We start from the raw sequence: 69,809 nt of genomic DNA, 5'->3' as shown, positions 1-69,809 counted from the left end.
AATTGGATTTGGAAACACTGCTGCTGATATTGGACCTAAGGCGATTTGACAAAAATTTAATGCTGACATTATATTTTCCGACATAAAATTTTTTTCAAAGCGTTTTCTGACGACCCTCTTTACAAGAACAAAGAGCTCTGTATCGTTTAATCGGCGAAGACCAACCTTATTGAACTTTTTCTCCCTTCCAGTCCAACAGAACTTCCTAGCAATTGAAATAGTCAAGCAATAATTTAAAATATTACTTAGAAGTTTATCTTCGTTTAAACCTCCAATCAGCATACTGAAAAAAAAAACAATTTTTTTTGAAATATTTTTAACAACAAAAAAGTAAACATACTAAATCTTCAAGAGTCTAGCTCTAGCTCTCTAGTTCTAGCTCTTGGTTCAGAACCTTTCTTTTAAACCTTCTTTCAAAATTTTCTAAGTCGGCTAAATCGTTCATAGGGAACTTTTCGATTAGGTTATCTACGGCAATGAAACTTTGTTTTTTGTCGCTCGATTCATCTACGTCAAACCTTAGCTTCGAAACGAATTCAGTAAGGGCATTAAGTTTGAGTGCCATATCCTCTTGACGTCTCAGCGTTTTTTGACTGTTTTTATATGTTGCAGCTATCATTCTATAGTATTAGTTCTGATTCAATAGTTCGGATGCTGCTGATGTAGTTCTTGATTGATTGTTTTCTTGCAACTTTAATGATTGCACCTCTTCATTAACACGAGGTCTGTTACTTGATACTTCTTTTGAAAAAAAAAATTGTAATTAAATAAAAACAGCTAATTTTTTTTCGTTACTTGGTGTGTTAGGTGTAACCTGCGAATCCCACACAGCTTCTTCATCAGTTTCGGCTTCTTCTACGATCAGTAGCATTGAAGAAGGTTGAACTGGAATTTGAAAAAGTGTTATTATTCGTTAATGTGTAAATTTATATTGACAATGTATAAATAAAAATAGAATTCTAAAAACCTACTTTTTTCCCAACAACTACTGTGTCTGTTCTTTTTACGTGCTGGCTTGCACTCCCAGTTGGAATTATTGGACGAGTTTGGCTATCAATTAATCCGGTTTAAGGGTTTAGGGGTTTCTTGTAATGGCCTTCTTCTTCTTCAGGCAAATCTTCTTCCCGTTGTCTCAATCGAACATGGTAAGTATGAAGATGAAGTCAAAGTTTCTTGGCTGCTGCTAGATGATAAGGACGAATCTTTCAGGAGGGACTCTTTTGCGCCACTGTCACTGCTCTGTGACTCGCCTGAATCAGGAGAATTTCCCGAATCATTCATGATATCTAGATTGAATGTAAAATGTAACTAATTATTGAAAGATTTTCAGCAAATACCGGTTTACCTTTTGTGTACACTGGATCTTCTAGAATTGATTTTCCTGGTCGACGGCTTTCCGTAGAAGTAGGAACTTCTGGAGTAAACATAAAAAAATCTACATTACAGTGAAGGTAAGAAAAATGTTAATAAGTGTAGGGAAATAACTAAATTAATAAATTCACAGAGGGTAATATTTCGGACAATCACGTCATAGAATTATGAGGGATCGAACAAACCAAATTGAAAGAATTAGGTACAAGTCGTAAAGATGTGTTATATAATGAATCATGGTGATATAAAAGATGAAGTCAAACAGAAAATTTCTATACGGATAAAAACATGCAGAGGAAAAAAATATCAAGCAAGCCAAGAAAATGGAGCAACAAGAGAGAAAGAACAAGAAGAAGAAGAAAATGAGGTAATTGCACATTATAAAGAACTAGAAAAAACAAATTTTGCGAGAAAATGAATGAATCTTGCTCTGCCTCAGAATGAAAAATCACCAATCTAATATGAAATGTAAACAAGAAAGTTTTTAAAATTATTGAATAGGGGAGAGCGGGGTTGGATGAGACAGGGGTTGGATGGGGCAGAGGAGTTATCCCATAGAATTAATGATTGGAAATTAAAAAAAAAATTGAGCATATGCATCACACACTTATTAATACGGGGCTAAAAGGAATTTTTCCTGCCATTAGAGGGACTTACATAAGACCCCACTGTCCCATCCAACCCCTGTCCCATCCAACCCCGCTCTCCCCTACATTTTTCGTACACAAACAAAGCTGAATCAACGTTTTGAAGAAAGGGCTCAGCTAAGCCCATCAGCAATGGACAAATCTGGTCAGTGTTCACCAGATCTCTTCACCAGCGGAACCCCCAACCATGCGAAAAATTTAAAAAGATGGGGAGGGCACATCAGAGGATAAAATCTAAAAAAAAATCACAGAAGACGAAGTCAATTCAAATAGCGGTAAAAATGATGATGAGGAGAATACCCTCTGCCAGAGGGTATCCTCATTAAGAAAGAACTTGGGAAGCTTTTTATTACACCAAATGACACTTGATGGAATTCTTATTACCGTGCAATCAAAAGAGAGAAGAACTTGCTTTTTAAAAAACACCAGAAACTAACAGACATCTTCAAGCACTTCAATATTACACCTTTAAGACCTGTGGAAGAAGCATTTTTTTTAGAATATGTCAAAATTATGACACCTGTGGCCAACGCTCTCGACATTCTGCAAGGAGATAACAATATTTCCATTGGATATCTCCTCCCTTCTCTAACTGCATTACAGAATCAGTTAGAGAAGTTAAAAAAAGACAGTGGAATAAAGCACTCGAAAGCATTAATAAATGCCCTTTGCAATGGACTTACTAAACGGTTCAGCCATACATGTTCCTGGATCGAGAACTGCGTTTAGCAAGTATGTTGCATCCCCGTTTTAAACTCTCTTGGATTAAGGGTGAAGATCAAGAAGAAGCCATCATGCTGTTAAAAGATGATTTTCAAGATGAGTGCGACCGGGTTGGAACTGACAGGCCTTCATCTATTTTTAAGTAATTATATTTTTATGAAATTAAAATAATATTGGATTTTATTTGAATTTTTTGATCGTAGCTCAAAAGCAATAACACCGGAGAGCAATAGTGATGACAGCGATGATGAGAACCCACCCAAAAAGAAGCCAAAGAAGGATTTCTTTAAATCTTTATGACCCAAAACGGCCGTAGAAACTGAGGAACTTGACAGATTTTCAAACGAAGGAATTGCATCTACTGAATCAATTTTAAATTTTCCAATTTTAAGCCACTTGTTCTTGCGTTACAACACTGCTCTCCCTTCATCCGCATCAGTCGAAAGGCTTTTTAGTGTAGCTGGAAGCATTTTTAAGCCAACGAGATCAAGGTTGAAGGACAGGAATTTTGAAATGCTTCTTTTCCTCAAAGTCAATGGGTACTAAAAATATAATGTCTTGTAAATTCTAGCTTCAAAAAATAAATGTATTTTGCGTAAGTGGTTTTGTGTTGAAAACGTATGTACTTTCCCCCTTTGCCATCTAGCGGCGAGCGCAAAAGAGATCGCGATCGTTAGGTGAAATCACGATCGCGATCGCCACCTCGATTGTTTTTTTTTTCTGTTAATCGGGACCGGGATCGCGATCCAAAAAAAAAGATCGGTCACAACACTGCCCTCTGCAAACTCACGTGCGACTCTCACACAAGAGTCGGAACACGAACATAAAAATGTGATTTATAAAGCTATCAACGGAATAGATGCAATAATTATTTTTTAAAGATGAATTGCATTAACATTTTTGCCCTATCGACCCTATCGATGAATATGATTCGATAGAATCTTTGCAAGAGGATAGAAAACTTATTTTTGGGCCTATAACCTCCAGAAAGTATAGCCAATACCCAGGCTTAACACCAAAGCCTTCTACAGAGCTCCCAGAGAAAATTTAAGTTTATTTTTCATTTTTTTTAAATATTACATTGTTATAATTGAATATTACATCATTCAATCATTACCTTTTCTTACAACTCCAAGCAGGGAATTTTGGTTAACATAAGTCATGATACTGAATTGGAGTAGCGACCATTTCCCCTTTGACAAATTACTACCTCCCTCCTAATATTTTTTCCAGTAGCCTGATTAATAAATTAGTAATAACAGAATTTGTCAATTTATTATAAATTTATTGTCAATCCTATATAATTATAATTGTGGGAGCTTATTTAGCCATAAAAAATTACAGGAGAGACCATCCATAAATGACGTAACCCAAATTTTTTTACCCCCCCACCCTCCTGTAACCCCTTTTCACAAAAGACAAACCCCTTACATTCCATAGCATTTGTAGACCCTGAAAAAAATTTGGGTTAGCTGTTTGTTGATTCATTAATCAAAATAAAAACTAATTAGAGTTAATGGCCATTAAATCTCAAATCAAATTCCTCCTGCCATATATCAGAAAAAATGATCGTCTACGGGAATTAACGGGTTTGTTTCATACTTTCCATCGTATCGCGACCAGGTAAAATTTTCTTTATCCATTCATTTTTCATCTTTTTGTCCGGTTCAAGCCAACATCATCCATTGACGAATTTCTGCGATTCTGACTGGTCTGACTCGAGGGAGAATTTCGAAAAAGTAATCACAATTATTTAGAACCTTCATTTTTTAACAGAATTTTAAGAAATAAATAAATTGAACAAGACATTTGTTCACTACTTGGCAGAAGGAAGCTATTTGTGCCACTACTAACAATAAAACAATAAAATTATTCAATTAAAACAATGTAGTACCTTTACAGAGTTTGTACAGAGTATATGATGTGATACGTGACCAGTTGTTATTGCCTCTACCACGAAACCCACCTCTTTCTTTACCTCTAGAATTATTTCCTCAATCTGCCATAGCTGAACAATTTAACTTTTTCAGGTGGACATGGAACTAACTAGAACCTAAGTCTGTGCTAGAACACAAACAATGTATGACGTTCAAATTTTTTGATTTTTCCAAGGATAAAAACCCGCCGCTAACATTGCAGACGACAAAGAGTGAAGCCCATTCGTACCCCAGAGCCATCTAGATTTACGGACTCCAACTTGACGTTGGGGGAGTCCGTCAAATAGACAAATCGGAAAAAGCCTTGATACTTCTTACTTCTCTCTTCAAACCAAATCATCAACTTCTCAACTTGCTTCCTGAATTTGCTTTCCTGACAAATGGATTACACAGGCTACAAATGTGGAAAGTAAGTAAAAGACAATTTAAAGTTTGTCAGGTTGTAGGCCTACTTTAATTTGTCTTTTTTCTTCTTATTTCTAGATGTCAAAGCACACACAATACAGTTTTTGCCTCATTTATGAAAAGCACTTAAAGTATCGAGAGGGTAAGTCATTCATTCTTTCATTTAGAACTATTAAGATTGATTGTGTAACTTACTGATTTGATTTTATTTGAACTGACAGCCTCAGATGATGAAGATTCTGACAAGGAAGATACCCCCGTCGTGGAATCCTGTATTCTTGTGGAGACCCTGATGTTGGTTCTGGAAACGACACCAGTGATGTTTCTGGAGAATCTGAAGGTAACATATCATAAATAATCACAAGTTAAAAAATTAAAATTATTTAAATTAAAAACCCAGAAGGAGAGCGCAAGAGAAAGAAGGCCCTACGTACCAAGGAAGCCAAAAAGGCCAAGTTGGCTTTGAAGGCAAACTTGGAGGCAAACTCGGACGAGGACAGCGACCTGTCGAGCGCTTTTTCGGATTGCAGCCTCGACGAGGATGACGACGAGTAAATGGCTATGGGAAAGAGAAAAGGAGAAGAAATTCTAGAAAAGAGAGTCGAAAAATTCAGATTACAGTGCCTATACAGTCGCGGCTGAAAGTTTCTATACGTGTAGCTCAAAAATACGCCTTTTTACTGTGTATTGGCGGATGGTGTTAGCCTATGGTAGAGGTTGAGCTACCTTATTTGCTCGTTTCTTTATTTTTTACCGCCCTTCTTTACTTAACTCTTCCTCTTAACATCGATTACTAATTTACCCGCGATAACGCAAACTTAACGCAATCCTATTGCCTAATGCTAAAATGACACCAATCGATGCAGAAATTGTCACAGCAACAACCTGATCAATCCCCTGTCATATCACCCTTTAATTTAAGAGCTATTGCTCGAATATTGGGCATTGATGCAACTGTCTGATTATCGGCCACGGTTACCCATAGTTTAGAAAGCCGCGCCAACAAATCATTGTCGGAGGTGTAAGGGGGTAGGGGATAAAACTTGAGAAAATCGAGCAAATAAGGTAACTCAACCTCTACCATAGGCTGACACCATCCGCCAATACACAGTAAAAAGGCGTATTTTTGAGCTACACGTATAGAAACTTTCAGCCGCGACTGTATATGTGTGTGTTTGTGTATGTGTTTAAAAAATGTCTGTGTCTTTCTGTTACCTTCTATCTTTTTCCATGTATCGTACCTTGTCAGCTTTCTTTACTTTCAAATAAATCACTTGATCTCCACATGCTTTAATGGCAGCATCAAGTTTATCTACATTTAATGTTGAATCTTTGTCTTGTTTCTCCACTTGACTTGGGATTTCTAAACTTGCTTCCTGAATTTGCTTTCAATTGGATTGTTTGCAATTACACAATGGATTACTACACATGTGGAACTAGTAGTTTGTCCAGTAAGTGTTATCTTAAACTGGGTCGAAGAGTTGAAACTAAGGCTCCCGACGCGTATTAAAGTGTTCGACATGTTAAGCACCACGGCTAAAACCCGCCAGCACAGTCTACAGCAATGGCTGAATGAGGAAGGGGTCATGGTAATTGGCTCCGACATGTTAAAGAACCTTATCAATGACGACAAGGAAATCACTAGTAAGTAAAAGACAATTTTAAGTTTGTCAGGTTGTAGGTTGTACTTTAATTTGTCTTTTATCTTATTATTTCTAGGTGCCAAAGCACACTTCAGTTGGTGCCTCATTTATGAGAAACACCTCAAGTATCGAGAGAGTAAGTTTTTCCTTTATAACTATTAAGATAAATGTGTAACTTACTGACTTACAGCCTCAGATGATGAAGATTCTGACAAGGAAGATACCCCCGTTGTGGAATCATCTGAAAGGGAGTTGAGCTGTGGAGACCCTGATGTTGAGTCTGGAAATGAAGGGAAGAGTGATTTTTCTGAAGAATGTGAAGGTAACATATCAAAAATAATCACAAGTTAAAAAATTAAAATTATTTCAATTAAAAACCCAGAAGGAGAGCGCAAGAGAAAGAAGGCCCTACGTACCAAGGAAGCCAAAAAGGCCAAGTTGGCTTTGGAGGCAAACTTGGAGGCAAACTCGGACGAGGACAGTGACCTGTCGAGCGCTTTTTCTGATTGCAGCCTCGACGAGGATGACGACGAGTAAATGCCTATGGAGAAGAGAAAAGCAATGTGGAGAAATTCAAGAAAAGAGAGTCGAAAAATTCAGATGCTGTCCGAGGAAGAACGCTACGTGCAAGCAATTACTGCCCTGCTTACATTTGGGGTATTCAGATACATTGTTCTCCCTCTGTTGGATGATCTGAATGAAAAACGGAAGCTGTATTTCGCAAAAAAAGAAGCTTAACCTGCTGGAACCAAAACTGAACAAACCCCTCCATCGGAGGCTTCTGGAGTAGCCTTACCACTCAATGCAGTTCCAAGTGGTCCAGATCCACCAGCCAACTCTTGGAATCCATGTAAATTTTTTAAAATCTCTCTTTTTCCATGTATCGATGCAATAAATGTCATTTAACCACGACATTTCGTTTACATCATTTCGTCTTTAGTGATAACCTGATGTAGAAGTACTAATAGGTGCATTAGCTGGTGCAAGAGAGGAAGCCACATTTGAACCCCATTCCACACCAAGTTAAAAAATTAAAAATGTTTAAATTAAAAACCCAGAAGAAAGAGAACGCAAAAGAAAGAAGGCCAACCGTACCAAGAAAGCCAAAAAGGCCAAGTTGGCTTTGGAGGCGAACAACAACACCTCGGACGAGGACAGCGACCTTTTGATCGCTTTCTCGGATTGTAGCCTCAACGAGGATGACGAGTAGATGCCTATGGAGCAGAGCAGAGCAATGCAGAGAAATTCAAGAGAAGAGTTGAAGAGGATGAGTCGAAACAACTCAGATGTCAAAAAATTACTGTGTCGAGAATCCGAGTCAGAGCCAGAGCTCATACTCACGGCGGAAGAGGAAGAAGAGATCCTGAAAAATCTGGCCATGAGTTTTATTAAGCAAGACAAGGCGGTCGAAACGCTCGAAGAGGCGGCTAAGAAACTCGATCTGGTTTCGGAGCCGATGACTCATTGAGTCTTAAAAATTGTATCAATTCCTGTGTTTTGTCGATAATAAAAACACTTGTAAAAAATTAAACTGTGTCTGTCTTTCATTGTACGGTTAACAAATTAAAATTTGTACAAAAAAAAAACACAGTTGAACACAAACGAAAGAAGAGTCTTCGAAAGAAGAAAGCCAAAAAGGCCAAGTTGGCATAGGAGGCGAGGAACAACAACACTTCGGACGAAGATAGCGATCTTTCGAACGCTTTCTCCGATTGGTAGCATCAGCGAGGATGAGGATTATAATGGCAATGGAGCAAAATTTGAATGCCGAAAGAAAAGGAGAAAAGTCGAAAAAAAGTTAAAAATCGAAGAAATGTCAAAAATTGCTGTGTCTCTTTCTGTTTGTCAAAAACTGCTGTGTCTCTTTCTGTTTCCTTCTCTCTTTTTCTATTGATCTGTAAATCAAAAATAAATGTAATTTAACCACGACCTCGACCACGACCTTCTCAGATACCCTCTCAGCTGGGCATATTGGAAAGAAATGGACTCTGCTTTACTTGGCGAGTTTCCCTGCCTCAACCTCAACCCTCTATCGGCTGGTATAAAAAATAAAAAAAACAAAACATATCGTGGCATCTAGTGGTCGTGATTGAATATAGGTTAAGGGAATCCAAGTCTTCAAGAACAAACGCAGTTTTCTGTCAAATTTTGAAAGAATGAAAATGAAAATTAAAAAAAAAAATGAATGGAGGATCCAGCTAGAAATCTCGAGGGGGGGGCCTTGTCAGCAGGGGCACCACTTTTATTATAATTTTTTGTTCGCTATTGAGGGATTTAGCAATTTTATTTGATTCCTTGTCAGTAAAATACCATTTAATTTTTAAACGTTTAAGAATTATGTTTACAACCTTGTTTAATTCTTATTATTTTAGCCATTCTAACAAAAAATTAACACTAAAAAAATTTTAGTTCAACTTAGTAGGACTTGCTAAAATTTCTCTATTGTTGGATCGAATTGAATTGAATAGAGGAAGATCTTAACGCGTACCCCCCCCCTTGTTTGCGAACGCACTCTTGCGGATTTTGCCATGTTTGCCCCGTGTTCGTTTTTCCCCCGTGCATTTCTTATAAGGGAAAATGGTATCTCGCGAAACCATTAATTGTAAATTAACAGTTTACTCTAGGATCTCGGGAATAATTTTAATAGAAAGGTAAGTGAATAAGCTTTATTCTAGTATTCATTGTTGTGACTTATTTGAATGAAAATACGTCAAATTTAAATTTATTTCCTATTGTTTACGGTTTTAGAAACCGAATCTTCAGAGAATCGGCTCGAGGGAAGACAAGGGAGAACAGGAAAGTATGAAAAAGGGGGGCTACTTTCCTCTTCATGGAATTAAAAAAATAAAATATAAAAAAAACACGAGCCATTCGGCACTCGTCAGTTTTTACTTGTGACATGTATTGCGCATGTTAGGCTACACATACAAGGTCAACTTAAGTTTGTGTTCTTTTTGGGTCTCGCTTGTTCTCACAGGCTTTGGGATGCTTGTTGACAGCCTCTGTAGGGAAATGTTTCAAAAACACCTGTACAGAACTATAATAACGTCAAAACAGAAATTGGTCCTACCCTTCAGCTCTCAGTAACCGAAGCTTCTCCTGGTCGTTTCTTGCAACCGCGCATATGTAATCAATAACCGTTGAAAACTAATTTAAAACGTTCATTTCAACACGTTTGACTTTGAAGAGGTGAGGGGAATCGGGGTTAACTCACGAAACCAGGATTGTTTCTCGGCATTCGCGAACGGGAGTGGCCAAACAGCCTAGAGATCTTTACCAACATCGCCCAGTTTAGGCTGGTGTAGCACTGTTGGACCAGCGATTTGATGCAGCCGTGTGATAGCCCTGTTATCCATCGTTGTCTCCGTGTGGGTGCAAATCTTTTGCAAGGGGACAGATCACACCCAGGCATACGTCCTTTCAAGACTGCTGGGAAACACCGACGAAACGCATTCTTGGTTTTGCATAAACAGGACTTCTGGCATCGGTAACAAACCACATAGCGTGATGCCCTATATGGTCCAGGTTGTGTCTCACGCAATGATCCACTGTCAAGCCGAGATTGTCAGCTTTTCTCGACAGCTTCAGCCGTTTTACTTGAGAGAAATAAATAAAAGTCGAAGGTAATCACATCATCTCACTCTACGTTCAAGCAACCAACAGGATCATGCCACTTACCAGTAAAACGGCCTCCAAAATTTGGAAGTGAAGAAGTTAAGTCACCTTGGTTTGGCGTGACAAAGTGAGATGATGTAGCGGTGTCGTGACCTATTGAGAATATAACGCTTTTTCGGAAGTGCACCGGTTATATACCCAAGTAAAGATGAAAGATGATGGCACTTGAATGAGAGACGGTTTAGACGGCCTCGGCTTCTTTTTCACACAAATTTATTCTTGGCACAATTAGAGCTATTACACGTTTAGGGTGGGGGTAAATAGTGAAAAAAGGGCCGCTTAACGCGGGCCAAAAATCCAATAATCGTCGAGATGACGGGGTGTTCGAATCCGACGGCCAGATCTTGAAGTGGGCTGTTGGGGAATTGTATATTTCCAACACGGCTGTCAACATATCACCGAGCAATGTAACAATCTCGAATTGGTAATCGGTCGAGAAATCGACGCCATATCTTGCAAGGCAGCCACAATGTTGCTGCACAAATTATTCGACGCGCAGAATATGTTGGTTCACGTTCCTCGACTCCAAAACTAAAAACAGATTTTGGGGTGCAGGGCCGGGTCGATGGCGCGGCACCTTCCACCACTTTGTCGACGCCTGCAAAATGGACGTGTTGTTACCGAAATGTGTTTGGCAGAGTTCCTCAACGTTATCCATACCTGCCAAGTGTTAGACAATGTAGTCCTTGTTGAAAATAATTAAATCATCATCGTCCTTTATTTCGAATATGGCAACGTTACTAGAAGAAAACACATCACATATTAATCCTTGACTAAATAAACCAATACGTCACCAAAATGGACAGTGGAATCAAAAAAGGGAATGTGAGGTAATCAGCCATTTTGCAAGAACTAACCAAACCTATCCTAACCGAAAATGTTCAACGACAAACGAGCGGAGGGCAGTCGAGTGGCCGAGGGCCTAGTATACCTTATCCGACACAATTTGGCCGACTGCACACCAATCAACCTTGGAAAATGCCAAACGCTCTCCACCGCACACCTGCTTTCTCTCTTTCGCCATAGGCATGCCACACACACGAACTGTGTTGTGGGGTGATTGGAAAAAAAACATTTAGGTACATACAAAAAACTCGACGCTTGAAACGCAATTGGATAATCCTGCGCTCACGTTGAACGGATTTCCCGGTTAGGCAAGTCAAGATAAACTTCGATCTTGCGTAATCAAACCCGATACTGTCTAACACAAATAACCGTCTGGAAATGAAACTAGACAGTGTGCTGGTTGCTGATACTGCACCAATTTCACACAAAGAAGCAATTGCACTTATTGTCACTTTGACAATGTCATCGACGTTTGTGGTTGCCACTCAAAAACATCCTCCTCCAACTCCTCTGCCAGAATAATTTGACTATTTCCCAGACTTTTGGATTTGCCACTGCCGCCTCTGCTGGAACATTTTAAATTCGAAGTGGATTTTGATTTGCCAATGACTCCCCCACCAGGCAATGAATCGACGTCACATCTCTTAAATCAAACCAACAAGGATTCATAAACTGACTGGGGGGGGGGGGGGGGGGGTGTTTGAAGCCAACACTTGACCGCAGTAAGCAAGAACACGAAAACGTCAAGATTTTGGAGTTAGCCATCACTTCAATCTTAAAGAAGAGGAACACGTTCACGTTCAGAAGCAAATTTTCCCGCGGTGGAAATTTCTGGATGGTGTAGGAAAACGGAATGCCTACTACACATGGCCCATTATATTTATTTCCTTCATATATTTAACTTTTATTGTTTGTTATTTGCATAAATTTCTCCTAAGAGGACTCAAGTTTGGCAAATGAAAAACCAATTTAAACGGCACAGTGTTCTTAATCGAATCAATTAGTGGCCAAGAAAGAAAGCTTCCTGTAATTCGTATGTTAATAAGTAAACCGGTCAAACATTTGTCCATGAACGTAACCACATCCCTGATTGCCAACGATTTCCCAATTTTTTCGGCCACCCTAAACTTCTTCGAGATGCCAGGGCGTAAAGCCTAAAGATAAAACAGCAAAAGTTATAGTAAAGCCACTTCTCTATAACATTTTTAGTTAAAAAAATAAAAATTTGCTCCCCAAAATTGAAAACTGTTGTTGGACTATAAAGAAATTGAGTGTGATTCTTTCCTCGAAGTATTTTTCTTTAAAAACAAGGGTCCGTCTTGTGACTTTAGTAAGATGGGGGAAAAGGATGACTCCCCCATCTTCCAACATCTTATTAAGTGTTATACACACAACAGGTGTACGTTTTACTTACACGATAGGTTTCACGAGAAGGGGCGATCCACTGACAGGTGAGAAGACAAGAAGATAGATGAGAGAGGGATTGATCGACAACACTCTCGCTCAAACTCATAATTGGCAAATCTGTCACTATACTCCTACTATCCACTATTCTTCTATTCATCTCAACGAACATCGGTCTCGGAAGTGCTTTCGTGAATATATCAGCCAATTTATCATATGTGTTCTTACAATTTTACTGCTAGTAGTCCGTCTGCTACTTGTTCTGTTATCCAGTGCCATTTTAGTCGAATGTGTTTTGTTCTTTGGTGGAATTCAGGGTTATATGCATCAGTCTCACTGCTCCGTCATTATCACAATACATCGGTAGGCCTACATTCATAACATATTTTTTCCTAGTAGATATTCCATCAGGTAATCAAGCCACGCAGCTGTTTTCCCTCCTTGGCACACTGCTATATACTATGCTTCTGTTGTTGATAAAGCTGTAGTCGGTTGTTTCTTGGTAGACCACGCCACTTGTTCGTCATTGATAAACATTATACTGCATGATGTTGACTTGCAATCCTCTATATCACCAGCAAGCTGCTATATCAAGTCTTCATCAACGTAGCAAGCAAGTTCTTTCTTCTGTCCGTCGACCCAGATTCCATATTCTTTCGTTGCTTTCAAATAGCCAAAAAATTGGTCGAGGGCTTTTCAATGTTCGTTCATTGGGCTTTGGTATAATTCGCAATTCTACACACTGCATAGGCTAAGTTTGGATGTATTTGTAGTGCTATGTTCAGCAGAGCGCCCCTCTCTCCTATCCCTATCTCTACCTCACTCTGTTGTCCTTTACACGCACTAAGATTCACTTTTGGTTCCAAGGGAGTCACTCTAGGAAATCTTGGATCTGAGGTAGTCACTCTAGGGAGTACTTCATTCATTCCGATACTTGTTAATAACTCTATTAGATGTTATTGTGATAGAAAGTATCGGCTGTTTGAAGAAATAAATTCTTATCCTTCAAGACATCGGGTTGTTTAAATAATATTAGTTGATAACATTTAAAACGTGCAGTTATTATTCTCACTCGTTTGTTTATTCAAAACTTTTGTATGGATAGGTTTCTAATAAGAAAATATCAGGATCAAAATTACAAACTTTGACAACATAAATGTCACAACAGTTGCCGAGCTGAGAGTGGCTAAGATTAATGCAGAACTCAATTTTTTGCATTAAAAGAAAACCGGCCTTTCATGCCAATTGCTGTGTATCCAATATAATTAGTCAATCATCAATCGAACGTGATCTCCAAAGAAACCAAGATTCTGGATCACTCAAAGTGAAATAATTTAAAAAATTCATTATTGGATTCTGAGAAAACGACGAAAAAGCTAAATTTTCTATGAATTAGTTTTTTTATAAGCCGATCCGGCGAAAAGCGATCTGGTTATACACCCTCCATCCAGATGAAAGGAGTGGTTGTATGGATCTGGTTATACGCCCTCCATCCAGATGGAAGGAGTAACTTTGGATTTTGGTGATATTTCAGGATTTTCAATCCCAAATAATTCGGGGACTAAAATAGTTAAGATAAAAATTCTGAATTTGGGTCGACCTGATCTGGATTTTCACAGTTCCCTTCCGGATTCCTTTGCCAAAACAGCTTCACCAATTGTGTCCCCGTTGAGATCGATTTTGTTAATAGTAAAATCTGTTCAGTACACTTATTTGTTTTTTTCCCTCCAGAGTGGATTGGTTCTCCTGGTATTTCTGCAAGGGATGAAAATGGATATCATAATCAAGGGAGAAATCGGAGTTGGAGACACCGGAAGGAGAATTGAGGGAATTGGCTAAGTAATATTAATTAAAGTTTCTGCTGCTTGGTTTTTAATTTCTATAGGACATCGTTTTTGTATATTTTAGCTTCAATGTGATACCATTTTTTGATGTACTCAAAAATTAAGAAAGTTATTGTTTTTTTTTTGTTCTGGTAGCAGTAAATATTGGGTAAGCCACCGATCTCATTTTCCACTACTGCGGATATTATCGAGAGAATCCCAGAAGTAGGCGTTTCCTGATTGGAAGTGAAGCTGCAAAAGCCTTTCTACAATGCAAAAAGTGTTATAAATAGGGAAGATGCGAAGCGCAGGTAACCCAAGGTTTTCATGCTTTTGATAAACGCTGCATAAAAATCACTGGGTAGCTCGTTTTCCTCTTGTCAGTAGGAAGCTAGGCAAGAAATGCATCTGTGGTGCTCTTGTATTCACAATGTATCCACACAAGTAGTAGGTGGAATTGGCTTGCACAAGATCCAGCTCATGTGAACACAATGCAAATCGAAATGAAATCTATGTTTTCTGTATGTTTGATGAAATTTGTATTTGGGACATTCCACGCCAAAAAAACCAATCGATGGCCCGTCAAAATTTATATTTGGATAAAAATTGGAGTTAGTATTGAAAAAAAAACAAAGATGTATTGTCTAATTTTGTATTTTTTATTTAATTAGTTAAGGAGTTATTGCGAATTAAAAAACGCATTTTTTTATTTTGCAGTGAAGTCAGAAAAATTGCTAATTTTTATTTTCTCGAATTCTTATAATCTATTTTTCACTCGATTGCATTTTTTAAAAACGTCAATCGATTTCTTATTAGTTCCTTTAAAAAGCTCACGAATTTATTTTATTTTTAGTAAAAAATCAAATTTTTTTCAACTTAAGTCGGCACTGTAGTTGCAAAGGCTTGCGGTGAAACAAATGACAAACGACAGCCACCCACGACATTTCTAAACAAGCCTAAATTTAAAATTTAAAAACAAACCTTTCAACTAAAAAAAATACCTTAAACAATACACTTTTACATGAAACACCTGTGATATTGGACCTAAATGAGATTTCGAGACGCTGGACCTAAGGGTGAATTGGGTTATTATAAATAGTATTTTCTTATTTATTAGTCCACTTCTTAAATTTTACGCGTTATTTTGATCATTTACTAGGGTCAAAGGAAGATACAGGTTTAACTGGTGACTGCGGAGTAAAGGGTGATAGTTGGCCCAAATGTGATAAGGGAGAAATCGGAGTTGAAAACACTGGTGATATTGGACCTAAGGGAGATATAAGGGGGATATGGGTATCAAGGGTGAAATTGGAGTTGGAGACACCGGACCTTATTGTGATAAGGCAAACTTGGGTTACTATAAAAGCATATTTTAGCATTTCAATATTTGGAATGAAATACATTAGTATGTTTAAAAATTTGAAAATGGATTTTGAAAAATAGGAATAAAGGGAGTTACGGGTTCATCTAGTGAAATCGAAAATAAGGGTGGCAGTGCATCCAAAGGTAAAAAGAGAGAAATTGGATTTGGAAACACTGCTGCTGATATTGGACCTAAGGCGATTTGACAAAAATTTAATGCTGACATTATATTTTCCGACATAAAATTTTTTTCAAAGCGTTTTCTGACGACCCTCTTTACAAGAACAAAGAGCTCTGTATCGTTTAATCGGCGAAGACCAACCTTATTGAACTTTTTCTCCCTTCCAATCCAACAGAACTTCCTAGCAATTGAAATAGTCAAGCAATAATTTAAAATATTACTTAGAAGTTTATCTTCGTTTAAACCTCCAATCAGCATACTGAAAAAAAAAAAACAATTTTTTTTGAAATATTTTTAACAACAAAAAAGTAAACATACTAAATCTTCAAGAGTCTAGCTCTAGCTCTCTAGTTCTAGCTCTTGGTTCAGAACCTTTCTTTTAAACCTTCTTTCAAAATTTTCTAAGTCGGCTAAATCGTTCATAGGGAACTTTTCGATTAGGTTATCTACGGCAATGAAACTTTGTTTTTTGTCGCTCGATTCATCTACGACAAACCTTAGCTTCGAAACGAATTCAGTAAGGGCATTAAGTTTGAGTGCCATATCCTCTTGACGTCTCAGCGTTTTTTGACTGTTTTTATATGTTGCAGCTATCATTCTGTAGTATTAGTTCTGATTCAATAGTTCGGATGCTGCTGATGTAGTTCTTGATTGATTGTTTTCTTGCAACTTTAATGATTGCACCTCTTCATTAACACGAGGTCTGTTACTTGATACTTCTTTTGAAAAAAAAAATTGTAATTAAATAAAAACAGCTAAATTTTTTTCGTTACTTGGTGTGTTAGGTGTAACCTGCGAATCCCACACAGCTTCTTCATCAGTTTCGGCTTCTTCTACGATCAGTAGCATTGAAGAAGGTTGAACTGGAATTTGAAAAAGTGTTATTATTCGTTAATGTGTAAATTTATATTGACAATGTATAAATAAAAATAGAATTCTAAAAACCTACTTTTTTCCCAACAACTACTGTGTCTGTTCTTTTTACATGCTGGCTTGCACTCCCAGTTGGAATTATTGGACGAGTTTGGCTATCAATTAATCCGGTTTAAGGGTTTAGGGGTTTCTTGTAATGGTCTTCTTCTTCTTCAGGCAAATCTTCTTCCCGTTGTCTCAATCGAACATGGTAAGTATGAAGATGAAGTCAAAGTTTCTTGGCTGCTGCTAGATGATAAGGACGAATCTTTCAGGAGGGACTCTTTTGCGCCACTGTCACTGCTCTGTGACTCGCCTGAATCAGGAGAATTTCCCGAATCATTCATGATATCTAGATTGAATGTAAAATGTAACTAATTATTGAAAGATTTTCAGCAAATACCGGTTTACCTTTTGTGTACACTGGATCTTCTAGAATTGATTTTCCTGGTCGACGGCTTTCCGTAGAAGTAGGAACTTCTGGAGTAAACATAAAAAAATCTACATTACAGTGAAGGTAAGAAAAATGTTAATAAGTGTAGGGAAATAACTAAATTAATTAATTCACAGAGGGTAATATTTCGGACAATCACGTCATAGAATTATGAGGGATCGAACAAACCAAATTGAAAGAATTAGGTACAAGTCGTAAAGATGTGTTATATAATGAATCATGGTGATATAAAAGATGAAGTCAAACAGAAAATTTCTATACGGATAAAAACATGCAGAGGAAAAAAATATCAAGCAAGCCAAGAAAATGGAGCAACAAGAGAGAAAGAACAAGAAGAAGAAGAAAATGAGGTAATTGCACATTATAAAGAACTAGAAAAAACAAATTTTGCGAGAAAATGAATGAATCTTGCTCTGCCTCAGAATGAAAAATCACCAATCTAATATGAAATGTAAACAAGAAAGTTTTTAAAATTATTGAATAGGGGAGAGCGGGGTTGGATGAGACAGGGGTTGGATGGGGCAGAGGAGTTATCCCATAGAATTAATGATTGGAAATTTAAAAAAAAATTGAGCATATGCATCACACACTTATTAATACGGGGCTAAAAGGAATTTTTCCTGCCATTAGAGGGACTTACATAAGACCCCACTGTCCCATCCAACCCCTGTCCCATCCAACCCCGCTCTCCCCTACATTTTTCGTACACAAACAAAGCTGAATCAACGTTTTGAAGAAAGGGCTCAGCTAAGCCCATCAGCAATGGACAAATCTGGTCAGTGTTCACCAGATCTCTTCACCAGCGGAACCCCCAACCATGCGAAAAATTTAAAAAGATGGGGAGGGCACATCAGAGGATAAAATCTAAAAAAAAATCACAGAAGACGAAGTCAATTCAAATAGCGGTAAAAATGATGATGAGGAGAATACCCTCTGCCAGAGGGTATCCTCATTAAGAAAGAACTTGGGAAGCTTTTTATTACACCAAATGACACTTGATGGAATTCTTATTACCGTGCAATCAAAAGAGAGAAGAACTTGCTTTTTAAAAAACACCAGAAACTAACAGACATCTTCAAGCACTTCAATATTACACCTTTAAGACCTGTGGAAGAAGCATTTTTTTTAGAATATGTCAAAATTATGACACCTGTGGCCAACGCTCTCGACATTCTGCAAGGAGATAACAATATTTCCATTGGATATCTCCTCCCTTCTCTAACTGCATTACAGAATCAGTTAGAGAAGTTAAAAAAAGACAGTGGAATAAAGCACTCGAAAGCATTAATAAATGCCCTTTGCAATGGACTTACTAAACGGTTCAGCCATACATGTTCCTGGATCGAGAACTGCGTTTAGCAAGTATGTTGCATCCCCGTTTTAAACTCTCTTGGATTAAGGGTGAAGATCAAGAAGAAGCCATCATGCTGTTAAAAGATGATTTTCAAGATGAGTGCGACCGGGTTGGAACTGACAGGCCTTCATCTATTTTTAAGTAATTATATTTTTATGAAATTAAAATAATATTGGATTTTATTTGAATTTTTTGATCGTAGCTCAAAAGCAATAACACCGGAGAGCAATAGTGATGACAGCGATGATGAGAACCCACCCAAAAAGAAGCCAAAGAAGGATTTCTTTAAATCTTTATGACCCAAAACGGCCGTAGAAACTGAGGAACTTGACAGATTTTCAAACGAAGGAATTGCATCTACTGAATCAATTTTAAATTTTCCAATTTTAAGCCACTTGTTCTTGCGTTACAACACTGCTCTCCCTTCATCCGCATCAGTCGAAAGGCTTTTTAGTGTAGCTGGAAGCATTTTTAAGCCAACGAGATCAAGGTTGAAGGACAGGAATTTTGAAATGCTTCTTTTCCTCAAAGTCAATGGGTACTAAAAATATAATGTCTTGTAAATTCTAGCTTCAAAAAATAAATGTATTTTGCGTAAGTGGTTTTGTGTTGAAAACGTATGTACTTTCCCCCTTTGCCATCTAGCGGCGAGCGCAAAAGAGATCGCGACCGCGATCGCGATCGTTAGGTGAAATCACGATCGCGATCGCCACCTCGATTGTTTTTTTTTTTCTGTTAATCGGGACCGGGATCGCGATCCAAAAAAAAAAATCGGTCACAACACTGCCCTCTGCAAACTCACGTGCGACTCTCACACAAGAGTCGGAACACGAACATAAAAATGTGATTTATAAAGCTATCAACGGAATAGATGCAATAATTATTTTTTAAAGATGAATTGCATTAACATTTTTGCCCTATCGACCCTATCGATGAATATGATTCGATAGAATCTTTGCAAGAGGATAGAAAACTTATTTTTGGGCCTATAACCTCCAGAAAGTATAGCCAATACCCAGGCTTAACACCAAAGCCTTCTACAGAGCTCCCAGAGAAAATTTAAGTTTATTTTTCATTTTTTTTAAATATTACATTGTTATAATTGAATATTACATCATTCAATCATTACCTTTTCTTACAACTCCAAGCAGGGAATTTTGGTTAACATAAGTCATGATACTGAATTGGAGTAGCGACCATTTCCCCTTTGACAAATTACTACCTCCCTCCTAATATTTTTTCCAGTAGCCTGATTAATAAATTAGTAATAACAGAATTTGTCAATTTATTATAAATTTATTGTCAATCCTATATAATTATAATTGTGGGAGCTTATTTAGCCATAAAAAATTACAGGAGAGACCATTCATAAATGACGTAACCCAAATTTTTTTACCCCCCCACCCTCCTGTAACCCCTTTTCACAAAAGACAAACCCCTTACATTCCATAGCATTTGTAGACCCTGAAAAAAATTTGGGTTAGCTGTTTGTTGATTCATTAATCAAAATAAAAACTAATTAGAGTTAATGGCCATTAAATCTCAAATCAAATTCCTCCTGCCATATATCAGAAAAAATGATCGTCTACGGGAATTAACGGGTTTGTTTCATACTTTCCATCGTATCGCGACCAGGTAAAATTTTCTTTATCCATTCATTTTTCATCTTTTTGTCCGGTTCAAGCCAACATCATCCATTGACGAATTTCTGCGATTCTGACTGGTCTGACTCGAGGGAGAATTTCGAAAAAGTAATCACAATTATTTAGAACCTTCATTTTTTAACAGAATTTTAAGAAATAAATAAATTGAACGAGACATTTGTTCACTACTTGGCAGAAGGAAGCTATTTGTGCCACTACTAACAATAAAACAATAAAATTATTCAATTAAAACAATGTAGTACCTTTACAGAGTTTGTACAGAGTATATGATGTGATACGTGACCAGTTGTTATTGCCTCTACCACGAAACCCACCTCTTTCTTTACCTCTAGAATTATTTCCTCAATCTGCCATAGCTGAACAATTTACCTTTTTCAGGTGGACATGGAACTAACTAGAACCTAAGTCTGTGCTAGAACACAAACAATGTATGACGTTCAAATTTTTTGATTTTTCCAAGGATAAAAACCCGCCGCTAACATTGCAGACGACAAAGAGTGAAGCCCATTCGTACCCCAGAGCCATCTAGATTTACGGACTCCAACTTGACGTTGGGGGAGTCCGTCAAATAGACAAATCGGAAAAAGCCTTGATACTTCTTACTTCTCTCTTCAAACCAAATCATCAACTTCTCAACTTGCTTCCTGAATTTGCTTTCCTGACAAATGGATTACACAGGCTACAAATGTGGAAAGTAAGTAAAAGACAATTTAAAGTTTGTCAGGTTGTAGGCCTACTTTAATTTGTCTTTTTTCTTCTTATTTCTAGATGTCAAAGCACACACAATACAGTTTTTGCCTCATTTATGAAAAGCACTTAAAGTATCGAGAGGTTAATTCATTCATTCTTTCATTTAGAACTATTAAGATTGATTGTGTAACTTACTGATTTTATTTTATTTGAACTGACAACCTCAGATGATGAAGATTCTGACAAGGAAGATACCCCCGTTGTGGAATCCTGTATTCTTGTGGAGACCCTGATGTTGGTTCTGGAAACGACACCAGTGATGTTTCTGGAGAATCTGAAGGTAACATATCATAAATAATCACAAGTTAAAAAATTAAAATTATTTAAATTAAAAACCCAGAAGGAGAGCGCAAGAGAAAGAAGGCCCTACGTACCAAGGAAGCCAAAAAGGCCAAGTTGGCTTTGGAGGCAAACTTGGAGGCAAACTCGGACGAGGACAGCGACCTGTCGAGCGCTTTTTCGGATTGCAGCCTCGACGAGGATGACGACGAGTAAATGGCTATGGGAAAGAGAAAAGGAGGAGAAATTCTAGAAAAGAGAGTCGAAAAATTCAGATTACAGTGCCTATATATGTGTGTGTTTGTGTATGTGTTTAAAAAATGTCTGTGTCTTTCTGTTACCTTCTCTCTTTTTCCATGTATCGTACCTTGTCAGCTTTCTTTACTTTCAAATAAATCACTTGATCTCCACATGCTTTAATGGCAGCATCAAGTTTATCTACATTTAATGTTGAATCTTTGTCTTGTTTCTCCACTTGACTTGGGATTTCTAAACTTGCTTCCTGAATTTGCTTTCAATTGGATTGTTTGCAATTACACAATGGATTACTACACATGTGGAACTAGTAGTTTGTCCAGTAAGTGTTATCTTAAACTGGGTCGAAGAGTTGAAACTAAGGCTCCCGGCGCGTATTAAAGTGTTCGACATGTTAAGCACCACGGCTAAAACCCGCCAGCACAGTCTACAGCAATGGCTGAATGAGGAAGGGGTCATGGTAATTGGCTCCGACATGTTAAAGAACCTTATCAATGACGACAAGGAAATCACTAGTAAGTAAAAGACAATTTTAAGTTTGTCAGGTTGTAGGTTGTACTTTAATTTGTCTTTTATCTTATTATTTCTAGGTGCCAAAGCACACTTCAGTTGGTGCCTCATTTATGAGAAACACCTCAAGTATCGAGAGAGTAAGTTTTTCCTTTATAACTATTAAGATAAATGTGTAACTTACTGACTTACAGCCTCAGATGATGAAGATTCTGACAAGGAATATACCCCCGTTGTGGAATCATCTGAAAGGGAGTTGAGCTGTGGAGACCCTGATGTTGAGTCTGGAAATGAAGGGAAGAGTGATTTTTCTGAAGAATGTGAAGGTAACATATCAAAAATAATCACAAGTTAAAAAATTAAAATTATTTCAATTAAAAACCCAGAAGAAGAGCGCAAGAGAAAGAAGGCCCTACGTACCAAGGAAGCCAAAAAGGCCAAGTTGGCTTTGGAGGCAAACTTGGAGGCAAACTCGGACGAGGACAGTGACCTGTCGAGCGCTTTTTCTGATTGCAGCCTCGACGAGGATGACGACGAGTAAATGCCTATGGAGAAGAGAAAAGCAATGTGGAGAAATTCAAGAAAAGAGAGTCGAAAAATTCAGATGCTGTCCGAGGAAGAACGCTACGTGCAAGCAATTACTGCCCTGCTTACATTTGGGGTATTCAGATACATTGTTCTCCCTCTGTTGGATGATCTGAATGAAAAACGGAAGCTGTATTTCGCAAAAAAAGAAGCTTAACCTGCTGGAACCAAAACTGAACAAACCCCTCCATCGGAGGCTTCTGGAGTAGCCTTACCACTCAATGCAGTTCCAAGTGGTCCAGATCCACCAGCCAACTCTTGGAATCCATGTAAATTTTTTAAAATCTCTCTTTTTCCATGTATCGATGCAATAAATGTCATTTAACCACGACATTTCGTTTACATCATTTCGTCTTTAGTGATAACCTGATGTAGAAGTACTAATAGGTGCATTAGCTGGTGCAAGAGAGGAAGCCACATTTGAACCCCATTCCACACCAAGTTAAAAAATTAAAAATGTTTAAATTAAAAACCCAGAAGAAAGAGAACGCAAAAGAAAGAAGGCCAACCGTACCAAGAAAGCCAAAAAGGCCAAGTTGGCTTTGGAGGCGAACAACAACACCTCGGACGAGGACAGCGACCTTTTGATCGCTTTCTCGGATTGTAGCCTCGACGAGGATGACGAGTAGATGCCTATGGAGCAGAGCAGAGCAATGCAGAGAAATTTAAGAGAAGAGTTGAAGAGGATGAGTCGAAACAACTCAGATGTCAAAAAATTACTGTGTCGAGAATCCGAGTCAGAGCCAGAGCTCATACTCACGGCGGAAGAGGAAGAAGAGTTCCTGAAAAATCTGGCCATGAGTTCGATTAAGCAAGACAAGGCGGTCGAAACGCTCGAAGAGGCGGCTAAGAAACTCGATCTGGTTTCGGAGCCGATGACTCATTGAGTCTTAAAAATTGTATCAATTCCTGTGTTTTGTCGATAATAAAAACACTTGTAAAAAATTAAACTGTGTCTGTCTTTCATTGTACGGTTAACAAATTAAAATTTGTACAAAAAAAAACACAGTTGAACGGGAACACAAACGAAAGAAGAGTCTTCGAAAGAAGAAAGCCAAAAAGGCCAAGTTGGCATTGGAGGCGAAGAACAACAACACCTCGGACGAAGATAGCGATCTTTCGAACGCTTTCTCCGATTGTAGCATCAGCGAGGATGAGGATTATAATGGCAATGGAGCAAAATTTGAATGCCGAAAGAAAAGGAGAAAAGTCGAAAAAAAGTTAAAAGTCGAAGAAATGTCAAAAATTGCTGTGTCTCTTTCTGTTTGTCAAAAACTGCTGTGTCTCTTTCTGTTTCCTTCTCTTTTTTTCTATTGATCTGTAAATCAAAAATAAATTTAATTTAACCACGACCTCGACCACGACCTTCTCAGATACCCTCTCAGCTGGGCATATTGGAAAGAAATGGACTCTGCTTTACTTGGCGAGTTTCCCTGCCTCAACCTCAACCCTCTATCGGCTGGTATAAAAAATAAAAAAAACAAAACATATCGTGGCATCTAGTGGTCGTGATTGAATATAGGTTAAGGGAATCCAAGTCTTCGCGAACAAACGCAGTTTTCTGTCAAATTTTGAAAGAATGAAAATGAAAATTTAAAAAAAATGAATGGAGGATCCAGCTAGAAATCTCGAGGGGGGCCTTGTTAGCAGGGCCACCACTTTTATTATAATTTTTTGTTCGCTATTGAGGGATTTAGCAATTTTATTTGATTCCTTGTCAGTAAAATACCATTTAATTTTTAAACGTTTAAGAATTATGTTTAAAACCTTGTTTAATTCTTATTATTTTAGCCATTCTAACAAAAAATTTACACTAAAAAAATTTGAGTTCAACTTAGTAGGACTTGCTAAAATTTTGATCACCTCATCTGTACTTGGTGATTGGTAATTCTCTTGGTGATTCTATACCACTCCAGGCCACCACTTGTTCTTTTAATAATTCTTAAGTGATAAGGTATGCATAAAAAATATAATAATTAATGTTAGTTAAGACTAGTCTTGTGATTAGAGCGGAAGATTATGATGCGGAATAACCAAGGTATGGATCCTGACAAAGTCAAGTCTGTTCCATCGTAGAAAAACTTTCGTGTAATCTACGTTAGTTTCGGAAGTCCAATTTCTTCCGGTCCTATTTCCGGTCCTATTTCGTCGGGGCCTTTTTGATCGTCTCCACCAATCAGAAAAGTTGGTCGAGTGGTGAGAGAAGTAAACTAGAGGTCAGTATTTCGGTCCTAGGGGAAACCGAACTTGGATTTTGAATGGATTTTGACACCCCCCTTTCGTGCCCCGTCTTTTCATGGACTGGAAGCTTTCACACTGTGAGATCGGCTGCTGCAGAACAACCTGTTGACTTTAGATAAGCAATATCCGACAGTATAATTACCAGGATATATTAGATATGTAAGAGAAAGACAATCACAGTAGTGTATCGTACCGTCAGTGGAAAAAGACTAAGCAAGCATAAATCATCCATAAATAGGATGAATTTTTGAACATCAACCGTCGGTTTAAGACATAGAATACTGAGAAAACAAAAGGGTGGGAAAAATTAGGTTTTACTATGAAAGCAACACTTCCGCTAAACCAATGATCTTATCAAATTGAATCTTTTTTTATTCTTCTTTGACTTGAGTTGGGAAATAGCAGCTAGTCAAACGATACTGAAAATTCTTCGCGATTTCCATCCGACTTTTCCTGCTCAGCTCTAAGTATTTTAAAACAGTCCTTAGACTCATGATAATAAAAACTAGGGCTTAACGCCTTTTAAAGGTCGACGGAGATAGGACCCAGCATTGTCCGCCTTTGTTTTTGAGCAATCAGTGGTATTGTGATTGGATAAACTGTAGATATCACATGATGTATTATTTAAGGTCTTCTCTGTTTGCTGTCGACAATCATCGGTTTTGTGGTTAAATTGACTGCTGGCCTGACAGTAAACATGATTGCTTAGTAGAGCAGATTCATTCAAGTTTCGTTTCTTCGGTTTTTCAGTTTGGGCAGCAAGCATGGATTCGTGCAGTAGCACCTTATTCGTTATTAGAATAACAATTGTTATCGATTTCAGGTAGAGCGTTCCATGTCAGTAGAAAATCATCAAATTGCTCAGAAAGAGTCACTTAGATCTGGTCCACCAAATTGTGCCGGTTGAGGTAGTTAGTAAAGTGCCTGTAGCATGCAAAAAAATACCCTCTAGTGCAATTTCATGTGCTGCATTATGGTGTGGCCGACGAGGAACAAGTAATGGCCAAATTTGTTAAAGAGAATGTTTTTTGATTCAAGAGCGCAGTCTGCTGCTCATAAAGGATAACAAATTTTGTCCACATTTTGGCTCCTGTTTTGCAATGCTGCAAATTCATGGAAATTTTGAATTTAAGAGTGCTAAGCAGAGTGATTTTGAAAATAGAATCCCTGTCACTCCAACTCCTGATGGCTCCGGTATTGTTGTTTTCAATGTCGACCAAAGGGTGTGCAATTTTAAATTTTTTCATTAGTAATGCCAACAACCGGTGTTTTTGAAACACGGTTCAAATATTAAGCTTCAAAAATAAAAAATCATAGCCATTGAATTTGCTTATGTGGTTTTCGTCTTTCGCGCTGAGCAAAGGCATCTTGTATTTATCAGATTGGGGTTGGGAAGAATTAGTATTGTGGGCCCATAACCTGTTTACTTTATTATTATTATTATTATTATTACATTTGTAGAGCACCTATTACAAAATATGACACGAAGTACATACATCATGATCAAAGGTGCTGGACTTGGGTCCGGGTACAAAATTCGGGATATTCAAGTCTGAAGAAGTGGGATTTTAATCTGGATCTGAAAGAAAGGACGGAATCAGATGTCTGAATCACTGGGGGGAGTTCATTCCATAGAAGGGGGGCAATCCTACTGAAGGTGAGGTTTCCACAGCCTTTCTTTTTGGTGACAGGAACATGAAAAAGCAAGACAGACCGGCTCGATCTTAAGTTGACGGAGTGTCAACGAATGGTGATTAGTTCCTTCAGGTAGGTGGGGGCTAAACTATTGATGCATTTGTAGACCAAAAGGATCTAAAATTAATTCGGAGTCTGACAGGATGCCAGTGGAGCTTAGCTAGGTGTGGTGTGATGTGGTCACACGCCTCTTCACTCGCTTGGGCATCCGCGTTGCCGCATTTTGCACTCTCTGAAGACGATTAATAAGTTCTTCAGGCAGGCCAGCAAACAGAGCATTGCAGTAATCGAATCTTGACAGTACAAAGGCATGCACACGTACTTTGGTCGCAGTGCGGTTGAGAAGCCGACGGATACGCCCGATAGATCTAAGATGAAAACTGGCCGTTTTTCAAACACCTCGCAAATTCCTCTCCATCGTGAGCTGAAGGTCGAGGGTGACTCCAAGATTCCGTACCGAGTCAGATGGAGTAAGACAGCAGCTTTCATTGGGCAGCTTGAGGTCGAAGCTGGGCTTCCTCTTCGCTCTGGTGGAGTAAACAAGCAGCAAATCAGCCTTGTCATCGTTGAGTTTCAGCCGATTCCTAGTCATCCAGTCCCTTGTTTCATCCAAGCACCCACAGAGCCGGCAATACGCAGCCGATTGACCATCAGACGGGAATTCAACTGAGAATTGAGTGTCATCCACGTAGAAGTGAGAGCGTACACCATGGCGACATGCAATGTTGTTTACAGGAGCCGTGTATGATGTGAAAAGAAGAGGTCGAAGAACAGAACTCTGGGGCACACCGGTCTTGACAGACGCACTCATTGATGAAACACCATTGACGAAGACAGACTGGAATTGGTCAGAAAAATAATTCCAGTCCAGAGCCCCATCAATGACTCCAAACTGGTTGGAAAGCCAGCCAAGAAGTATTTGGTGATCAACGGTGTCGAAAGTAGCACTCAGATCCAACAAAACAAGAGCAGAACAGTTGTCACGATCGACAGACAGTAGAAGATCATTGAAGACCCGAACCAGTGCAGTCTCGGTCGAATGACCAGAGTGATACGCAGATTGGACGGGCATAAAGAGATAATTGTCAGTGAAATGGGTTACAGTCTGCGTGGCAACAGTGCGCTCGATGAGCTTGGAAATAAGAGGAGGAAGATTGGAAATTGGACAGTAATTCAAGATACAGTCCGGATCAAGGCCAGTTTTCTTCAGTAAAGGGGTTATCTTAGCACTTTTAAGGACAGTAGGCATATGACTAGAAGACAGTGACAAGTTAAAAATGTGAATAATTGGAGAGGCAAGAACAGGGATTACTTGCTTGAGAAGAAAAGTCAGAATTGGATCCAAGCAACAAGGTTTAGAGGGGGAGTAATTTATCATTGATGGCAGTAAAAGAAACAGGGCGAAAGGAACAGAACTTTTCACCAACAAAAGAAAGCGGGATGTCCTTGGAGTCACCAACAGGGATAGAATCCAGTCCACTCCAAATATCCAAAATCTTTGCCTGGAAGTAGGAGCCCAGGATATTCAAAATCTTTTCAAGCGATTTGTGCTGAGGCAGCGTGATACGTCCTGCTTCCGCGAAAGGAACTGGTTGAGGAGAAACAACAACGCCCTTCGATCATTTTAAGATTCTGAGATCTTGGTACGAAGATATGAATTCTTTGCCATTCGGATCATTGTTGAGAGGGTATCCCGAACCTCCAGCAGTATTTCCTTGTAGACAGTCAGCTTACGCAGTCTCTATCTTCTTTCTGCTCGTCGGCAAACTTTTCTCGCCTCAGCGATCTCATAATTGAACCAGCAGACACAGGCGAAGAACCACTGACTGTGAAGCAGAGCCTCACATGTCGAAGCTGGTTCGGTTTTACAGTGAGAAAACACCATAGCTGTGGCTGATCTTCAGGAAGACATTGATTTACTAAAAGGATTTGTCTGTGATCGGTAGTTTTTTAACGTTAATTAAGTTAAAATCATTTATAATAAAGTTTTTTTACAGGAAATGAGAGACAACAGAGCAAACGTTAGTTTGTGGTCGGATAAGCGACTAATACGTCAATGAAAATTTTGCTAAAATTTTTTATCTGCCACCGATACCGGTTAATAAGAGTTGTTTACCATCACGTCATGTATATGAATTCTAAACTTGATTTGTGTTATTTCAGCTATTATCGATTTCTGGAGTTGGGCGTTTTTTCGATCAATACCTTTTACTTCCATCATAACGCCTATTGATTCGCCAACAAACAATTTTACATTTGTCAATGTAGGATCGGTACTGGCAGCCGAATCATCCAATGAAAAGAGTAACAGACAAACACTTCATACAATCCTTGACGAATCTAGTTTGTAGAGGTTAGACGGCCCAAGTGCTATGCACTTTCAGCAAGAAGTAGTGCTCTTCCGCTGGAAAATTTTCCTGCGTGTAGTTTGCAGAGGTCGGATGGCCCACAATTTTTAAACGATTATAGTCTTCCTTCACATCCTCCGCCAAAAAAATTTGATCATTACCCAGACTGGGATTTGCCACTGCAGCCTCTGCCGAAACAAAATTAGCTGCTGAAAAGTTAAGGCTAGTTCTTAAGGGCCTGCTGCTGTGTTATGGTGTTTGTTTATTTGGCAAGAGACTATGCGTCGAATTCTTCACAATCCGGCGTTACTCTCGTTTACGTTGATCGAAAAAGCCCAGAAAAAATTGTGGGCTGCGGTTGCCCATTAGGGAACTTCTTATACAACTCGTTTCGTTTGACCTTCTCTGCCTCGTCGACCAGTGCGGCTCACGCCATTCCTAACTGCGTCTCGTGCACCGTCTCACGGGGAGTTGGGTGACAAAGACTTGCTCGACATACCAACGGAGACTCCAGACACTTTCGGCGTTTGGGGCCTGACCTTCAAGGACTCTAAATTTCGAACTTCTCTTATCCTACAATTGCGCTTTGTCATTGCTTACGATCTTTCCATGTATCTGGAAATCGTGTGACCAATCCAGATGTTAAATGGTGAAACCAGAACAATTAAAAATCTTTGAACAAGTACTTATTTTCAATTTTATTTTTTTCATTTTCAACATTGGCGACGACGAACAGCCCTTTTTAAAATGAGGTGTGTATTCGCCGAAGGCGAATGTTACCAATACCGTTTAGTAATTTTAAAAAACAACATTTGCAAAAAATGTATTACATTGGGCAGAAGAAAAGTTGTTTACAATAGCGTTGACACCTTCTTCCGGGGCTCAACAACTCAAATGAAACGAGTTTACGAAAACACGTGCAGTTGTGGAGCGACGAAAAGAAAATTGATATAGGGTGCACTGTTTCAATGAGGTCAATACAAATGGGCTTTTGAAACCTCCGTCTTCTCTGGTTGATGACGAAAACTCTCAGTGAGCTCCATACAATCCGAACGACAGCTCGGTTACGACGACCACGTATACAACTGGGAAGGAACCGAAGTCACGAGTTGGAAGCCATGTCGACGTCTTAATCATGGGGATGGGAGAAAACCCTTTGGTAACTAGAGTTTGGATGTAGAGAAAGCGAGGAAACTGCAATCTGCCTAACAAAATAAACTTCTTATCGTCGTCTTTCATACCGTCATTTAAAACTGATCGACCCCAAGGTATCGTCTGGTACATTTCTTATAAATGTAGCTCGGTATTAATTTCATTTAAATTGCTATTCTTATTGCAGTTTTCGCCAGCGCCATCGCTTCAACATCAGTTAGCGTAGTCGCTTCAGCATCGGTTGCCGCGGACCTGGCTACAACTGCTGTCAGTGCCGTCGCCTCAACACACAGTCAGAAATCCGAGCACTTTTGTGTCAAGAAGGGTTGTGATACCTGAAGAAAGTAGGTCTTATCAAAAAGTTAGTCAGGAAAGAGTGCCAACAGCACCTAGAAGAAACACTGGTAGAACGTGCATCCTCACTAGCACACCATAGAACAATTCTTTAGAGCAGGATTGTCCCAGAAGTAACGCTAAGGATTCTGCTTCTCGTTGCAAATAACTAGAAGAACGCTAAGTACAAAGAGAATAGTGGATCTGTGACTGAGTCCGCCGACAACTTTGACTTAGATATCAACCTATTCTATCGGATAGCAGCACTTCCGTCACCAAAGAGGACTCGCACAAGAAGAGTTGTAAAAGGAGTCAATACGACCGATCTTTAATTGTTCTTTATTTTTTTATACTATTAAGTTTCCTAGTTTCTTAAATTTGGTCTGTCTAGTTTTTTTATCCTATTGTCAAACGTAGATTTTGCATTAAGAATAAAACTTTTTGTCTAAACATACTTAAACTATACTTTTTCTTAAAGATCACATAAAATGAACAAACTAACAATTAAAAAAATTTAAACTGGTTATTCATAGCATTTATAGGGTTACACCGTGTAACACACACACTGTCTGGTCTTAAATCGCGTTTTTTGTCCAGTCAAAAATTTACGAAATTTCAAATTCATATTACTCATCTTTCTTGTCAGATATACCAGTTATAGCGCACATTACGATAATTCTGCTCTTGAAAAAAATCTAAAAAATTCGTAACCGTTAAAAAGTTATGGTCTAACAGCGAATTTCGTCCGAACTATCAACAGTCTCCCCTTTACGATTTCTTATATTACAATATGATTTCTTATTCTCAGGATCTTTTTTTTGAAGATTCACTCAGCTCGTCATTGGATACATTATAACATTCCATGTGTAACCTCGTTGGGAATCGATTAAGTTCCAGTAAATGAGGCTACAATTTACTGTATTTTAAAAGTGATCCATTAATAATTAACTTGCTTTATATCAATAGTTTTTACGTGACCGTTCAATTAACAGCCCACCTGTCATCTCATCTAACAGTTAACGGGAACAGCTAAGTGCTTTTAACCACAGAAATCTCAATAATTGTGAGTTTGAATTTCACTCGCTTGAATCATACACTTGCTTATGGTATATTTTATTCCTGGAATGTAGATCATGTCTTACCAAACAGCTCACATAAGAGTTTACGTCAGCATTCTCAACAGCAAACTAGTTTTAACAATAGAGACATCAACAATTGTGATTTTAAATTTTATAATTGCTCGAATCATGCACTTTCTAACTGTTTATTTTCTTTAATATAGATCACGTCTCACTAGGGAGATCACCAATCAGTTCAAATCAGCATTCTCAACAGCAAACTAGTTTGGCACCCATTTCGAGAACATCGATCCATAAACGAAATTTAATTGAGGAGACAAGATCGGATAATAATTCCTTGTGTGTTTCTACCAGGATGTGTGACGTTCAGGTCAGTGACGTTCAGGCCAGCGACATTCAGGCCACTGGCCTGAACGGGAGACATTCAGGCCAGTGCCAGGGGACTTTCAGGCCAGTAAGATATAGCCAACCCCTTTGCCATAATAACTATAGCCTTTTATGAATCACCCTCCTACACTAAAGAAAAAGGGCAGCGAAATTTATTGAAATAGTCTGTGATTTTAAATTTTAGTTGAATAGCAAGTTAGGAAGTGTATCATGAACTTTTTAAACCATTACCTCCATTACTATAAAATACTTGAACTTTACCATACACACGACGGTTCTGTAATGTAAATCTTTATCTGACGGATTTTTTTATCCTCATCAAATTTACGTTCGATTTCGCATGTCAGTGAGAAATTTTAACTCGGGAAAACTTTCAGAGATAAGATGTCGTCTCAGATAAAATTTAAAAGCTTCATGTGAATTGAAGAGCTCGCTTACTACCTATTCTTCCAATCAACAACCCCATCATTACTTTGTATCTATTTTTTGTTTTGTTTTTGTAACAATTTTCTTTTGTTTTTGGTATTTTCTGCTCAAAATTGTTTTGTTGGGACTTGTAAAGAAAAACTTCCCTAAATGCTAAAACTGACTTAAACTGCCTTGGCAGAAAAAAAATACCCTTTCCCAACTTCTAAAAATATTTCTAAAAACGCCAAAACAGGGTATGTAAAGACTCAAGACTTTGAAAATGAAAATGTACCTACTGCCGCCACTGGCCTGAAAGGATTTGGACATTCAGGCCAGTGGCGGGGACTTTCAGGCCACTGGCCTGAATGTCGCTGGCCTGAATGTCACTGGCCTGAATGTCCGGGACCCTTTCTACCATCATAAAGCACCCGGTAATTATTTTAAGATGTAATTATAAAATGTATCCAGAAAATGATTATTTAATGTTTTCACGACGATGTAGAATGAAGAAATGTCCACGACATGTCCATATCTTATTTGATCTGTTTACCATGGCTCATCCTCCTCTTTGCCCAATATATCTTCAATTATTCCCGTATGCCTAGTCTCTTATTGGCATTGGCTTTGCCAAAAACATTGTCTTGTTTTTTTTTTAAATTCTTCTTTTGTTTACACTTTACATTAGAATTTGAACACACTTTACATTCATATTAGAATGATGGATCCTCATTCTGAGCAAAAGCAAGAGTCATGCAGTCATGCAGCAGTGCTTTTTCAATTCTTTCATCATTTGCATTAGGTATTTTAGGGGGTTTGCATTTGGTGGTTTGCATGCCTTCACTGTCTTCTCTCGTTTCCATGCTCTTTTGTCTCTTGACCCGCTTCATACCCTTCTTTTTTTGCATATTTTTCTTTATTTTATGAGGTTGCTCTTGTGTCAATTAAAACTTATGCCAATCCTCCAGAGACACCGAAGCCCAGTTATGTGGTGAATCATATATGGCGTCCCCCTTCCAGCTGCTTGACCACTAATTAAGAACAGAGTAGACCGCATGATTGTTATCAAAAGTAAGTTTGTATTCAGAATTCATTAACTTTGCATCTTAAAAGATGCACATGTATGAACAAATTGCTTCAATGAGAATTCTCCGACATCTACGATTTTGCTGACGATGACTGTGGAGGCGGAAATGAGGTGGGGGTGTAGGCTTAATTTTTTCATTTTCTTCTCTGTCCTCTTCTAGATTTGCAGATTTGCTTCGCTTATTCTTGTGCGATCTGTAATCCAACTTTAAACCGCCTCAGTTATATCTTAATTTTCCATCGTGTACTGTTTGGCATCTTTTTTCTCGGCAAAATCCTCTTTAGGCGTTTTATTCTGACCAGAACTACCATATTTGCTACACGGCAAAAATATATAGGGCTAAAAAAAATACGTGAACAAAGGCAATTGTTTTCAAGTGGTTGCCGACTCTTTTTCCCCTGGTTCAGTTGATGGGAAATCGGGGAAAATGGAGAAAAATGGGAAAATTGGGGAAAATGGGGAAAAAGGGGAAACAAGGGGAAAATCGGGGAAAATCGGGGAAATCGAAAGAACCTTTGCAGAGGATAATAGCGTTCTGAAAGTCACCAAAAGTCACACTGTCAAGGTTTGTTTAATTGGATTGTTTATTATTCTAAAATTAGGTATTTTTGTTTTTTCTTATTATATACTTCAGGGTTGAATTTTATTCATTTGATAAATATTAATCGTATTTTAGGGAAATGAGCTTCGAAGTAGACGTGTATGATACACTTAAGACGAATGGACTAATGTTGGCTCCCCATTGTGAAAATAATAAAATAACTTGGCTACAACTACATTCAAACTAGTGCAAATTGAAAGCCCTGAATCCCTAGAAAAACTATCAAAAACATTTTTGGTGAATGTGAAATTTATAAAGCCTTGTCGGAGGAAGAAAAGAAAGGTTTGCTTGGCCAAAGGTGTTGGAAGCAACCATCGTACACTAAGTTTTTAACCTGGTGAAGAAGATTCGCAGAAATCCATTAAGACCTTTTGCTGGGCTCTTCTTTGAAAGATGCCATTAATTTATTTATCTCCTAACACATCTGAACAAAATCCATCGTTCAGCATGAAAAGTTCAAAACAGACTGGACATTCTACTGGTTCTACTGGTTCTAATTTTTACACAACAGCAGTCAGGAAAACAAAGAAGCTTTGGACATCATATAGGCAAATCCATTTCTGCTCACATTGATGATTAGTGTAACAGAAATGTTATGGTTGTCAAGTATGACCCTGAAAACTACGAATTGAAAGCAGGTGCTCGTATTCGTTGCCTTATTTTTCATTAGACCTGGAGCTACACTTTAGGATTGAAAAACTATTGTAAGATTAGCAAATTTACAGAGCACATTCAGAAATTAGGAACTTCTGGTATATATTTATGAATTTAACTGTTGAGTGATGTTATTGGTCATGATGGCTTTAAAAGTATTTTTTACAGTTGGTGACGAAACTCCTCAGGCATATTTATTCGATCTAACAAAGAAATCAGTCATCAATGACAACGATGAAAACTCTGGATGATAGCTCTGGTATGTTATCTTGATTGCTATTATGCGTTGTCTATTCTGTTACTATCATTACTATGTTGCTGACAACAGCTGTTAATAATTTTGATTACAGGTGGGAAACGTAGGAAGAAAACCGTCATGGAAGTCGAAAAGCAAGTCAAGAAGACCACAAAATGAAACAAATCCGATAATGAATGGGTTGTAGAAAATGGTTCGAAGAATAAATCCAGCGACTCGGACAGTGAGAAACCATCTGACGATGGTCGAAAGTAGGAAATGCTGATTCTAACAATTATCAATCAAAAGAAGTTGTAAAGTCTGGAAATACATCACGTTACCATTGTTTTCCTGCTGAATCCTCTGCTTCTGTCATTTCTGGACGTTCTGGACTTAAAATAAGGATGAAAAAAAAACTAAAATGCAACGAAAACAAACCAAGGTGTGAAAAAAAAAAGAAAACAAGCCATAATGAGGGCTGGTGCCTCTGATATTTATGAAACTTACATCGAGAACCACTTCAAGATCCTCGACGAAATATCTCTTTTCTCAAAGAAGAATGAGGTTTTATCAGAGCGACTTAAAGAAATGGTTGCGAAATACCGGAAGCAGTTTGAGTTCTTTAGTTTTGGAGAGACGCAAACACAAGAAGATATTGATTCAATGAATCTCCTGAAGCGAATGATGAGTCAATACATGAAACAATACGGAAAGAATAAAAGAGAACGTCGTTACGAGGACAGTGTGCTTTCCGACTTATCCATTAACTCATGGATTCATGGTGGACACCATGCATTCAGGATCCTCCATGACAACTTGCCTGGAATATTTCCTTTGCCCAGTGTTGTCCAAGAAAAATTTGCACAGTACAACATTACGTGTATGCCAGGTATGAGTTAGAAGAGATCGGATTTGTGTGCTATTTTGATTTCCTGCTGTTGATTTCTTTGATACTAATCTATTTTTTACACATTTAGAAACCATATAATTGGACACGTTGTTGTAAATTATTAAGTCGAACAAATTGCCGATGAAATGCACAGTGTCAGTCGACGCAACTGCTTGCATCCAAAAAAGGGAATACCACCCTAGGTACAATTCAATACTGGGCGGCAGCCTTCAACTTGAAAAAAAAACGGGGTTACCTGATCCCGAAGGTGGTCTAATAAATTCAGTTTCCGACGTAATGAAATATTTCAAGCAAAACGAAGCAGCAAAAGTTATTTTTATTATCATGGCTCAACCGCTAGCATGACTATATTTTAAAAATGCCTAAAAACAGCAGGACTTGAATTGGAAGCTAATAGATCAAATGCCGACTCTAGTGAAATGAAGTGCATGTTGCAAAACGCGGGACTTGAAATCTAGCTTTCTTGCTATCCCAAATATACGGACGGATATCGATTCTTAAAGAATTGCTCAGGATTATTCGTATCCTGAGACAAATTAAATGAAAATTAATTTTTTTAAATCAATCAAACGGTGGACTAATATTGTTTTGACTTACAGATTATGCAAAAAAAATTTGAATAGGGAGAAATTGTCAACCCTTAAATGGATCTTCAGGCAGCAGAAACCGTTCCAGAAGGAGGGAATGTTGATTCAAAAGGTTAGTGTACCTGTAGGAATGAATGTTAAATATCTATTAAAATTAATTTTAATTTTTTTTGAAATATGAAGGTAATCCCAAAAGAAAAAAAGCCCAAAAACAAAGAAAGGAAAGAAGCTACAAGATTTCAAACGCCAAAAACAAGACAATCAAAACGATGTTGACGGAGCTGATATGCACGTTTTCTCTGGTGATGAAGGGAAAGAAAAGTTTTCCGATAAATTTTCTGATTCTTGTAGCACAGATTCAGATTCTGATTATAAAGTATTTTTTTCGAAAAATTCCCTTATACCTTCTTGAAAATGCAAACTTGAAAATTTAAATTTATAGATTTTTGCTGTTGGCCCCCGTTTGATTGGAGAAAATTTCACGCGATGGAAATGAAATAATAAATACACAAAACATACCTCCTGGACGATAATCGGCTCCGTCGTCGACTCAGATTTCTGGCGTAATATCCATTGCAATAATCAATCCATCCAATAATCTCCAAAAGTTCGTTTTCCCTACGCTGTAAAGTTCCTTTTTAAAAAAAAATTCGGAAATTGATAACCATCTTATTGTTAATCCAAGTAACGATGAAAATGATGAGGAGGAGGATACCCTCTTCAACCTCACGTACACGACTCCTACACAACTACGGATTCAGAGTCGGAACACGAAAAAAAGCAATGAAAATAGTATGACAGATTTATTTTTATTAACAAGCAAAGGTTTTTTATAAAGGGAGTAGTAGAGCAAACCACGGAATAAATGCAAGATATATTTTTTTAGATTAATTGCATTAAAATGTTTTTGCCCCATCGACCCTACCGACAAACTTGAATTCCATAGAATCTTGGTTTCGACTTTGCAAGAGGATGGAGGCAGGGAATGGATTTTGAGGCCAATAACCATCTGGAAATAAAGCCAATACACAGACCAAACACCATAGCCTTCCACGGGACTCACCAGAGAGAATTTAAATTTATTTTGTATTTGTTTATCACATTGCTATAGGCCTATATCTTTCGATCCTTAACTTGTCTTACAACTCCAAGCAAGGAATTTTGGTTTAGATGCATAACGATAAAAAATTGGAGCAGTGACGATAATAATACCAATTTCAAAGTTTAATCCGAACGACCTAATAAGTATAAATATCGGTTAAATAAAAGATTATTTCACAAATTCATTAATTCTTTAATACTGATATCAGTGGAGGAATCATTTGAAGACTCACAATCCGAGCATGAATATCCAGATTCGGACAATCCATTTCTCTCCTTTGAACGAGAAAGTAAAGAAGAAGAATTTCAGCTAGATTACTACAGTAAGTAATACATATATAAATGAATGATACCTAATTGCTATTTCCATACCTAAAATTTAAAGAAGATAGGATAATACCAGACTACGAGCCTGAATTGGAGGATTTTGGAACCTGAAAACTCAGGTAAGAATGTTATTAAAATGTTATTATTTCAATTAATATAACTATTTAATATAAAATTTAAAGTTTGTCAGGTTGTAGGTTGTAGGTTCTACTTTAATTTGTCTTTTATCTTATTATTTCTAGATGCCAAAGTACACACTACAGTTGGCTCCTCATTTATGAAAAGCACCTCAAGTATCGAGAGAGTAAGTAAATCATTCTTATAATTCATATTTCACCTTTATAACTATTAAGATAAATGTGTAACTTGCTGATTTGATTTGAACTTACAGCCTCTGATGATGAAAGTTCTGACAAGGAAGATGTGAACCCCGATGTTGAATCCTCTGAAGGGGAATCAGATTCTTATGGAGACCTTAGTACTGGAAACGACACCAGAGATGATTCTGGAGAGTCTGAAGGTAAGACATCATAATTAATCACAAATTAAAAAATAAAAAATTTTAAATTAAAAACCTAGAAGAAGGAGAGCGTAAGAGAAAGAAGGCCCTACGTAACAAGAAAGCCAAAAAGGCCAGGTTGGATTTGGAGGGAAACAGCACCTCGGACGAGGACAGCGATCTGTCGAGCACCTTTTCAGATTGCAGCCTCGACGAGGACGACGAGGAGTAAACGCTCTGATTCTTCGACACGCTCTGATTGTTTTCAGCAAAGATGGTAATTCGTGAGATCGACTTAACCAGGTCCAATTCTGTCACAGGAAATGGTTATCATCAGAGGCGAATTCGTCAAGTAATGAGGTTTTTGGCTGCAAATCTTTCGTTTGTAAACCAATGTAACGCACATCGCAAGATTCAAAAGAGTCTGAAGAGAATCAACCATACCTTCACCCATGGGATTGAATACAAATTTAACAACTGTGTTACACATAACACCTGGCTATTTATCAACCTAAGTTTCTTTAATTATCTCCCTTCCTATTCTTTGTTGGACTTACCCGTATTGGTATTTTTCTAACCAAACTTATTCACTTTCCTTTTTGCAGGAAACTCCGATTATTGGTCCTGGCTGGGGAGGAAGGAGAGTTCAATTGATGTTGATGTACACTTCTGTACAACGAGAACCGAGAGTTCAACAAAATCAACAAGCTGGCCCACATTTGCCACATCAACAAGCTGGCCCACAAATACGACTTCAACAAGCTGATGAGAACCAGAACCAGAGATGATTCTGGAGAGTCTGAAGGTAAGACATCATAATTAATCACAAATTAAAAAATAAAAATTTTTAAATTAAAAACCTAGAAGAAGGAGAGCGTAAGAGAAAAAAGGCCCTACGTAAAAAGAAAGCCAAAAAGGCCAGGTTGGATTTGGAGGAAAACAGCACCTCGGACGAGGACAGCGATCTGTCGAGCACCTTTTCAGATTGCAGCCTCGACGAGGACGACGAGGAGTAAACGCCTGTGCCCAATCTTCTAACCCTATTTTGTTCTGAGCAGAGAAAAGCAATGAGGATAAATTCAATGTCTGTGTCTTTCTTAAATTTAAATTAAATTTTTTTAATTTCAGATGGTGATGCAGCTTATGACGCAGACATTGATGAATTCAAGGAGAAAGTTCAAAAAAAAACATGACTAAAAAGAAAAACTTGAAGCGGACAAGGAAAGAAGAAAAAGAGGATAACATGAGCAAAGAAATGACACCCTCAGTTTCCTTACCCCCAACAACAGATGCAACAAAACAAGAAATGGAAAAGCTAACCAAGCAACTGGAAGTATATACGACTCCTTATTTTGTATTTGTTTATCACATTGCTGTAGGCCTATATTTTTCGATCCGTAACTTGTCTTACAACTCCAAGCAGGGAATTTCGGTTCACATGAATAACGATAAAAAATTGGAGTCTCAGCGACGATAGCCTCCTTTGACAAATGGCTCCCTCTTCTCGGGTTTTCTGTGGTTGCCTTATTAATAACTTAATAATAACGGATAATAACAAGATTTGTCGATAATTAACGACTCTGACTTGTATATTCAACCCTTTGCAATTTACCCAGCTCAATTTATTCCACAACATTCCCTTTCCAATTTATTGTTTGGAATAAAATTTCCGTTAGAAAACGTCGCGTGAAATAAAGAAGTAGAGAAATGAAGAGAGCGATAAAAAGTCACTCCTGTTAAAACAGGAGCAAGGCATGTTGTATGAGAGGGAGAGAAAAGTAGGACCTGCCATGATGCGGGCAAGGCCACTTTTGGTTTAGAGTGGTAGAGACAGTAACCTTTCGTGGCGCGGGTTAGCCGGTTAGTTCTGTTCTGGCATGTTTAAGAACAAAGAATTGGGTGTTGAAATAAGGGGATGAGAGATGGTTGTGAAATGAGTGATGCAACATTGCAATTTGCAACATTTGAAACGTAGAATAGACACTTGAAGAGCTATTCAATTTTGGCACCAGGTATAAGTATTTGACAGACAGAGATCTGAATTTGTACTTGAACGCCACCTAGGAGACAATTGGATGGATCAGTGTGGAAAAGATATTCTGTCAGGATATTGGCGTAGTTCTGGATTCAGTTTACAGGGACGCTAGTGTATGCTTGTGTTCTCGTTCAAATCTTCGCAAATCTTTTCCTGTTTTATCTGTGGTTGTCGTCTACGGGTCGATACTCGCCCAGCAGTCGACGATGACAAGTGCCGACGCGGATTTTCTCGAGACTTTATTAGTTGGCTTTATGTGTGATTCATCTTTAGATTTCTAACTAGAAAACCTATTTTCTACGCGTTTATTGTGGAACAAAAACGACAAAATTGAATAAAACAAGTGCCCCAAAAATTTAGCAATCTAAAGCAATCCCAAAGTCTAATCACATTTTTTAATAATCAAAGGGAATCCCTATAGTGTTTTTCAACCGTCGTGTGCTCTTGTAGTGGTGACACGGTACCTTTTTTTTGTTCGACGTTTCATCACCCTTTTCGTATTTCGCCTTTAGGCCCTAAGGGCGAAAGAGGGTTGTATGCAGTACGAAAAGCGTGATTTTGGTAATGTTCCATGTTCACTGTTATGTCTAGCTACTTGTTCATGTTCACATCAATTTTCATGTCTCAATTTTTTTTTGGTTCGTTAAACAAAGAAAACACATTCAATTTGTAAACGTTAGTAAGTATTGCCCGTACATTTATTGATAAACCTATTGATGAGTTTTAAAAAAGTATATCTAGCCCGATAAAAAACCCGGGCCGTGACACGGCTTGTAAAAATTGTTGTGACCTGTGAGGCAACCATGGGCGGACCCATTAACGCTATTTAATTTAATTTAGTAAATATTGCCCTACATTTATAGATAATCCTATTGTTAAGTTTTAAAAAATTATGTCTGACCCGATAAAAAATCCGGGTCGTGACCCGGCTTAAACTTTTGTGACTCGTGAAGCGACCAGGGGCAAACCCATTTACACGCTATTGGCCCAACCCTCTCAAACCCGTGCTTTAAAAAAAACCATCTAGGAACCAATGTAAAATAAACCTCCCAAATAGCTCCAGGTTACAGCCCTCAGCCAGCTGAAGCTTTTTTGAAAATACTTTTTTTTTTACTTTTAGAACAAAAAGAAAAATCAAATTTTGTCAATAGTGAAAAACGAATTCATGTTAATGAAATGGAAGTTACATACGTATGAAAACAATTATTCTCGTTTCTGATGACATGTGACGTGCTAAGACGGTTAAGTACCCTTAGATCTGCCTTAGATACATGATTACTTTTTTGTTTAGGTGACGTGATTGCGTGATTTTGTAACAATTGCACAAGTAAAATAAATTCGTGTATTCGGTGATGACTATGAATACGTTTGTAAAATTACGAGTTGTGGAAATGAAATTTGGGTACAGATTTTGTTTTCGGCTCAATACGAAATGATTAATCCACTTCTTCAATAGTTGGTCCTGATCCAGATCCAGCACCGGGGGCACCAGCACCAGGAGCTCCAGCGCCACTGGGGAAACCAGGAGGAGCACCTCCAGCTCCTTGGTAGAGCTTAGTAACAATCGGATTGCAAACTCGTTCGATTTCTTTCTGCTTATGCTCATATTCTTCTTTTTCAGCCAACTGATTAGCATCCAACCATTTGGTAATCTCATTGCACTTGTCCATGATGGTAGTTTTGTCAGCATCAGACAATTTATCCTTGAATTTTTCATCTTCAACTGTTGATTTCATGTTGAAGCAGTAAGATTCTACTCTCTAAGAAACGCTGTGTTGAAAAAGGGAAACATGACCATGCTTTGAAAATATTCTAAATTCTATGTTTTCAAAACGGAAACACAAAGTTTAAAAAATGGAGTAAATTTCTTTTTCTCATTTTTACCTTCGCGCCACTTTTGACATTAAACCTAATAAACGCCCCTCATTAAACGACACATGATTTAACTAAACATTGCGTTAAGAAAAGGTAAAAATGTTAACTTTTTGCATCTCTTTGGCGGGATGTAAAAAACAAACATTTTGAAACATCAACAAATGAAATAAGTATATATCGCGTGAATTGGTTTGATAATCAAGTTTATTGCAAACCTTATCTTTAGTTTGTATACATCCTAGCAGAAAATTATCAACGGCTTGTTTCGTCCAAATTTCACACAGCGGCGGTAGAATAATTATTCAACATACTTAATAAAAGGCCCGTGCCACTTGTTTGATATGACTGCGATGGGTATTGAACTCGGGACTCCCGGGTTCTAGTTCGATGCTGATCCACTGTGCCATTATAGAGAAGTTTCGAATCTTTCACAATCATGTCATATTAGACGATGGGCGTTGGGACCTTTGAAAATTTTTCCGAATATCCAAACATCACTTCCAATTCGCTTCGTAGCATCCATCACACACACCACACAAATGAATTAAAAAACATTATGTGAGCCATTTGGCGACACACTCGATGCATAGATATGCTTAGTCAACAATATCGACGGACAAACTAGATGTATAGGCCATTTCACGCACCGTGCCTATGCACGTTACGTATGTTTAGGCAATACGCATACATATAGCATACGAAAGAAACAGTACATAATGAAAAGCTTTTTTTACACTAGTTGTATAAAAGTATGTTGACTGATAGTACTTTTGGGACTTTAAGTACTTAATCTCTTGAATCGTAGTTATTTAAAAAATTTGTTTATGGCTTTCTTGAAACTATGTTTGGAATTGTCCCCTCAATGAATTTTTTTTATCTAATAAAATGAATATATAGAGGATGAAGAGGATTAGATTTTTACCAAATTAGGTATAAATGCATTAGCTGCAAATTAAGGTATTCAACTTTAAAGTTAATTCATTTATTTATGTAAATAAAATTTTGTAAGAATTTCGAGAAATATGCAAATAAGGGGAGGGATAACAAGGCCATGGCTTCCAGCATAGCCTGGGGTTCTTTCGGGGTGGTTAGGTTAAAAACAAAAAGAAAACAAATGTGTTTGGTTGTGGGGAATCATTTTTGTTTCGAAAAAAATTTCTAAACATCGTGTGTCGGAGGAGGTGACAAACAAGTCATGTTTAGATATAGCAAAACATTAGTTTCCTTTTAGAACACAGCGTTTCTTAGAGAGTAGGGCGTTCTTGCCAGACACACGCTCACGTTGTTTTTCGTCTTCTGAACGATAACGCTCAGCATCGGAAACCTGAGTAATTTAATTTGTTAGTGCGATCATCTACACAGAATTTAAATCTAATCATTGTATTACCATTCTTTCAATTTCTTCCTTTGACAATCGTCCCTTATCATTAGTGATGGTAATTTTGTTCTCGCGACCCGTGGATTTATCGGCAGCAGATACATTCAGAATACCGTTACTGTAGAAAAAATAATTAAATTTTCGATACATTTTCACAAAACAGTTTAGAATTCTTACGCGTCAATATCGAAAGTAACTTCAATCTGTGGGACACCACGAGGAGCAGGAGGAATACCCGTAAGTTCAAACTTCCCCAAAAGGTTGTTATCCTTAGTCTACAAATGGAAATAAAAATTAATTTACAATGAAACAACATATTTCAAAATAAAAGTTTTACCATAGCACGTTCACCCTCATACACTTGAATCAACACTCCCGGTTGGTTATCAGAGTAAGTGGTGAAAGTTTGCGTCTGCTTTGTCGGAATGGTGGTGTTGCGCTTAATGAGCGCAGTCATGACGCCTCCTGCGGTTTCAATGCCCAAAGATAAAGGTGCAACATCAAGCAAAAGCAGATCTTGTACAGCTTCAGATTTGTCTCCCTATTTAAAAATAAAGTTAATACGACTAATGGCAAAAAATAAAACTAGAACTCACTTGAAGGATAGCAGCTTGAACGGCAGCACCATAAACAACAGCCTCATCGGGATTAATAGACTTGTTGAGTTCCTTCCCGTTGAAGAAATCTTGCAATAGTTTTTGGACTTTAGGAATACGAGTCGATCCACCGACGAGAACAATATCCTGGATTTGGGTTTTATCCATTTTGGCATAACGAATGGCCTTCTCAACGGGTTCCATTGTGGAACGGAATAGATCAGCATTCAACTCTTCGAAACGAGCCCTCGTGATACTAATAAGGATGGTTATAGCAATCGCAAAAAGAGTTTTATCAGAAATATTACCTGGTATAGAAGTCAATTCCCTCAAACAAAGAATCTATTTCAATGCTAGCTTGTGCAGATGAGGAGAGTGTGCGTTTTGCGCGCTCACATTCTGTTCGAAGACGACGTAGCGCGCGCTTGTTAGTAGCCATCTCTTTTTTATATTTCCGTTTGAATTCTTGAACAAAGTGGTTCACCATACGGTTGTCGAAATCTTCACCACCCAAATGAGTATCTCCGGCAGTGGACTTGACTTCAAAAATACCATCTTCAATCGTCAAGATGGAAACATCGAAAGTTCCACCACCAAGATCGAAGATGAGGACATTGCGTTCTCCACCAACCTATTGACAACAAAAACATTAGTAATTAAAATAGTGGGAAAATGGAAAAAAGTACCTTTTTATCTAAACCATAAGCAATTGCAGCAGCTGTGGGTTCATTGATAATGCGAAGAACATTGAGACCAGCAATTGTTCCTGCATCTTTAGTGGCTTGACGCTTTGAGTCATTAAAATATGCAGGTACAGTAACTACAGCATTACTAACAGGCTTGCCTAGGTAAGCTTCAGCAGTCTATCTCCTTCATCTTGAGCAACACCATAGAAGAAATTTCTTCAGGGAAGAATGTCTTTGTTTCATTCTTGTAGTCAACTTGAATCTTTGGTTTTCCTCCATCACTGACTACTTCGAATGGCCAATGTTTCATATCAGCCTGGACTACAGTGTCCTCGAATCGCCGACCAATCAAACGCTTGGCATCAAAAACTGTGTTGGTGGGATTCATTGCAACTTGATTCTTTGCAGCATCACCAATTAAACGTTCAGTGTCAGTAAATGCCACATAAGAGGGTGTGGTGCGATTTCCCTGATCATTGGCAATGATTTCTACTTTACCATGCTGGAACACACCAACACATGAGTAAGTTGTACCCAAATCAATTCCAACAGCTGGAGTCTTGACAGCCATTTTGTTCTGCAGAATAAAAAAATAAAAAAAAATCATTTGTAGATTTTGCAAGATTTGACAGAAGAGTCAATGACACAAAATCAATCATGAAGGAGAAATGATCTTATTAACTTCAAATACAAGAACTTTAAGATAATTTTATCATCAAATTCTTACAGTGCGAAACGTCTAATAACCATGCTAATAACCCAAATTTCGGCAGTGGCCTAGAGTGGCACGGAATCTCCAATCTAATCAAACTTAACGCCATTCGATAGAGCTCGTTAAGCCGATTCGAATGGTGTATGGGAAAGTTTGTGCAAATGAACGCATCCCTGAGTAAATCGACTTTAAAGTTTTTGGTTTACCGGGCTTCCGTAGCGTCCTTGGCCGCCCCTTTGCGCACCCCTGAGCCCACCCCTCGTCCCTTGAGGGATCACCCCTATTTTATTTCTCGGTACCTGAGAGCCTTTTTTTCGAAAAATTTTTGTCCACCAACGGACTCGAACTCGGTACTTACTTGCTCAACATGTACTATCAACCGAGTTCTATAACCACTACACCATATAAGATACAAATATTTTCGAATATGTTGTATTTAAACCATCAGTATCGAAAATAAGACTATGAAGAGACAATACAGCTCACAAATTTGGCAACTCACGTTTAGACAGTTGTCTTATATAGAGGCAATGGCAACAATGACGGTAACAAAAGAATTGGCACCCTTTGGCTCTTTTGAGCCTTATAAAAGACATGATTTGCATAAATGGCTCTTATTACACCATTATGGACGACCTGACAGCTACATTTTCGCGGTCGCAATACGCGTCCAAGAAATTAACGCACGGGAGAGATATTTTATCGAGTTGGACAGTTTTCAAAGTGTGTGAGTTAGTTACGAATATTAGTTTACGAGGTAATATGGCTCTACGTTTCGCCATGAATTATCCTTATGTGTGTCTGTTATTATGTCTGTCCTTATAGGCACGTCAACAAAAAAAACAAGAGAAGGTGCAAAAAAAAACATTTTTTTGTTTTTATGTATTTGAAGTCCGTCTCACCACAACTTCCATGGTGTAGTGGTTACAGTTCTCGGTTAGTAGAACATATTGAGCAAACATGTTCCGAGTTCGAGTCCGGTGGCGGACAAAAATTTTTCGAAAAAAAGGCTCTCAGGTACCGAGAAATAAAATAGGGGTGATCCCTCAAGGGACGAGGGGTGGGCTCAGGGGTGCGCAAAGGGGCGGCCAAGGACGCTACGGAAGCCCGGTAAACCAAAAACTTCAAAGTCGATTTACTCAGGGATGCGTTCATTTGCACAAACTTTCCCATACACCATTCGAATCGGCTTAACGAGCTCTATCGAATGGCGTTAAGTTTGATTAGATTGGAGATTCCGTGCCACTCTAGGCCACTGCCCAAATTTCATCGTGAACGAAAAATTTAATCGAAAGTTCTAGAATCAGCCCAACCCAACACGTGGTTGCGAATTCATAACAAGTAAAAAAAAAAAAATCTTAAAGACTTGACAGATGAAAGAGTAACATGCATTGTTTTGATAGTTACCTAAAAGGAAATAGTCCGGTCGGGATAGCCAAAAGTGTATGTTGAACCCCAAACAAATTGTCAAAAGTTGTTTTTTTCATGAGCTTTGTTTCTATCCCTTTTTTGTATTCCCTGTTAAAAAGCTTCCGAAAAATATTAATATTTAGTGTACTTTTTTTAATGTTTAAAATATGCGTGTTTTTGAGATTCGATTAAAGGTGTTAAAATAAAAGAAAATATTAATTTTGAAAAATGAGCTTTGTTATTTATTCCCTAATATATATTCAGGATAAATTTTGTTCACCTAACTTAAAAAGTTTAAAATTTACAGCCACTTTTAGCTGGTCACCTCCTTTTTTTTCCCCTTAAAAACGAGTCCGTGTTTTACACGGCTCTTATGGGAAAATCATGAAAACGAAAATCGTTGTCGATAGTAAACTAGAGTTCGCTCCTCATCCGTTAAGGTCTCATTTTAATCGGCGGTTTATCCTTTACCACCCCAATAAATGATTCCCGGGAGCTAGTTTTACTTTTCAAGTTATTCCATGAAATATAAACCCAATTTTTGTCCAAATTTTCTTACTACACGTTCTATTTTCCGCCACACCCGCAGTGAGCGCTGTGGCGTTCTGTTTTGTTTACATTCTTGGAAAAGCCTTTTGCTATAAGTAACAGCGCTCACTGCGGGTGTGGCGGAAAATAGAACGTGTAGTAAGAAAATTTGGACAAAAATTGGGTTTATATTTCATAGAATAACTTGAAAAGTAAAACTAGCTCCCGGGAATCATTTATTGGGGTGGTTAAAATGAGACCTTAACGGATGAGGAGCGAACTCTAGTTTACTATCGGCAACGATTTTCGTTTTCATGATTTTCCCATAAGAGCCGTGTAAAACACGGACGCGTTTTTAAGGGGAAAAAAAAGGAGGTGACCAGCTAAAAGTGGCTGTAAATTTTAAACTTTTTAAGTTAGGTGAACAAAATTTATCCTGAATATATATTAGGGAATAAATAACAAAGCTCATTTTTCAAAATTAATATTTTCTTTTATTTTAACACCTTTAATCGAATCTCAAAAACACGCATATTTTAAACATTAAAAAAAGTACACTAAATATTAATATTTTTTGGGAGCTTTTTAACAGGGAATACAAAAAAGGGATAGAAACAAAGCTCATGAAAAAAACAACTTTTGACAATTTGTTTGGGGTTAAAACCTAGCTCGACCGGACTAAAAAAAGATTTCACGATTTAAAAAAAAACTGAATTATTTGTTCTAACACCGTCCGTCGTCCGAACAGAGTGGCGTCCCGTCAAGAAAGACCCGCTTACGCTACGTGCCCGGTACTAGTAACTAACGACTCTCGGAGATAATTTCTTCCCAGAACCTTCGAAAACCGAATCAGTAATGTCCATAAATAATTAAGGTTATACAACGACTCAACATTTTCAACGCCATCTTATGTCAAACCATGATAAAGCTGAAGCCGTGGAACTGGCTTTAGTTGAATCTTAAAAAATAAAATTTTAAGCGGAATATTTACTATTTAGGTTCTATACAAAACCACTCTCGTCTACTACCCTGGTTCCATCCCCATCCCGCAGTGAATTACTTTAAATAAATCAAATTTCTTTATCTACTATTTGAGTAAATTCATCCGGCTGGCCATGAAGTGCATGCCTGTACCACCACTTGACGAAATGTCGCGACTGTCGCAAAATGTTCCAGTCTAGCTGGTCTAGCTACTTCACTGACCTTACTCATCGAGTTTTGTTTTAGACTTCCGGGAGTTCCGGCTTTTTCCGAAGTAAAAATCTAAATTATGATATAATTTCCCTATTGTATTCATTGTACTTCAATTCTAAACAATCTTCTTTATCGGTGTTTCCATACATGTTTTAATGGCGTTATTTCTTTTATTTTTAATATTATATATTCTGAACTTAACACTATGCATGTTAACTTTTACTTTGGAATGATCTCTATTCAACGAAAAGTTGCATTATAAACGGCTAGCCATAAATAAAGTAGGAATGTAAAATTAATGTTGGCAAACCGCTGATGTATTTAAAAAGGAGAAAATAATGATATAAAAAAGAAGACGAGAAATACCAAATATGGGGATGTGTCGAAATGCGGCGCTCAATGGCACGCAAACTCATAAAACTGTTAGAAAGAAATACATGACAAACAAGCGGCTATGAAGATTAACAAAACCATAATCATGTTTTTAACTTTACTTTGGAGTCACTACATGCAAGACTCGACATAGTTTCCAGGGAACAGGCCGGTAATTCCATCCAAAATTCCTTCCCACCATCCATCGTCATTTTTACGCAAAACATAAATGATTGAATTTTCTTGAAAACTTAATTCATCTTCCTTGTCAGCATAGTAATCATAGACGGCCACAACTGTAAAACGAGAATAGTATTATTGTAATATTAAATCACAGATGCAAGTTTATTTCTTGTACCTTTGTCAATAAAGTCTTTTGGTACCCATCCTGGAAGATCTGCATCTACCGGCATGAGTACTCTACGGCGACTGCTTGCCCCGTTTTCAGCGGGATCCTCGATCGGAAGGGGAGGAGGCGGAGGAGACATACTTCTAACCCTACCAGAATTATCATTATTCGTAATAAGGCTTCCGTAATTTGAAGGTGGAGGTAGAGGCATTTGTTCCAAGTTCACATTCATCATTCCAGGAGAAGGTGGAGCTAGATAATAAATAGCTTTTTAAATCAACTGTAAACAGTTTCATGGATTAAGATTCAAAGACTTACGAGGATTCGAGTATGACCTCTGACGTTCAAGACCTGGAGCATAAGTAGCGGAGCCAGGTGCGTACACAGAGGATGGTTGTCCATGAGGAAGAGGATGGACCATGCCAATTTGAGGAGCCTGTTGCATTATTTGAGGGGCGTTGTACTGAGAGTGGTGGGCATTGCTAGATGTAGACGCATGAGGCATCGGTAGTGTACCATAACCAGTACTGTTCCTCTCACGCCGAGAATGACCCAATGGGTAATTGGGGGCATAGTTGGAAGGAACCTTCAATGGCAAGATTTAGAGAAGATCTGACTTCAAGTTAGAAATTATAACATACTTGAGGTGGGGCAACAGCAGGTGGAGTTCGATATTCTCTGGATCCTTTAGATAGGCTTCCTGTTCCAATCGCACGCGCCATGGGTGGAGTAGGTGGTTTGCTAGTTGGCGCAGGAGGTACAGGGCTGTGTCCTCTCAGAGTTCCAGTCATCAAAGGGGCTCCAAGTGTACCCATTCCTGCTAAGCTACTACTACTTCCTTGACTGCTTGCTCTCTTCTGGCGAGGTAATTCATTATGAACCCGAACTCCATGGCCAATTTCATCCAAAGCTACAAATTACAATACATTATTGTTGATTATACATTCTAGGTTGCTTATTACTAATCAGTACCAGCAAAGTCAATTGGTCTTCTGACATATTTGATGGGTCTTTCTTGATTGGCAGGAGCAAGGATTTTGTACTGTCTGGAGGAGGATTTGTTGGTTGTCAGTACACCAATCTCTCTTCTGGCAACTTTTTCTTTATGAATCATAACCATTTGATTGATATGATTTATTTGGCTTTCCATTTCAGCCATTTGAGTTGCTTGTAAATCCAGCATTTGAAGAAATCCAAAGGCTAATGTGTTAATTTGATATGCCACAGAAGCCAAAGATTGTGTGCTAGAGTTTTTTTGTAAAATGTCAAAATTTTTGTTTCATTTCAAATAAAATAGATGTGGGTATTTACGTATAGTTTTTGGTTTCCTCCAATGCCACCCTTTTGTCTTGCGCTTGTGTATAGTTTCCTTCACAGTAATCAGCTACCTACGAAAGCAAAATAACATTATACAATTCCACGTAAAATCACTTATACATCATATATTTGCTTCGATAGTTACCTTTTCCAGATTGGTCTGGCTCTCGAGAAGACTATTTCGACCCTCGGGGATGTCAATGGTCATCAAAGTGACTAGGTCTGACATCTTTTCAATAATTTTCCGGAATACTAAGCAATGACTACCTGTAAATATGCAAAACTCTAACACCAATAGCGTGTATTGGTGGTTAGCAAAAACAATCGGTAAATTAGAGTGTGAAGGAAGTTGGTTGGCGACTTTTCTGGGCGTCGTCGCGTTGAAAAGTTTCCATTTCCTCTTATCTTCGCCTTATGAACTGTCGGTAGATGTAGACGGCTAACGCTTCTCGTTGTTTCCATATCAGACGCTAGGTGTCGTCAAACTCAATATTACACTGATGCGATGCAAGAGCCATGAAGTGAACTATAGTGTGTCCCAAAATCTATCGCGTGCAGCCGGCGAGCAACATCAGAGAATAATCGAGAAAACCTAGATTCTTTATACGATCTCGGTTTCGAAATCAGCCATAACGTTGGTTGACACGTAGTTGGTAGTGTTCACGTTACCATTTCAAGTGTATTTGCTTCAACTCAGATTGCAGTCAAAATTTCGTCGAGTGCGTACGTTTGACATAAGTTCAAGAGCTCTAATCTTGCGTGAATTTGAAAAATGTCGCTCGATTTAATATCAAGCCTTGATACTCGGTTTTTCGCCGATGAAATCAGCTCACAACACATCTCTTTCGGTAAGTTGGAATCCTAGAAATGTACCATAATTTTTCAAAAAATGCCTGAATAGCCAAAACGTTCATTGACGGACAAGAAGATATTAAGGGGCGTTTTCTCATGAACGACGGTTCTGCTCATTTCTGCACGTTGCATTGCACGAGTATTTTGACTACCCTGTAGACTACGTATCTCTCACTGGACACTATATTATCGATCATTTTTTTAAAGTAGGGAATATAGATAGTGAAGCATTAATAGATGTTGTTTGGAAATGAAATGTCAAAAGAATCCCCCTTGAGGGTGAAGCACTACCCTGTTCTTTATGACTTACCAACTACCCTTTGTTCAGACACATCAACAGTGAACTTGTAAGAATCGATATATATATTTTTTCCCCTTTTAATTTTATTGTTTATTTTGAAGTATCGTTATCGTTATTTGAAACTCGGTACAGTGCATCTACGCATATACACAAGTCTTTTGTTTCCTCGTGCATGTAACGCCACGAGGTAATAGAGCTGACATTGGTCAGTTGCTGCAGTACGAAAAGTTGACAAGCAAGTTATAAAAACTGCCTCTAGCTGGCGTGAAACTACTTCTGGTTTCACTCCAGTCGGAAATGTTTATACGGGGAGTTTCTTTTACGCACGAGAATGACCTTGGCCTTGAAATGGAAGACTGAAATTTTTTACTTTCATTTCTGTCTACGTGCGTTGGAAATCCAAGACAAAAATGGTAGTTCTTCTACCTGAGGTCCATTTTGTATTTCTGATAGACTAATCTGGATTTTAGCGCATTCATTTAATGAATAAAGATACCACATGAATTTAACACAAGACTCATTGACGAATTATTTTTATAAGAAGTAGGAAAATGAGTTGTTGACCCAATATTGTTGGAACAGTAACCTTACCGCAATTTTTACCACTGGTCTCCACCACTTTTTCCTTAAATCCTTGAGGCATGTCATAATTTCTATTCTTCCGCGTCTGCTCATGTTGTTACGTGTTATTATGCCCAGCCTGTTACTATTCAAATTTTTTTTAAATATCATAAAAACATGCAAAAACTTTGTGGAAAGGATTTTTTCTTAAACTGGGGCAGGATTAAAGTTCAACATCTTTTGATCGTGCGTGAAATGTTATGACATCTAAGTTCGTAGAATATTTGATATTTTCAACTGATGGAAATGGTTGGGTTTTTCCAAGCCGCTATCTTATCGCTAATAAGAATTGGCTTAAAATAAATTTGAAATGATTTGAAAACTATGTTCAACTATCGTTCAATTTGATATCGTCCTGCAGACTCCTAGTAAATTGTATAAATTTTGTATTGTATGTATTTTTAAGAGGATGCTTATGTTCAAAAATTTTTTCCCAATTCAGATTTAGAGAGCAGTTTAGGCTCTGATGACCATATGATGACATTAAGTGAACTGACCAATGATCCTATGGTAATTATTATTTTTTTTTGTTAAATTGATTATTTATTTAGATAATCTAATTAATTTTTACTTCTCAGGTATCATTCCATCCATCATTTCATGATACCGAGTTAATGGATGCTGGCATGAGTTCAGATAGTGACTGCAATTCTTATTCTGGTCTTCTAGAATTTAACTTTCATTCAAGTACATTGGAAAAAGATTTTTCCAAATTTGATCCCAGTAATTTTCCTAATCTCTCTGGAATTGGTATGCTTCCAATTTACCTTGACACCTGTAGAATTATTAAACTTAAAATCTCTGTTCTTTGAAGGTGATGATGTAAAACTGGAGCCAATATCACCACTTGCTCAATCACCAATGGAGAATGTTGGATCTTTGGTGAGTGTTAAATCCGAAATACAGGTATGCGCAACGTTGCTAAGAGAATCCTACAATATTTCCATTCGCATTAAAATCTTCACCATTCCTTGCACGTTTATTAGAATTCAGAAAGAGTTGTGCCAATTTGAAAATTTATTTCAGTCAGATACTGCCTGTTTTCATCAACATTTTTTATTATCACCTTAAAAATTATTAAAACTTATTATCACCTTAAAAGAAAATTTCCAAGTTGAGAATAATTTTAAATAAACAAAATTTGAATACATCCCTCCTTAAATGGAATTAAAGTTTTGAATTCTGTTACCTAAGGATACATTTCAATCACTTATCATCCATATCTTATCAATCTTGTTGAGTAGAAAATGAAAAACAAACTATGACAATTATTTAAACAATGTAATTGTTTAACTAACATCTTTAACACACAAAAATTACGTTTACTTTTTTTTGTAGCAAATTTTGGATACGCCGCCAATTTCGCCTCCTATTCAGAGCAAATCTTCCCTTCTTTCACATCATTCCAACAATACAGATATCATCAAAGTTATTACCATTGATCCAGATGGTAAGCTATCTTCTAGATTGGAATACAACTCTCAAAAACTTGCACGTACTGAACTTACTAAACACATTTATTTGTTGCAGGTAACTTTCATTTACCCAACGAAGCAAAAGTGGTGCTAACTAAAAATAGCGTTTCGAATATTTCCCCAACCGTTCATTTATCCAATCAACTTGGAAGTAATATCCAACCCAAGCCTTTATCTGGCAATCCCATGGTGATCAAACTCGTTTCAAACAGTTCGGCTATTGGAAAACAGAATATTTCTGGTATTGTTTTATTCAAAATATCAGTGATGTGCCTTTTTGAGAAATTATATGGGTTAACATTGAAAACAGGTCAGCCACTTGTGCTAACTGCTGAGGAATTTGCGAGTTTAACGCAACAAAATTCAGGTAAATGCGCGATAGAAGCCAAAACTTCGTCTACACAAAAGCTTGTTCAGTCGATAAATAGTCGAAGTCCGACTAATCCTTATTCAAAGCCAATTATGAGTTGTTCATCACCACCTTCTGGAATGTATGACGGTGATGTATGTAAAATTAACCTTCCTGTATTTTTTGAACATTTGACATTATCACCCTATTACGTTCAATAGGTGAAGGCATTAAAACGGCAGCAGCGAATGATAAAAAACAGAGAGTCTGCGTGTTTATCACGCAAGAAGAAAAAGGAGTACGTTACGTCCTTAGAATCAACACTGTCTGATTTAAACCGGGAGAACCAGCAGCTAAAACAAGAAAACGCCATGTTACGGGAAAAATTAGCTTTGTTCGAGCGAGAACGCGAAGGTGCAAACAAATCGCTTAGTTTCGGTGCAAATGCTAAAAAGACCACCGCTTTCTTTGCTGTGCTATTGATGCTCTCTTTCAACATGGCCGCTGTTGGGTAATTTTAAAGCAAAGGAAACAAATTTTAGAAATTTACGTTAAAGAAAAAGCAATCTAACTTTGCATTATATTTTTTGGAACACTCAGAAAAGTTTTTTTTTACCAAAATGATATGGGACTATCATCACCGGAGGGAGCTTTGAATGTTGAGCCACCCACAGTTTTTCAACGTGGAGCTGGTCGTTCACTCTTGTGGGCTAATGAAGAGAGTCCGCTTTTTGAAACGAGGTACGACGACTTCATTCATTTCTTGTTTTTTTTTGTCATTAATTAATCAACTCGAATTGAATCATTTCAGGAGTGAAAACACGAGTTTGCCGATGTGTCCCATGCTTATAAACCTTACAGAATCATCAAGAATCGATAGCGAGTTACGGGGCTGGTTCCATGCTCCCGCTACTAATGTTAACACACCCATTTTGAATTCCGTAAAACCTGATGTCGAACTGCCAAACGGAGCTCCCTCTAAACACGAACTGGCTAAAGTATGTTTCTGCAAATCATATTGTCTATCGACAAAATTATAATCGGAATATCTCGTCCGTTTCATTTGTATTACAGGTAATACCTCATTCGAGTGAAATGAGCAGCACGGCTTATCGAAATTATTTACTCACCCAACGGAATTCGGTTGTACGAAACCATCATGCACAAATATTGTCGAAAAATGAAATTCAAATCTACGAGGCCCTCCCAGATCGATACCTTTTCGCCGCTTTTTTCGAGGCCATTGAACGCAAAAACGACACATTTTACGTCGTTTCTTTTTCATCCGATCACCTTTTGTTGCCGGCTACCGAGCACAACAATAACACAGTTCGACCACGAATGTCTCTCCTCCTTCCTGCTATGCCACTCAATCGTAAGTCTCGACAATTTTGAAACAATTTCGATTTAGGCCTCTAAATTTAACGGGTTTTATTTCCTTGACAGAAACTATGCAACCACCCAGTGGTCATGTGGCTATGATGCAGGTAATGCAGTTAAAATGCAATAAAACAAGATTGAGGGGCGTTTAAAATACAATTATTGTTTAAATGCAGATCGATTGCGAAGTGACCAACACGCGACTTCTACACATAAGGGAAGATTCCATCCCTCCGTTCACCTCTGATGGGAATCGCACGGAAGATCGGAGACCGGACACTGGGAAACGCGCCTGGCGCAAAAACAATAAAAAGAACCAGCAAAAAGTTGGCAATTTCAACGTAAATCCCAGCGGCGATTCGAGGGGATGATTTAATCATTTATTTTGGCGACATCTCGTCACATTCGACCAAAACGATTTCAAGAGATCTCAACTGCTGGAAAGTTAACAGCTTGGAAAAAAAAAAGAAAAATTCACATCGGAATTTCTCATCACACATTCACAGCTTGTCTAAGCATTCTTTGGTTGACGTTTGTTTTGCTATTTCTGATTATTTTTTTTTAGGTCTTACGACTACCAAAGACTGCCTTACCTTGTTTAGAATAGTTTTCGGTCACGAGAGGCACAAGTTTAAAGTCACACCAGTGTTTTGAGTTCAAATTTTGGTTTTACGTGGGTTATGGTATGGTATTTTTTTTTAATAAATTTTTTCTTATAAATGTTGATCATGCTCTATTCAATCGTTTGTTAAGTTGTGAGCTGAGCGCTGAAAATCCATTGAATTGATTCGTCGCCGGTTGGTTTTGCGTGCCAAGACAAGGCCGATGTAGTTACATAATTTATAATTTTAACAATTAAACCATTATTGACAGAAATTTTCCTTAGGCACTGCATGCGGCTTATCGCCTAAAAGTGGAACACACTTACATGTGTGATCACTGATCAGTAATTAAATTCTTGACGTAAATGAAATATTAATTAGAGAGGGTCACGAATTCTTTTTTTTTTTTTTGTAGTAGAACCGTCGTTTAACGTTACCAAATTACTTTATTCGCCAATTACTTATTACCCAACCGTACATCTGGGTAATAAATCCTGGTTCATCAGTTTAACTTAACAAAAAACTAAAGAGGTTACGTGATTCAAATTTCAAATTCTAGCAGACAAGGGCTGCATTAGTTCTTAAAGCAATCGTGTCGTCTGCTAGTTTTAAGAATCGATTCGAAAAAAGTTCTGTATCGATTTTTTAGTTGTTTCGATTTTTGAATCGAGAATCTTTTTCAATTTCTCATTTTATAGCGTTAAAAGGCTATTTCTTTGATTTCCCACAGAGGTCCAGAAAATGGAAAGGCGAAATGCAAAATCAAATAGATCTACAACATACATACTAATAAAGCGCTCACGGTGTAGTAGTTAAGGCGTCGGTTTCATGAAAGTATAATTTGATAGTATGAATGTAGATGAATGTTGTAGTATTACTAAATGTTCCCTCCCTCAATGGTCAATGACCGCGTTATATATATTCGATATATATACATGGGATAATAGCCATTTCGCTATATCCTTGTGTTAAATGTATAAAGGAAGTGAGCATTATTGACTACATTTCTCGCCTGAGTAAATATCAAAGTTCCTTTTGTCAGTGGTTCAAATCCTTGAACACGCTATTTTTTTACGTAATTTAATTCTAACTATTTTTAATTCGATTTCTGATAATTTTATAGGCTTATAATGAACCACTGTAATATTTTGGGTTAAAAAATAATGAAAAAAAATCATAAAGACTAGATAAGTTGAATCAGCACCGGAGTGCAACACTGATTATTCCTTCCCTGAAGTTGATACTGGAAATAGGACATCAACTCCTTTTTGCATTAAAGAACGCTTGGCACGTATCGTTATTTACTTAATATAGATTTTTCTTTGGTTAGTAAAATCATTTTAATAATAACCATTATTGACAGAAATAATTTTCTGACAATTTCCCTATATTATTACTGCATGCGGCTTATCGCCTAAAAGTGGAACACACTTACATGTGTGATCACTAATCAGTAATTAAATTCTTCGTTGAAGAATTAATTAAAGTGGATCACGAATTTTTTTTTTAATCTTTCAATTTTAAGTCAGTCATATTGCCGGGAAAAAAAAACTTAAAATAAAGATGTTGTTCAACATTCAATTTTAACAAATGTAATCTGCAGTTAGTATATTTTCGGTATAGTAAAACAACGGCCAAATGAACAGTCTGTCGAAGAGCAGTTACAAATTCAAAAGGGAAACTGCTGATAAAGATCGGATAACCTGTTCAAACACGGCGCTCTTTTTGCCGTACCCTGTTTGAACCTCCCTCCCTTTTTTTCCCCCTGAGGTTTTCCCACGGATCTTTTTCCCCCCATATCCTCTCGTAGAGGCTTTCCGATGAGACGCCTCGCTAATATTCACACACAGCCACACAACCATGTCGACAAGTTACGCTGAAATGTTCGCCCATGGGAAAAAATAAAACTTATTTTAGCTTGTCCTATTATATCTCTCTGCCCATCAACGTGTGTTCCCATTCACAAGGAGCTCTAGTGAACTTTTTAACGCGACCAATTGTCGTTTACATTATTATTCTCCGTCAATGGGTGATGGAATAAAAACAAAAGGAATAAATATCGCGCAATGGTGGAAAAATCAAACAACAACTGTTATTTCGCTATAACAATTTAGAAACAAATAAAGAAAACATATTCATGTTTTAACAACTATCGTCGGTTAATTGATTTTCGGAAGTCTTTCGTTATTAGCAGAGCGGTGCGATAACGTTATTACCAGCTTATTTTTTTTTAAATAATCTAACGAAAACAAGTGAAAATGTGCGGATTAGGGTTTTTAGAATTTTGGCACATTGTTTTTTTGTCATTATAGAATGTGACAGCCACTTGTTTGTCGGACAGCATTACACTGTTGACCCTGATGGCTCACAAAGAACCCTCGTTTTTTGGTTGTTGTTGTTCAAGTGGGTGGTGGTTTCGTGGTTTGTCCTGCTGAATTGATCCGCGCAGCTCAGAGTAATATGTTGAGCTCACCCTCTTTTTCCAGACTGGCCCAAGGTCTTGGTTCATTCCCAGCTTCTTCTTTTTTCCATTCGTGTTCCCACCAGCAGCATTAGATGCTCTGAGAAATATACACATAACACCGCAAGGACAGATCTGAGAAAAAAAATGAAAACTTCTCAGCGGCGGAATTCACACACACACACACTTGCGCCTGGAATTTGTTCACGTCGCCATCATAGTTGCGCTGGATGGAGTGTCTATACAGAAAATGATATTTGAAAAATCCTTTTCTCTCGTTTTTATTTTTTATCCGCCTTTACCATCGCTTCTTGAAAATTTGAAAATTGTCGATATGCGCGTTTTTGTGTCTTTTTTTCTTTCTTATTCAGTGTGTGTGTTGTACACACCCATTTCTATTTTGTCTCTTGTATATATTTATAGAGCGTGGCTGGCTGCTGTCAAACCTTTCGGCTCGATGTCAATCAGGATTTTTCCGCTACATGTTCCCACATAATAAATATTCGACTTATCTCGCTTTAGAGAGTTGCCTTTTGTCGCGGGAATGTCTATATAGCTTTTGCGCTTTGCCCGTACGCCTGGAATTTCAGATATTCCAAAGTATAACTGACTTGTAGGGCGGGCATTCTTCTTATCTTCTTATAGGCTAATACTTTGATTAATTTAGTAGTTTAATTCGTTTAATTGTTTCCCATTTTGTCATTAGTCTTTTCTTAAATACTATTAGATGTTTCTTGTTCTTATAGATCTCTGGCTCTGGTGGTGAGCGCATCAGTGACATTTTAAAGAGCTCTATAGTCCCTCGGAAGTTTTATATTAACGGGTTTTGTATAGCGTCGACTAAAATGTCGTCAACTTAAAATGCAATGCCGATCAACCGCGGAATGTTAAGTCGGGTGTTATATTGTCTACTTATAATCTGACACTTGAAAAAGTGCTGAACACACTTGGCCTTTGAAATCATATAGGGATACGTGTGATGAATTGAACGGCATCAAAAGGGGAGAAGGAAAGAGCGACGACAGCAACAGCGAGCAGCCCAGGGTGGAATTTCTTTTCGTTAGCCGCATATATTCATTGAAGAAGAAAGATAATCTTTGAAGAGACGAGAGAGAGAGAGCTGGGGGGATCTATTATACACAAGAAAAGGAAATATTGTTTGAAATTTTTTTCTTCTTTTTTCTCATTCCGGATGCGATTGTGTGTTCAAAGATGTTTAGTTATAAAAGAAACTCGTCTCAGGGGATTTCCTGAGGAGGAGGCTTGGCTCCGATAACAAAAAATAAAATACTTTTTTTTTCTTCCAGCGTGACTAACGGAGAAAATAAGGACTGTTGGCTATTGTACGATCCATGGGTATCGCGACACACTTAAAAAAAATACAAAACGTCCTATTTCTAAGGTCTCAAAAATATTTTTTTGTTAATGCGGTAGAATTTTTTTTTAATCTAGAAGATTCATCATAAAATAGGATATTACTTACTTATTAGCTAGATCTTACAACGGGAAATAAAGCTGTAAATCAATTCAATCCAAAATTTGGCTATAAAACCCGAGTTTTTTTCTAATCAAGTACAACTGTCGCAATAATCTAATGAGTGTGACGCGCAGTGCACACTATCTGAGCTGTGTGTGTGATATGTTTCAGGTAATTTCTGTGAGCCAGTCAGAAAGATGGTGAGTTGTGGAGGAAAAAAGAAAAAGAAAAAGGTCTAGATATATATATAATGTTAGAGAGTCTCATCGATGAGAACGGGAACGAAATTTCTCTCATCCCTCCCTCCAGGAAATACACGTGTACAAAGTCTGAAAGCTGGACTCGCGAGTACATGTACAAGTCGTCATCATTGGGAGATTACCGAGAGAAAAAAAAAAGAAATAAGAAAGAACGAGCGACTCGAAATCTCACGGTAATGGCATCTCGAATTTCACATGGTTAGGTATCCCGAGTGTGTGTGTGTGTGTGTATTTCCCGCAAAGTTACAGTATACACATCTATCCTCTTCTTCGTAAATATATTACACACACACACACAACGTATATTCAAGAAGAAAAAAAAATACTAATGTTTTCAGGCACTCAAAGATCCCACACTTTTACACTCACCTACAACAGCTATCAACCATCTATATATACGGAGGAGCTCTTTTCGGACAGTTGATTATACAATCTTGCATGCACAGTAACTTCTTCTCACTTGTGTGTGTGTGTGTAGTTCTCGCATCTGCCATTAGACGTGGAACTTTTTCCCGTGGAACTTTTCCTGCCCGCGATGCCGATGACTGAGCATTCTAATTTAGTGTTCAATTGAAACGCGACTGAATAATGTTTGAAACTTTCTCAGCTTTGGCTCTCGTCTGCCAATTTGATGTTATTATTACGGAATTCTGAAATAATAGAAGAAATGGTCACTCATAGCCAATAGAGAATTAAATTATTTTTCACAACTAGTAATATTGGCTGGCTGCTTTATATGTAATAATAGTAATAGCGTGAAAGATTACGAAACCATCCACTAAGTGCAAAGAAATAAAGCTATACAAGACACATGATTTTTCAAAATAGAATGTTGTCTAATTTTTGTAAAATCCCAGTTTTTCGACTAAAAAAAAACGAATAAATTCTTTTCTTTAATAAATATTTGTCAAAAATTTTCCCACTGTACCATTTCACGAAAATCTGTGTTATTTAGTGTAGATAAAATGTCAGGGAAAAAACATTGGATAAAATATAATGCGGTGATATTTCAAGACATTCTTGAATGAAGAGCCATTCCATTCCGCATAGTTGAGACCAAACTATTTGCCCCAGCTGAATAGTTGGAGACGTTTGAAAGCTCACCGCAGATTACCATCAGAAAATTATAATGCCGCGATGCTGCAATGCTCCGATGTTAGACATTCAACTGCGCCTGAAATGAAACTGAAATTTGCGCGAACACAATATCAAATTGCTGTGTGTGACCCTCTCTGTATTGACCGCTTATCTTTAATGAAAACATTAGTTACAGTATAACTTTATCGGCTACCAAAAACACCGCGCCGTGGGAAAATGACGTTGGAATTGGAACGAAAAAGAAGAAAAACCGTTTGAAAAAAAAGACAAAATCGCATCCCATAAAAATCGGCGGGATCGATGTAAACTTATGACAGTGCCCAGGTATACAAAGATTTGTCTTATATGGTATATATATACTGTACTATTGTATATATATAGCTCTCTCTCTCCCCTCTCAAAAAATATGCGTGTATATAAATAAATAAAAATAAATGGGATTGGGTCGTCGGATATGATTCAAGGGGAGTCACACAGTCTCACCCAATCCTCAAAAAGTGAATCCGAATGTTGTTGTCCTTTTGATAGAGCTAAAGCCAAAGGTGCGGTGCCGCTCTCGCGCGCACCGTATGCCCTCTCATCCATTTTTATGACTTTTCAGGTTGATTTCCGCACATTTCGCCGATCGCAAACGTACCCAGGTAACCTCGTCTCCGGCTTTATAATATCAGCCAACACATATAAAACAAAAGAGCAGCAGATGCGCAAGCATTTGTACGTCATAAAACTACTCTCCAAGTTTTCCTTCTTTCTATACATGTACCGATATTGACAAAAATACAGTTTCATTCGAAAATTAGAAAGTTACGTTATTTGACGACGGTAATTTCCCCGAGTCAATTTGATTTTCGCAAAGAAACGGCAGCGATTCGAAAAAATAAAAAAAAAGTATCACATCAAAGAAGTGGCAAAGTCAGAAAACCTTATTATGAATGCAATAAATTGTGATGGCCTTGCATCAGCAGTGACAACAGAAGGAAAAGGGAGGAGAGCGAGCGAGAATGGTGAGAGATTTTCGGTTCTTTTTTCTCTTTTTCTTTTTTTTCTTCACAAAAATTTCGGTGAGAACGGCGCAACATTTCCCGAGCCAAGACTCTCTTGTATGTGTGTACACACTATAGACGGTGCGACGCGGAGTGCTGCTGACGACGACAAAAGCCCGAAAGATTTGAAATATTCACACGGACACGGCACTATAGCTTATATACCAGGGCGCCTCGCACCGTTTCCCATGAATCAGTAGCGGCGAGAAAAAAACAGAGTGACTACTCTCGCACGTTACTCTACTCTACCTGAGAATATTGGACTAATAACATTTATTCTTCCTGTTCCGATTTTCATGGAAACAAATATTACAACCCAAAAGCCACGCTGTACTCTTATGTGGATCATCTAGAATATAAAAGCTAATGACTATCAATTTTTACTTTGACACGAACAATTAATGTTTGATGCGTATTATCGAAATTGATTCGATATGTGTCGTCCGTCTAAATTAGTCGTCCATCTATAGTGCAGATTGCGGGCCATCTTCTATAAAATGAAAACTGGTTTTAATCACTTTGTAGCTAGTTGATGCACTATAATATAACTGCTTTTGTGACTTGGTCACGGCACCTTAGGGGAAAAAAGAAAAATAGAAACAAAGGGCGGTTTTTTTAAAACGCCGAAAATGATTATGAAAGAGTGCGGGTCGCGACCTGAAACGTGTTGTTTGCGATCAATTAAAAAGGCTCTTAGCATAGCCCTGTTTGTGTATTATCTATTTCTTCTTGTCAATACGTAACAATTTATTATGACTCGTCGATGTGATGGATTCGAACAAATCGCGGTTGACTGTGTATAATCCTATGCATGATGAATCACTCCCCGCCCATTTATGAGATAATAACGCGTGTGTTCCACTTGATCGGTGGTGTGTGTTGAACAAGAAAAGAGGGGCATTCCAGAATCCATCATCGGCTTAATCTCACTTATTTTCTTTTGATTGGTGATATTATTATTTCTATAAGATGTAACAAAAAATACAGCTCAGTGCAACGCAAAGAAAAAATAATAATAACAAATGGAAATGATATCAACATTATTTATAGGGCGATAAATCCCGCATCAATTATCCGAGAATTACGCAAACAATTTGGATGGATGGAGAGACCTGATGAAAATTGGTCAAATCTTTTTTTTTTAGATATGCTTGTTTGTAGTTCGGTGTACTGTTAGATCAAATTGCTTGAAGAAAATTTAGCGAAAAGTATATAGATTTGAAGGCAATCCAGTTTTGCACTACTTTGTCGGTGCTATGTCTTAATAAAACAATTCAGAACGGAACCCAGTTGTTTTTTTATGACGAGGATTTCCTGGAATATTTATAGACGAGAGAGGCAAACAAAATATGTACAGCAAGAAAATATATTTGATTTATGCCATTTTATCCAGCAGTTGTGTCTAGACTCTAGACATGAGCGCGCCAGTATATTATTTTGTTGTTTGCTCTCTTGTAAACTAACTAAACACAAAAGGTGTTTGTAATAAAGTGTGTCTGTCTACAGTTCCCACCCGATTCGATACGTCACAAAAAAAGAACTGTTGTTTTTTCTTGCTTTTCTTTTGTTGGTTTTTTTTTGTTTTTTCACCAGGGAGAGAGAGAGAGAAGATTTCTCCGGTTCTTTCAATAAATCTGACAATACAAAGAAATGCTATGCGAACAATTTATCCCGAAGGAAACATGTCCAAACGGCTTGGTGCTGGTGTTATCTCACCAATTCACGTTATTTTTTTCTTTTTATTTCTTGTATTCTCACGAAGTGTTTCTCTCATACGATCTACTTTTTGGGTCGGGGATTTTTTAATTTCAGTTTATACATCTATGTTTCATCTGCTGCTGCTAGTATATAGAAGAAAGAAAGAACCAAGTCCATTTCGATTAACTGTTGCTCTCACATCCTCGACTGTGTCAATTGTGAATTCTCACAGGTAAAACTCGTCGACTAGATATTATTCGGCTTTTGGGAAACGAGAAAACGCCGAAGTAGCAAAGCGCCATTATTTGCCCCGTGTGAATCATTGAAATGAACTAGGAACTATAGGAAACAACATTGCTGAGAAATAGTGCTGTGCCGACTATGTGCTTCTCTAGCTGAGATAGAGGAGAAAACCACAGCATTTTGATCAATAGTAGTAGGCTTGTTAAATATCTTATTCCCACACTCAACAGCAAATATATATTTCTACCGGATAGATGTAGGCTATACGCTTTGAGTCTTTGACTGGAAAAAATAAAGGAGGCTCAAAACATGAGAGAGAGAGAGAGAGTGAGGAATAAGAGAATGAAGAAGGGAAACTTTTTTCATTGTTCGACCATCGATAACTTTTTCGGCTCAATCCTCGGACTATATCGTCCTCTATCCGTCGACGAATTCCAATAATAAAAAGCCTCTGACAAACAATATTATTCCCTATCGTGTGTGTATCTACACATCTATTGATACGTAAGCATAACAAAGGAGATGGACCACGGTGGGAAATGTTACAAAAATATACCAACATTTGATTTCGCCTATTTCGATTGAAGAAAACGAAATTTTTAATCAAAAATTGCCATCTCGTTTTTGGCACTAGCAAAGATTGTCATATAGTAGAAGACTTGGAACAAGTTTGGAAAATAACGATCACGATCTTTGTATGAACATGCAAGATGAACCGCCGCGATGTGAAACTCGGCCGTTTCGAGAGATTGATATCTTTTATAACCGACTTTTTATTCCGGATAAGAATCTTCCGCTTTTTCTTAAATGGGCCTTTAGCCAAATCAATGTATAAGGTATAGTCTGCTGGGCGATCGTTTATCTTTCAGATTTCTTCTCGTCTTATAATATTTGTTTCCTTGAGAAAACCGATACTTATTTGAAGCTGATGAATTCACAGCTTAAATGGTCGGCCATACAAGGAGGATAAAAAGGAAGAAGAAGAAGAAGAAGAAGAAAAAAGATATAAATCCTCTTCTTCGCATAGGGCAATTATCTCTCCGCGCTCCGAGAGTGTAAATCGCTCATTATGCAGGTATATTTAAACGGTCGGGGGGGTTGGTTTGGTTGGTTGATGGGAAAGAAAAACATAAGAGGATGTGCAGAGGTTTTTTCTTTTTCTATTCTTCTTCTTGTCTGTTTTGTGCTGTTGTGTGTTCTCGGGCATTTTTCTTCTTCTTTTTTCCTTGTTAGTTGCTGGCCAGCAGCGCGCGGGATCAAGTAGTAACTGGACCTTTTTTCGAGGAGGAGGAGGAGGGATGTTAATGGTGAACAAAGTTTCTATAGAAAAGAAAGAAAGAAAAAGAAAAAGAAAAAAAAACTTAGAAATTGTAGTCACCTTAATGAGCCGGGCCGGCCGGCACCTTTTTCTCCGATGCCGCTCCTCCGCTTCGCTGATGCTGGGCAGCAGCACAGTATATATATATGTATAGGTAAAACCGAGTGTGTGTGTGCTGGTCACCTTTTTTATTTTCTTCGCTTTTCGTCTCTTTTTTATAATTGGACCCGCCGCTGCTGGCCCGCCGGAAGGCTGGGCAAAAGAGATGATAGTAGAATGACAAAGATGGTCAAAGATTCGGCTGATTGAATCCCTCCTCCTTCTCCTTCCAAAAGGCCAAAGAAAAAAAAAAAAAGAAAAGAATATAAGAGGCTGGTTTGTTCAGTGCGGCACCATAACGAATTTAGGAAAGAAGAAAAAAAAGAGCGGTCTGAAACCCAAAACGAAGACGGGCCATTCCGACCCGATTTGTGAGAAGAGTCCCGAACAAAAAAAAAGAAAAAAAAAACATAAAAATAAGAGGACGGGTATGGGATTTGAAGAGAGAGAGAGAAAATCCCTGCTTCATTTTCCCACGACGGCTGCATAGACTTTTTCTTCTTCTTCTGCAACAACCCTTAGCATTTATAATGCACACACACACACACCTACCTTTGTGGCCCATATTGAATAATAAGGGGAAAAAGAAAAGTCATTATTACCATTTATTGATCGAAGTGACGGAATATCACACACGTTCAGGTGTGTGTGCAAAAGTTTCGGGGCCAAGGCGATATGAACTGCGGCCGTGCTGAATTCGTCATCGGCCCACATTAGATTTTTACCGTTTGATTAGCATTCTGGCTGGCGGTTGATCGCCGTGTTGGATTTCACACTTGCCCTCAACACGCAATTTGATGCAATTTGAAGGTTTTCAATTCATAATTTAATTTTAATTTCAATGCTAGGCTTACTTTAACTAACCAAATTGTTATAAATGTTTGTTGCAAAGCCGGTTTTTAGCCTAAATAGAATTGGCTCTGTTGTACATGATTCGGCCGACTACCGCTAGATGGCGGTGCGATAGGCTTGTCGACCATTTTGGCCACACCCCTCATGCTGGTTTCAAAAAGCCGGTGCGTTGTGAGAGCGAGCAGCAGTGCAGCAGCAGAGTCCCCCTCGGCGTGTGGTGGACGTTATTCAGAGTTCTCCAGCCACTTCGCCATTGAAAGCAACGCTCCGTTATTGAAGAGCTCTTCCACTTATTGTGTGTGTGTGCTCTGTGAAATCTACCAACGTTATTTATTTCTATTTCTCCCATTTTCCCCGTGTCATCTGCAACACTTTGATCAAATTAAAGAAAGAAAAGTGGATGATGTTGAGTGGTGATTGGTGAATCCGAGTGAGAGATTTGGCGACCACATTCCAATTTTGATTGTTGCCGTTTTGTTTTTGTCTGGAGCCGAGATGGACCACCGCCATTATTCACCTGGCGGATTATCCGAGTCTGAATTGGACGAGAGTTCGTCGACGGCCAGTTCGCCGATGAGCATTTCGAGTGCCGAGGCCAGTTCGCCCTACGACAGCAGCCGCCTCAATGGCGACGACGATCCAACGGATAGCTCCTTCTCGACTTGCGTCAACTCGCCCGTCACCTCGTCGCCTCCTAGTCCGGCAGAAAGCCTCTGCAACATCAACAACCACTCCACCAACAACTCCACCTACTCGACTCCGTGGTCCAACAGCAGCAATCCCTACTACAACAGTTGCAAAAGTGTGCGGTGGTTTCGCGACGATCGCGGCCTGTGGAGCGAGCGATCATCCAACCGGCGGAGTTCCGGTCCCTACAACCGGAATAACACCACCACCACCACCCCTTCGGGCACTTGCAGCAAATTGCACGTGTCCAATTCGAGCAATCACAAGGAGATGAGCGAGGTGCTGATCGAGGCTGTCCAGCGGGAAGATCAAGTCCAGCTGCGCCACTTGCTGGCCAAGAGTGCCACCCACGTCAACATTTTGGGACAAGAAGGCGATTCGCCATTGCACCGATCCTGCCGGCAAGGCAATCTGGACACAGTCAAATTACTCGTAAGTCTCCTGAACACATTTCCAATCACCACGTGGTCCAATTTAATCTAACGACATTTTTCTTTTCCTTTTTTGTTAACAGGTTCGTTACGGAGCCGATCCGGAATTAGCCAACCGGGAAGGATGGAGTCCACTGCACTTGGCCGCACACAGCGGCTACCACGAGGTTGCACTTTACCTCCTGTCTCTCACGCGGAGGTAATCAAGACGAAACCGCCTCTCGCTGGATTCTTCTTCCCCCCTCACCGCCCGTCTTCGATCCGGCTGATCCCAATGTCACAAGTCAAATATTAGTTGCAAGACAACCGGATCGGCCGTTTTTTGGGATGTGTCTGTTTATTTTGGGGGGAGGGAATCCGAGTCACTGTGATTTTTTCTCACTGGGCTTCTTCTTCTTCTTATTATTAAAAATGGTTGAATTGAAAAACTCGGAAATAATGTTATATCGAGCTGACGTCGTGTATGTGTCAGGCCTCCAATATCGCGGAGTGTTTAACCCATCATCACGGCGTCTTAGCTCTCTCATAGTGAAATTTGTGTGTGCCGTGTGTGTGTGGTGTGGGATTGTATCTGTGTTATACATCCGAGTTTGAATGCCGAGTCTTATTATTTGGTCGTTGAAAAACAAAAATTCGTGCAAGATGGAATACCGCACACACACACACAGTTCGCACAGAACAACAGCAAAGCCTTGGATTCGAATAGAATCGCCCATATAAAAACACAGTTCTTTGTTCTTGTAAAATACGAGTCTTTTCTCTTTCTCTCTCTTATATCTGGAAATTCCACCATTTTCTTTGGCTTTTTCTTGTGTATCATTTCTTGATGGTTTCTTTTTGTTGTCTCATGACGTCCTCATTCTCTTTTTTTTAAACTTTTTTAATTATTATTTGTGTGTTGCTCTTGTACAGTACCTTCTACACATGTGATTGTGGCTGAAATAAAAAGCTCATTGTAAACTTTAACAATCAAATGTCATCCACTTCTTGCCAGCCAGGCAGGACGAAAAAATGTTGTCACGCTGACCTCGTTCGCTTTCATTTCCCCGCCGAGTGGCCGGCCAGAGAAGAAGAAGAAGACGATGGTAATTGGACACGTTAAAGTGAAACTTGTCTGAAAAAAGAATTTTGTGGTGGCCGGCTTAAAAGAAAAATCCAACCAACGTCGAAACACGTCGAGGGGCGCTAAAAAAAGGAAAAAGTCAAGAGGAAGAGGTGCGGCCATCTTGGTTTTCTCTGCTGCTGCTAGTGCTGCTGCCAAAATCTTCTCATGTTACTCTTCAATGATGTGGCCCTGTGTGTCTGTCTGTCTGGATGGCTGGGGCCCACAGAGAAGCTCTTCTTTGAGCTGCCATATGCAACACGATCCGAGAGAGAGTCAATCCCCAAGTTTTATTATCCGAGACACACAAGAGAAGAGAAGAGTTCACATTGTGCCTGGTTGCCTTTCTCTCTGTGCAGCAGCTCCTATTAGGAGCTCGGCAGTGCCGCTTGTTGTTCGTCTTTTTTTCATTTTATTATTTAAAAAAAAAAGAAGAAGAAGAAGAGGAGATGATGATGATTTGGGTTTATCGTTTCTAGATCTTTTTGAGACGAGACGTGCAGTGAAACCCGTTCAATTGCTGTTTAAAATATCTCTTTCGCTTTTTCACTATATAGTCGTGTCGTCTTCTCACGCTGTTACCGCAC

At 38.2% G+C, this 69,809-nt stretch overlaps 5 protein-coding genes, 3 long non-coding RNA genes and 1 pseudogene across 17 annotated transcripts; 3 read left to right on the top strand and 6 right to left on the bottom strand.

The window, feature by feature from the left end:
* Positions 1-632: 632 nt before the first annotated feature.
* LOC124342466 lies at positions 633-8,297 on the bottom strand. 6 transcript variants are annotated; one of them, XR_006918826.1, is made up of 7 exons: positions 7,822-8,297; positions 7,143-7,267; positions 5,303-5,417; positions 1,346-1,414; positions 972-1,286; positions 796-885; positions 633-741 (listed from the first exon to the last, which is right to left on the bottom strand). XR_006918826.1 is itself a non-coding variant. In XM_046795462.1 (3 exons), the coding sequence occupies exons 1-3, from the start codon at positions 8,104-8,106 to the stop codon at positions 7,097-7,099; spliced, it is 369 nt and encodes a 122-aa protein (XP_046651418.1). In that variant the 5' UTR covers positions 8,107-8,297; the 3' UTR covers positions 6,923-7,096. The 6 variants fall into 6 exon arrangements, 1 of the variants encoding a protein (XP_046651418.1); XR_006918827.1 differs by having other exon boundaries at positions 815-885; XR_006918828.1 differs by having other exon boundaries at positions 633-738; positions 815-885.
* An 8,700-nt stretch (positions 8,298-16,997) lies between these two features.
* On the bottom strand, positions 16,998-22,051 carry LOC124342469. Of its 2 annotated transcripts, none has more exons than XR_006918830.1 (5): positions 21,772-21,904; positions 21,526-21,679; positions 21,311-21,425; positions 17,341-17,409; positions 16,998-17,281 (listed from the first exon to the last, which is right to left on the bottom strand). XR_006918830.1 is itself a non-coding variant. In XM_046795465.1 (5 exons), exons 1-5 carry the CDS (start codon positions 21,786-21,788, stop codon positions 17,269-17,271), a joined length of 339 nt encoding a protein of 112 aa, XP_046651421.1. In that variant the 5' UTR covers positions 21,789-22,051; the 3' UTR covers positions 16,998-17,268. The 2 variants fall into 2 exon arrangements, 1 of the variants encoding a protein (XP_046651421.1); XM_046795465.1 differs by having other exon boundaries at positions 21,526-21,650; positions 21,772-22,051.
* On the top strand, positions 21,340-21,878 carry LOC124342503. Its single transcript, XR_006918884.1, has 2 exons — positions 21,340-21,431; positions 21,492-21,878. It is a non-coding gene; the product is annotated as an uncharacterized LOC124342503 (long non-coding RNA).
* Positions 22,052-22,621: 570 nt separating the features above from the next.
* LOC124342502 lies at positions 22,622-24,412 on the bottom strand. 2 transcript variants are annotated; one of them, XR_006918882.1, is made up of 3 exons: positions 23,501-24,412; positions 23,295-23,413; positions 22,622-22,740 (listed from the first exon to the last, which is right to left on the bottom strand). It is a non-coding gene; the product is annotated as an uncharacterized LOC124342502 (long non-coding RNA). The 2 variants fall into 2 exon arrangements; XR_006918883.1 differs by lacking the exon at positions 22,622-22,740 and adding an exon at positions 23,115-23,176.
* Positions 24,413-37,601: 13,189 nt separating this feature from the next.
* LOC124342509 lies at positions 37,602-38,033 on the bottom strand. Its single transcript, XR_006918891.1, has 3 exons — positions 37,968-38,033; positions 37,796-37,871; positions 37,602-37,732 (listed from the first exon to the last, which is right to left on the bottom strand). It is a non-coding gene; the product is annotated as an uncharacterized LOC124342509 (long non-coding RNA).
* Positions 38,034-41,780: 3,747 nt separating this feature from the next.
* On the bottom strand, positions 41,781-48,486 carry LOC124342394 (annotated as a pseudogene).
* A 644-nt stretch (positions 48,487-49,130) lies between these two features.
* LOC124342417 (abl interactor 2-like) lies at positions 49,131-51,284 on the bottom strand. Of its 2 annotated transcripts, XM_046795407.1 has the most exons (8): positions 51,019-51,284; positions 50,868-50,944; positions 50,529-50,800; positions 50,198-50,466; positions 49,875-50,142; positions 49,566-49,808; positions 49,330-49,503; positions 49,131-49,255 (listed from the first exon to the last, which is right to left on the bottom strand). In XM_046795407.1, exons 1-7 carry the CDS (start codon positions 51,100-51,102, stop codon positions 49,340-49,342), a joined length of 1,377 nt encoding a protein of 458 aa, XP_046651363.1. In that variant the 5' UTR covers positions 51,103-51,284; the 3' UTR covers positions 49,131-49,255; positions 49,330-49,339. The 2 variants fall into 2 exon arrangements, with proteins under 2 accessions (XP_046651363.1, XP_046651362.1); XM_046795406.1 differs by having other exon boundaries at positions 49,131-49,503.
* Positions 51,285-51,388: 104 nt separating this feature from the next.
* Positions 51,389-56,807, top strand: LOC124342393 (cyclic AMP-dependent transcription factor ATF-6 alpha-like). 2 transcript variants are annotated; one of them, XM_046795373.1, is made up of 15 exons: positions 51,389-51,721; positions 53,090-53,157; positions 53,226-53,397; positions 53,462-53,529; positions 53,986-54,097; positions 54,178-54,363; positions 54,433-54,626; positions 54,693-54,982; positions 55,072-55,212; positions 55,283-55,469; positions 55,546-55,846; positions 55,918-55,958; positions 56,028-56,534; positions 56,605-56,681; positions 56,738-56,807. In XM_046795373.1, exons 1-13 carry the CDS (start codon positions 51,646-51,648, stop codon positions 56,220-56,222), a joined length of 2,031 nt encoding a protein of 676 aa, XP_046651329.1. In that variant the 5' UTR covers positions 51,389-51,645; the 3' UTR covers positions 56,223-56,534; positions 56,605-56,681; positions 56,738-56,807. The 2 variants fall into 2 exon arrangements, with proteins under 2 accessions (XP_046651329.1, XP_046651328.1); XM_046795372.1 differs by having other exon boundaries at positions 53,462-53,553; positions 56,738-56,806.
* A 10,390-nt stretch (positions 56,808-67,197) lies between these two features.
* Positions 67,198-68,843, top strand: LOC124342447 (ankyrin-repeat domain containing transcription coregulator asaA-like). The gene is made up of 2 exons (XM_046795437.1): positions 67,198-68,121; positions 68,204-68,843. The coding sequence occupies exons 1-2, from the start codon at positions 67,498-67,500 to the stop codon at positions 68,321-68,323; spliced, it is 744 nt and encodes a 247-aa protein (XP_046651393.1). The 5' UTR covers positions 67,198-67,497; the 3' UTR covers positions 68,324-68,843.
* The last annotated feature ends 966 nt before the right edge of the window (positions 68,844-69,809 follow it).

Source organism: Daphnia pulicaria, chromosome 6 (genome assembly GCF_021234035.1).
Source record: "Daphnia pulicaria isolate SC F1-1A chromosome 6, SC_F0-13Bv2, whole genome shotgun sequence".
Taxonomy (NCBI): Eukaryota; Metazoa; Arthropoda; class Branchiopoda; order Diplostraca; family Daphniidae; genus Daphnia; species Daphnia pulicaria.
Note: the sequence above shows the minus strand (reverse complement) of the source record. Positions and strands in the feature narration are given on the sequence as shown.

Excerpts from the sequence above, each read along its gene's own strand:
- LOC124342393 (XM_046795372.1), top strand. The coding sequence starts at position 51,646 with ATGTCGCTCGATTTAATATCAAGCCTTGATACTCGGTTTTTCGCCGAT. Across the intron at positions 53,554-53,985 it reads GTGTTAAATCCGAAATACAG|CAAATTTTGGATACGCCGCC; the intron begins GTATGCGCAACG and ends TTTTTTTTGTAG. Across the intron at positions 54,364-54,432 it reads TGGAAAACAGAATATTTCTG|GTCAGCCACTTGTGCTAACT; the intron begins GTATTGTTTTAT and ends CATTGAAAACAG.
- LOC124342469 (XM_046795465.1), bottom strand. Across the intron at positions 21,426-21,525 it reads TGGCCTTTTTGGCTTCCTTG|ATTCTCCAGAAACATCACTG; the intron begins GTACGTAGGGCC and ends TGTTACCTTCAG. Across the intron at positions 17,410-21,310 it reads AATCTTCATCATCTGAGGTT|AAGTTCCTACTTCTACGGAA; the intron begins GTCAGTTCAAAT and ends TGTTTACTCCAG.
- LOC124342466 (XM_046795462.1), bottom strand. The coding sequence starts at position 8,106 with ATGGCCAGATTTTTCAGGATCTCTTCTTCCTCTTCCGCCGTGAGTATG. Across the intron at positions 7,941-8,027 it reads TGACTCGGATTCTCGACACA|GCATCTACTCGTCATCCTCG; the intron begins GTAATTTTTTGA and ends TCTGCTCCATAG. Across the intron at positions 7,268-7,821 it reads TGGCCTTTTTGGCTTTCTTG|GCATTTACTCGTCGTCATCC; the intron begins GTACGGTTGGCC and ends TCTTCTCCATAG.
- LOC124342417 (XM_046795406.1), bottom strand. The coding sequence starts at position 51,102 with ATGTCAGACCTAGTCACTTTGATGACCATTGACATCCCCGAGGGTCGA. Across the intron at positions 50,945-51,018 it reads GCCAGACCAATCTGGAAAAG|GTAGCTGATTACTGTGAAGG; the intron begins GTAACTATCGAA and ends TTGCTTTCGTAG. Across the intron at positions 50,143-50,197 it reads CTGCTGTTGCCCCACCTCAA|GTTCCTTCCAACTATGCCCC; the intron begins GTATGTTATAAT and ends TTGCCATTGAAG.
- LOC124342447 (XM_046795437.1), top strand. The coding sequence starts at position 67,498 with ATGGACCACCGCCATTATTCACCTGGCGGATTATCCGAGTCTGAATTG. Across the intron at positions 68,122-68,203 it reads TGGACACAGTCAAATTACTC|GTTCGTTACGGAGCCGATCC; the intron begins GTAAGTCTCCTG and ends TTTTGTTAACAG.